Source organism: Benincasa hispida, chromosome 1 (assembly GCF_009727055.1).
Source record: "Benincasa hispida cultivar B227 chromosome 1, ASM972705v1, whole genome shotgun sequence".
NCBI classification, from domain to species: Eukaryota; Viridiplantae; Streptophyta; class Magnoliopsida; order Cucurbitales; family Cucurbitaceae; genus Benincasa; species Benincasa hispida.
The window spans coordinates 43,121,234-43,193,322 of NC_052349.1; the positions used below are offsets into that span (position 1 = coordinate 43,121,234).

At 34.2% G+C, this 72,089-nt stretch overlaps 2 protein-coding genes across 4 annotated transcripts; both read left to right on the top strand.

The window, feature by feature from the left end:
* The first annotated feature begins 18,971 nt into the window (after positions 1-18,971).
* LOC120070347 (glutathione S-transferase DHAR3, chloroplastic) lies at positions 18,972-24,030 on the top strand. The gene is made up of 6 exons (XM_039022282.1): positions 18,972-19,238; positions 20,125-20,215; positions 20,429-20,572; positions 21,822-21,939; positions 22,791-22,931; positions 23,619-24,030. The coding sequence occupies exons 1-6, from the start codon at positions 18,995-18,997 to the stop codon at positions 23,703-23,705; spliced, it is 825 nt and encodes a 274-aa protein (XP_038878210.1). The 5' UTR covers positions 18,972-18,994; the 3' UTR covers positions 23,706-24,030.
* A 9,744-nt stretch (positions 24,031-33,774) lies between these two features.
* On the top strand, positions 33,775-56,725 carry LOC120074417 (valine--tRNA ligase, chloroplastic/mitochondrial 2). 3 transcript variants are annotated; one of them, XM_039027540.1, is made up of 27 exons: positions 33,775-34,073; positions 34,771-34,855; positions 35,885-36,011; positions 38,152-38,235; positions 38,475-38,569; positions 39,070-39,161; positions 42,567-42,620; positions 43,700-43,752; positions 43,844-43,911; positions 45,646-45,721; positions 47,007-47,090; positions 48,720-48,868; positions 48,946-49,063; positions 49,171-49,287; positions 49,670-49,890; positions 50,441-50,530; positions 51,312-51,423; positions 52,103-52,213; positions 52,321-52,458; positions 52,722-52,772; positions 52,850-52,962; positions 53,156-53,300; positions 53,429-53,533; positions 53,641-53,742; positions 54,840-54,912; positions 55,090-55,256; positions 56,156-56,725. In XM_039027540.1, the coding sequence occupies exons 1-27, from the start codon at positions 33,926-33,928 to the stop codon at positions 56,285-56,287; spliced, it is 2,910 nt and encodes a 969-aa protein (XP_038883468.1). In that variant the 5' UTR covers positions 33,775-33,925; the 3' UTR covers positions 56,288-56,725. The 3 variants fall into 3 exon arrangements, with proteins under 3 accessions (XP_038883468.1, XP_038883474.1, XP_038883481.1); XM_039027546.1 differs by lacking the exons at positions 33,775-34,073; positions 34,771-34,855 and having other exon boundaries at positions 35,933-36,011; positions 38,152-38,248; XM_039027553.1 differs by lacking the exons at positions 33,775-34,073; positions 34,771-34,855 and having other exon boundaries at positions 35,940-36,011; positions 38,152-38,221.
* The last annotated feature ends 15,364 nt before the right edge of the window (positions 56,726-72,089 follow it).

Genomic DNA, 72,089 nt, shown 5'->3' on the forward strand with positions numbered 1-72,089 from the left:
TATGAATCTCATTCATATTAATTTTAACTTAGTTTTATATGAATTTTATTCATATAAAGAATATTTGAATTTTCATTCAAATATTAACTTTATAGCATAATGTATCTACATACATTGCATCAATTGTATCTTACACAATGAATTCCTTTATTTAATTTGAACAACTCAAACTAATCCAAAATTAATTTATTCTTATTTAACTCTTAATGAGCTAGTGAAGAGACCTTATGGACCTATAGATTAAAAGCTTAAATGATATGAGATTAATTAATTAAACTCTTTAATTAAATTAATAAATATTCATTAACTGTAGGTCACTCTACTAAAGACCTATAGCTGCACTCTTCACATTGTAGTTATATTTCTGTGTCCATGGATATAACTAATCAACAGTAAGTTGACCCCTCACGAATTGCTCATAACTATAATTGGGTCAAATTACCATTTTACCCCTACAGTTATATCTAACTCTTTAAGTATCATTGATCCCTCTAATGAACAAACAGTCTATAGTCCAACTATAAACTAATCCCTCTCAGACCATTGAGAGGGTGAGACCTCATTGTTCAAGACCTTGAATCAACTATTAAGGGAGCAATTCATCTACTTTCTCTAACAATTGGAAGGAGTGAATTCCATCTTGTGTAGCTGTGTTTCCAGCTACTCATTCAGAAAAATCCCTAAAATGGTAGACTTATTGAGTTGGTGAAACTAGCCACTCTCACCCATATAGACCAAAGGATTGCCCTCATAGACAATAGTTCACAACTCACTCAGGATTAAGATCAAGTCACATATGGTCATCTTAGTGAAATGTTAGTCTCTTCAAGTAACTGCGTTATAAAGAGAAGCCAATCATTTCGTGGTCTGGTCTTATATAAACTTTTACAGCATAATCCCATTCACATGTCTCCACATGAATGATATGGATCATATCATTTGTAAAACTTACAACTCTTGATACATTTACTAAGTAGGTCGTATCCGCAGTGTCACCAAGATAAGTCATCAAATCTTATCTATATACTACAAACTTTTTAGGTTATTACTTGAATATGATCCACTTGTATGTGTACCACATAATGTTGAAGCTTCATTAACACTTGAGAATGTTGATCATGCCCTGTTTTGCTGTCAACGCGCTCTAGATATCTGGACTCGAACCTCAAACTGCCATTCGATACTTGAAGATTTCAACCTCAGCTTAGTGGATAAATGGTTGCACGTGAGTGTATTTTGCTCTAGCATATTCTCAAATAAACCTACATATTATTCGAAAAGTCCATATATATATATATATACCCATGAAAAAAAAAAATATTGTATATATACGATCACATATTGATGCAAGAGCAGATTTATGAAAGAATAGCAAGTGGGATCTAATACGCTCAAACGCACGCATCGAGTAATAATATAATTTAAAATAGTCTTAACCAAGTATCATCCTTAGATAAGCAGTTTGATATACTTTTAGTTATTCGGAGATCGTTCCAATTCTATCTAGGGGATTGACATGCAATAAGAACTATTTATGTTTTCACTATGGATCAATCACCAACAAGAGCGTAGCTCAACTGGCATAATGTTTTTTCAAACTCAACCTTTTCTAACGTCTAACTATCAACTCATTTCATGCAATTAATTAATTAGATGTAACATTAAATTCCTTCAACATTGATCTCCATTAACCTCTTATCACTTTCGTACACAATTGATTAACAGTAAACACAAACATGTCAAAATAGTTTATGCATTCAATAATCTAATACAAATATAGACAATGCATAATGTATCCAATAGAGAAAAAGAAGACTAAGAAAGAAGGAAAGTAAGTCTTGATTTGCGTCCTTAAGCTGAAGATCACTCTCCAATGAACTCTTTGATCCCCACTCTGCTTTCTCCCATTGAACTAAAGAAAACCTAAAACTTTCTCATCTTTCATGGAAAATAAACACAGATATATATAGAGTCTACCAGAGACACTGTGACACTATAAGTGGGTGTTGCGGTGTTGCTTAAAAATTGCATGCACCCATGTTTCACAATTGTGGTGTGGCAGCATAGGACAGTGTCGCACGCCACCCTAAATATGCCTCTCGGATCTCATGTGACACTGTCCACGCTTCTTTTTGCCTTAATTCACCCATTTTTACCCATTTTCTTGCCTTTAATCAAACTTTGACCTATTTTAGGGGTATTTCTGTCAGTTTACGCTTAAATTAGTCCGTTTTCGATCCAAATGCATGATTCGGGCAAATTAAACATAAAGAGCATCAACGAAGTGAAATTAATAATAATACAAACGAAACTCTAAACCTAAAAAAATATTTTTTGAGTGCTTTTCAGGATCTTTCAAATTTTGTTTGGAAAATGGTTGTCTTTTGGTAAAAACGATGAAACTCTCCAACATTTTTAAAGAAAAATAACACTCTGGATTTGTTTTTGCTGCTGCATTTTAGATAGGAAATGTAATGATCTTTCTGTACATGTGTAAGCTACAATTATTTCTGTGTGTGCAAATACTGGCACTTTAAAAAATGCAGCTTGATAGCATTAATGAAGCGAACATGTGGGAACATTAGCAATAGCTTTGTTGTTTGTGTCAAACTCGATCATTTTTTGTGGTGAGATGGAAGGAAGGAAGAAGCAATCTAGAGAGAGAAAAGAGGGCAGGAAGGAAGAAAAGAAAGACAAAAGGGTTAGGGTTTGAGATGGTATTCAGAAGCAGAGAAAATCAATTTGGTGCATATAATGAGTGTAATTGACCAAATATTTATTTTAAAACTCAATTCAGCGTGTTGGAATTGATTTTTAAGGCTCTTGTCAAGGTAAAAACATCTTCTTTTCAGCATTATAAATGTTTTGTACTATATATTATGACTATTATATTTTGACTATGTGACATGAATGAGACTTTTGTTGAGTTGTTAATAGATGGAAAATGTAATGACATCAATATTTTGAACATTATACAATTTTTTATGTTTAATAAGTTCATAAGATTACGAAAATAACTTGTAAAATTTGTTATAATTGTTGACATTGATATATTGAGTTGAGTTCTAAAATTAATGTTGTTTTTTTTACTAGGGATTGGAGTTTACATTGAAGCAAGGGAACTAAGCAAGTTATTTATATGTGTTTTTTTTGTTGGAATGGTGCTAATACTCATTTCTATTTAGTTTCTTTGTAAACAATTTAAAGTTTTGTTACTAGTTTTGTTGTAAATAGTTTTCTTGTATTAACAATACAAACTTCGTTCTTATATATGAAAGTTCATATTCACACTTGTGTACATATTTTGTGCCAAAATTGGAGGAAACATAGATGTAATAATAAGTATCAAACAAATAGTTATCCATCATTAAAAGTATTTTTCTTTTCTTTTTTTACATTTGATAAATGTTATGAGATGTAATTATGATATTAAAAAAGTATCAATATACATAAGTCAATGACATTTAGAAAGTATCACAATTAAAGTATTATATCAGCATTATAAACATGATATTATTAATGTTTTTATGATAAATTTTTAATGTGAAGGTAAAAGTTTAATTGACAGAAAAAGTCAACTTTTTATTATTTAGTGACAATGATAAATTGTCATAAAGAATTTAACTATGATATGTAATAAATGTTAATAAATGCTTATTATTGATTGAAATGAAACAACTAATGATAATTGATTCTTCATGTGTTATCTATATAATTTTCTTGATGTTGGATTCAAAAACTAAAAAAAAAAAAGTGTCACGAAACATTTTTTTTAGAGTCATGAAAATCCATTGTTATTGTCGTGCTTATTTGTTTTTTATTGAAAAAAAAAAGTGAAAGTCTAATACACAAAAGGGCTTATAAGTAAAAGCATTGACTTTTATGAAGCTAACCTATTTATTCATTTGGGTAAAAAATGGAAAGTTTGGAGATTTCTATACTAACACTATCTATCATCTACTTAATTCTTTCCAAAATCAAAACTTAAAAACTACAATCGAGTCCAACACTACATAAAATAATGAAAAATTGTATTAAATGGCCAAAACAAAATATCTAATAAAAAAGATAGACAATTTTTTTAATGGTGTGATTTACGGCTAAAAACATGATGGAAAGGGCCCATCTTCTACTTCATTTTCCGATCGTTTCGATCAAATCGGAAGTATATTTTCCTACTATTTTAGCAAAATTTATGGCAGTTTTTTAACTTCTTTAGGTGATTTTAATTACCAGATATGATTTAAATTTAATTAAAATTACAGTGTTGATTTTGGAAAAATAAAATAAAAAATCGTCCCGTTGCTCGAGAGCTATGTTGCCGAGGTGTGCGAAGTTTGATCAACAAAAGGTTTCTTCCGTTCGCTTCTTCCTTTTTTTTCCTTCTTTCCTTCTTCCCTTCTCTTCTTCTTCTTCATCTTCCTTTTTTTTTTTACAATAACACTTCTATAAAAAAAAAAATTAAAAAAACAATTCTTCCCTTCTAAGTATGTAAATCCAAATCGATGAGAATTTGGATAAAAGTTGAACTGGGAATTTGAATTGATGTCAATTGAAATGGGTAGATGACATAGGAGATTGTTGAGGAACCGGGGAGGTGGATATGGTGGTGGTGGTGAAATTTAGTATGTTGAGGTCATTGCTGCAATCCACACTTAATGTTTGATGGTTTTTCAATACATAGTTTTTGTGTATGGGATGACCGAAGATTTTAGCTATTAATGTACTTATTTGGGATGTATGTTATTTTTATAAAGAAAATATGACAAAACATATTATTTTTTATGAATAGAAGGTATTTGTGATGTTTAGTATGAGAATCTTTTTAACTGTTTATGGCTAGAAGATATTTGATAGTTATTTTGCATATTAAGTATTTGCTTTATTCGGTGAGATATTGTCATTAAGATTTGGCCAAATCCTAAGCATGGCCAGGTGGTTGGTTTACATGGCTTAAGTTAACTAAGATTCCAGTTACTTTTAGTATGTATAACAACCTATGATAAAGTTTAAATTGGTATCTGTGGGGTTTAGTATGAGGCAAACTTCATCAAATACCTATTTTGGATACAAGGTACTTGCTTATTTAGTGGCAAATTTTGAGTTACTAATTAAAATTAAATATCGTGAAATCAATGATATAACTTTCTAGTTTCAACCATTAATTTCCAATTATGTTTGTTAAATTTTGTAGATCTAAGCTACTTTTGTTTTCATGATATTATTTTCGATGTAGTTAAACTAAATTAGATTGGATTTATTACTTGATTTAAATAGTTTTATTTACTTATTTACACATATTCAAATTTTAAATTCATGAGATTAGATAATGTTTTAGGTTGTTAAAGTTTTTGTTTGAAATAACTATAATGATAGGGATTTGGTAATAGGGGTGGTTTTGTTTATATTAAATTTTAAATAGTATTAGAATTAGTCGTTTGGTCACTTTCACAAAGAAAAATCAGTTTAGTCATTTTTCTAAAACATCAATTCATTTTGGCCATTTGCCCGACCACTTCTAAAATAATTTGGTGGCCTTCTTAGAGGAAAAAGGTCATTTGTACACTCACACTACTTTATTCAGCATTGAAACAACATATGAAAATAAATCTAAACATATTACCTAAATGTCTATAAAAATAACCAATAAATATTCAAATTTACTATAACATGTTTGATCAGAAAGTTTAGGGAAAATTATGAAGGTACTGATCTTATTAGAAAATTTTTGTGAAACGACCACAACACAAAGCACATTTACAGTCTATACCGAAGTAAAAAACGATAAAAAGACCTACACATTTACATTCTTCTTCATTAAGGAGGTAACAACATTTACATTGTCTATTACTACAACAAGAAATGATCAAACCCGACCAATATTTGGAGCATTTTCACTATCTTGAACATTTAATCTCATCATCTTGATCGGTTCGTTACAAGTTTGTCTATTATGCCCAACATTCCCACACATATCAAATTAGCCGATGGACAATATTCTCTAGTAGATGGTATGTACTCTACGTCGTCCAACCCGAGCAATTCTCCTCGAGGAAATGAAATTCTTTTTCACATATCATGGTGATTTCTTCCAATCAAATATGTCTCATCTAGTTGGATTCACGAGCTCTGTAAATATGTGATCATAAAGGAGTCAATGCTATAAAATCGACTACAAAAACTGTTCTTGGGGATGTTACATTCTTTAGTTGTCACAATCAGATTTAGACTCTTTGCACATGCGCTTGTGCGTGTGAAGGTTAAAAACATATCATTCAACCGAACCCTATAATGGTTGATTGACTCAACTCGATATCGCTTGATCTTGTTAAATTCTGAGTGCATTGAAGTTCATTTTTCACAATATTCTGAGTGCATTGAAATCATTTTTCACAATATTCTGAGTGCATTGAAGTTCATGATGTCCAATAGTTTTTTGCATTCATAAAATCACGTTTGGATAATGCTTCTTACGTTCTCAAGTAAGAATGTTATGAACAACGGTCTTGCTTCTTTTGTAATGACATTGAAACACTGAACACTGTTAGAGGTCATGTTATCATCCCTTTTTTGTATTTGGGAACCCTATGCCCACTTTCAAGCTCAACCACCTCCAGATAACTCGTGACAATGCCACTTTGAAAGCTACAAAGTTGGTCCCGATATGTTTCAAACTCCATCACGTGGAATATCCTGGTTATATGTTGGAACAAATCAATTATCGTGTTGTCCTTAAAATTTGTAACTAGATTCCTTTCAAGTGGCATGTGCAAATTTCATAAAATGTTGTGGAGAATACTGTATAAACAATGTTGAATATTGGATACCATAGGGTCTAAAACAATAACCAAATCATGGGGTTCTCCAATTGCTGACTTCAAATTTGTTATGAACCATTTTCATGTCTGATCGTTTAATTTTCTATAATTGCGCATGTTGGCGGATATAATTGATTGTTACCATCATAGCAATAACAACCAGCATAGACCCTTTGTACTTACCTTTCAAATGGGCCCCCATCAATGAGACAATAACTTTTAAAACCTCTAGAACAAGGCCCTAATGACATGAACATATGCTTGAAATGCAAATAATCTTTTAGCTTTATCTCAAACATTGTACCTGGATTCTCCATCTTCTAAGCTTTCCATAAGCATGGAGCATGATATACGAGTCTTTTGGAGAAACCCCTAGTAAGAGCGTATGTCGTCTTCGTTTGCACGCTACTCTTTATTACGTATATTTATACCATACTCTTGCCTCATCCTCAATAATGTGATGTCTATATATACGGCCTACACTGGTGAACTTGTCTTTGATTATTTGTCTAATAACCGTAGCACTTTGCTTACCTATGGTCATATTTTAAATTTTCAATGGAATGATAAGTCTTAGTTATGAGATTTATTTAACTCTAAAAACCTAAGTTATTAGATTATTTTGATATATTTTTGGCTTAAATTAGAAGGAATCTTATGAAATTGGAAAGAATTCGTGTAAGCATGTTAAATATCATTTGATCCTTGATTTTTGGAGTTTTTTCTTACAATTACTATGTTTTTATGAAGGATATTGATGAAATTTCCAGAATTGCAATTCCGATGCAACTGCAATCTAAGATAGTTGGGCAGGTTTTCAGAAAAGAAAAAACTATCAGATTTCAGCAATTTAGGGAAGGATTTCTCCAATAGATTCAACCTTGATTCATGGCGATTTATGTCCCAAAAAGTCCTTGAAGAAATCCTAGCTTGGAGGCTATAAATAGGGCATGAAATCAAAGATTCAAGGTATTCTGACATCGTTGCATCTATTACACCAATTTCAATTCCAGCAATCCTCCCCTCGAACAAAAGACCACCAAGCCTTTAGTCATCCATCCGTCTAACTCATATCTAGGCATAGAGTTCAACCACGAATCACATCATGACTACTTCCAAGGCTCCATCTTTGTTCGACACTAAGGATTCTATCAGGCTCCATCTTTGTGGCTCTAATGCCACTTGTTAGGGACAAGTACCCTCAAACTATCTCCACAATGGTATGATATTGTCCACTTTGGACATAAAGTCTCATGGCTTTGTTTTTTGTTTCACCCCAAAAGGCCTCATACCAATGGAGATAGTCATCCTTACTTATATACCCATGATCCTCCTCTAATCTAACCAATGTGGGACTTTGATCGCATTCCCAACAATCCTCCCCTCGAACAAAGGACCACCAAACCTCCAATCATCAATCTGTCTAACTCATATCTAGGCTAACTCCTTTTCACCCGAGCATACCACCTATCTTAGAAAATCGCCGAGACAATGGTATATCAAGTTTGACACCTTTATTTTGAAGCAGGGGTTTCACAAGAGCTCTTATGATGCCTGTGTGTAATGAAAACTGTCTCAGAAAGGTATATATACTTATCTACTTCTGTATGTAGATGATATGATTCTGGTGTCTAAGGATTATTTTGAAATCTGTGATCTCAAGAAACGATTGAGTAGTGAATTTGAGATGAAAGATTTAGGTGAACTGAAAAGGATCCTACGCATGGATATAAAAAGAGATAGAGAGAAAGGTATGTTAACCATTTCGCAGGAGAGTTATGTGCATAAACTACTTGAGAAGTATAATATGTCTGATTGTAAGGCAGTTTCGACACCCTTAGCATCTCATTTTAGGCTTTCTTCATCTCAGTGTCCTGTTACTGAACAAGAAAGGTTAGAGATGGCTAATATTCCTTATTGTAATGCTATTGGAAGTATTATGTATTTGATGATTTGTACTAGGCCTGACTTGAGATATGCTATGAGTATGATAAGTAAGTTTATGTCAAATCCTGGGAAAGAGCATTGGAATGTTGTTAAATGGGTGCTTCGATATTTGAAAGGTAGTGTCAGTGTATCATTGTGTTTTAGCATGGATTGTGATAAATCGGCACTGTTGGAAGGCTTCACATATGCAGATTATGTTGCAGACCTTAACAAAAGAAGGTCTCTAGCAGGTCACATTTTTCGTTTGTTTGGTAATGTGGTCAGTTGGAAAGTTGCTCTTCAGTCAGTTGTTACCTTTTCTACTACTGAGTCAGAGTATATTTCAGTGGGTGAAGCTGTGAAAGAGGCAGTGTGCTTGAAAAGGATAGTTGGTGAGTTGTTGTCGCAGGAGTTCATTCCTATCGTCCGTTGTGATAGCCAGAGTGTTATTCATTTTACGAAGAATCCATCTCATCACAAACGGTCTAAGCATATCGATGTCAAATTTCATTTTATCAAAGAAGTTGTGGCCCAGAAAGATGTTGAACTGGTCAAGGTTCATACAGTTGAGAATTTGTCAGATATGTTAACCAAGGTTCTTCCAACCTATAGGTTCAAATACCTATTAGATGGGCTGAATATTAAATCTGGATGATAGGAAGATTGGAGAATCAACTTGGCACTTAAATATTCTTGTTATGAGAGAGATTTGTAGAAAATAACAAGTTTTTTAAGTGGTTTTTTATTGGGTTTTTGGAAATTTAAAGGCCCAATGTCATTATCATAATTAGTAAGCAGTGACATTTTTGCAATTATCTCTTCTTCTTCAAAAATAAGGGAGTATTTTTGTGTAACTCTTTTTGGAGAGCAGCGCAGCCGCAAGGGAGAAGATAGCTGCCTGGGGGTTTCGTCTGGTGAGCCGCAGCCGCTGAAGTCCACGAGCTGCCTAAAGCAAAACGTCCACCGCTGTCCATGGTGACGGGGTCTGGCTTGGGCGAGCGTCCGCAGCGGTGGCGTGGGTGTCCGGCGAGATTGATTTCCGTCAGACGAGCGAGGTCGATGGCGAGATTGATTTGCGTGAAGGAGCAGCGGCCGGTCGAACTTGGTCTGAGCAGTGGCGTGAACTTGAATCCGGTGGTTTGACAATTCGTTGTGGAGGCCGAATCCGATAGCGGTTGTCGGCATTGAGAGAGAGGCGCGGGTCTACGTGTGGTTCGCCAGTCAGAGGCGGGTAACACACTGTTTTGGGCTATTTTTGCAGCGAGTTGTTTTCAGTTTTCAGAGGCGACATTGTGTGCGGATCTCTCAGTATCAGTGGATACAAAAATTACAGATTGGTGATTTCGTTGATTATCTGTAATTTGTAAAATTCCTTTATTGCTCATTAATAAATTAATTCAAGCTAGTTCTCAAAGTGGATGTAGACCAAACTGGTCGAACCACTATATATCTTGGTGTTCTTTACTGCTTTCGTTTTATTTCTGCTGATTGTTTGTGTTTTGTCTGGCTATCTAAGTTAGGTTCAGAAACTCTCACACCAGCACTTTGTTATTTTGTTTCTGGTAAAACTCTTGAGTTCTTGCTACTTCTCTGTTCAATCCATCCTTCTCAAAATATCTAGAGTGTTAAGACTCAACCATCCTTGACAACGTAAGTTGGGTTGATTCAGGAACACTACTACATAAATTGGATTACATGACGTTTTTCCAATGTCAAGTAAAGGATAAAAGCGTCGAGTATTCGATAGTCAAATATAATGTGATAACTTGATTCTGAAAAAACGTAAAGACAAATATTTCTTGATACAATTTCCGTGTCAAGAAAGATAATACACTTGACACTGATGACATGTCAAGTGGATTAATTCTTGACAATTATTACGTATCATATGTGATTACTCTTGACATTTTTTTATTTATCATATATATTTTTATCTTGACACGAAATAATGGACAAGTTATTTAATTCTTAACACATTTTCAATGTAATTTATGCTTCTTTTTTTTTCAAATTAAACTTTCAAATTTAATTTTTACTTCTCATTTACTGCATTACATGTGTTCCAATCAGACAATTTCATCAACTAAAATAAATAGTTGCACATATTTTAGGTCTACATGTCAACCCAATATATCCAACGTAACTTAACAGTTTCATTCTTCTATTACCTTTCATGTATATGAACGATTCCAAAATTTACAAGATCGATCCACAATAGTGTATACTCTATCAACCTGCCCCAATATATGATAATTCCAAAATTACAAGATCAATCCATATGTGCTATATATTCCAAATTTTACAAGATTAAAATTATATCCCCACCACACATTTCTTTGAAGTATATAATCTATAATGGCTATGAACAAAACATTTACACCAAAAAAGTTTTGGACATTCCTATGTAGCCACATACACAAAATCTATAGGAAGTCCATCAGATATAGCGACCTAATTGAAGTTGTGAGTACGAGCTCTTTGTATCAATCTATAAAACATAAAAATTCAAATATACATTATTTATACTATTTACACTATTTATAATGTTACAATATATATAAGTAGTTTAAAAACATGCCGCATGTGTGATAATATTCTTCTCTTTAGACACGATTTCTTGCATATATCTCATAACATAATACCCACATTCGACAGTTTCCACCTGTAAGGGACACTACAACACAAAACTAATAATTAATACATATCAACCTAATTTTCAACCATGCAAAATTTTCAACCTGATTTTCTCATATTCCATTATTTGGTATACAAGTTTAATGATCCCAACACAATTCCACATTGGAAAAAGAAGGGAAAAAAATAAGTGATTTTGCTTTCAAGTCACCCAAGAAGTAAGGTAGAACATGAGTATAAAGAGAAATAACTAATTATACTTACCCGAAATCATAAGGAGCAATAACTAATTGATCTTGTTTGGAAGCCATTAATCTACTACAACGGTTCCGAGCTCTAACTTCTCGAGTATTTTGACCTGCGGATATAAGAGATGGATCTACAAAAATGTACTTCGACCCTTTATTTGAATCAACCATGAACGAGTATAGGTACCTACAATAATAGATCGAACACAATAACTTATTACTAATTAATAAAGTGGTAATATATCACAAACAAATAACATTTACTTACGTGATATAAGCCTTGATAAAGTCCACTTTTTGCATGTTATAAAATTCGATCACATCTTCTCGCAGAATATAACTCTTTCGACCAAAACCAAAGAACTCAACAGGTAGTTGGAAGGAAATACTAGTCTCATCAACTATTAAATTTTCAACGTACCTAAGAATAGACTTCAAGGATATTGATAAATTGGATGGTGCACTAGTAACTTCATTTTTTTTTCCGGCATTGTCCTTGAAGTTTTTTCCTAACACAATTAAGATAGAACATGAGTAAAATGTTCGTTCCTAAATAAGATAGAAGAACATGAGACTTATACAATTCATCTTCAAGATTGATGGTACACTAATAGCGATCACTTCCTTCTCCTTTCCCGCGTTCTCTGAAACTTTCTCCTAAAACCACCAAGTTATAATTTTATAAGAACATGAGACTAATTGTGACCCCAACATTTGATTTTTACTTGAATTAAAAAAATTAAAAATTAGTAATGAAAATATTCTATTTATCATGATAGCAAATGCACAGTCAATACTATAAAAGAGAGAACACGATCTTAATATCACAATTAGATGAAAGTTCATAAAATAGAATTGAAAATGTGGAAGAGTTAAGGTTCTGATGATGCTAGATTAAATTTTAACCAAATTTGACACTAAAGTAAACTAAATTCACACAGACAAAAAGGATTAAGCCATAGTTCCCTGCAAATCAAAGCTAATAATAAGTACCCAAAACTCCAAATGAAAATTTTCATCAACAGAATCAAATCGTAGAGGAATATAAGAAATTAAAAGGGTGAATAAAACTTACAAATCAGAAAACGTAGCCGCAATGTCGACAGAAAGAACGCAGCAACTATTAGCACAATGTCGAACGTAGCCATAAGGGAGAACCATTAGCACAAACAAGAAAACGTTGAATGGATGATGAACAGATGGAATGTTGAACGAATGTCAACAGAAAGAATAGACAGCAACGATTTTGAAGGTCAAATGGATAGTGAACGGAAGGAATGTTGAATGGACATCGGCAGAAAGAACGGACGACAACGATTTTAAAGGTAACGAACGACGAACAAACAGAATGTTCAACGAACGTTGACAGAAAGAATGGACGACAACGATTTTGAAGGTCGAATGGACGGAATAATGCTTGAAGGTTGAACGGATGGAAAATGCTTGAAGGTTGACTGAAATATCGCAGGCTGCAAGAGAATGAATGGAAAGGAAAAGACAATCTAAGGCATTTAACCATTTTACTTCTTTAAAATTATAAGTTAATTATTCTTGATATTTTATTAGTGTCAAGTAAGAGCTTATTATACTTGACACAAAAAACGTGTCAAGTTAGGGTTCGCGTGAAAAGATCCGAAACATTTTGTCAATCTTCGCTTTTTAAACCTTTTACTTGACATTTTCTTTTCTAAAAGGTCATTACTTGATATTTTTTTTTTCCAAAGAAACATTAAGTAATTAAAACTACAAGTATCAAGTAATATAGATTTTGTAGTAGTGGAATCTTGTAGTAGGATATTTTCTGGTTTTAGACTTTTCTTTACTATGTATTTTCCAATTTATCCACTTAAATTCTAGCACTATTTTAGCTTCTTTATCTTGTATTTTTCTTTATCATCTATCTTACTGTTTTCTCTAATTTACAAGTTTCCTTTTAATTTCTAGTTTTGTACTTTCTTCCCATTAATTAGTACAAGCTTTTCATTGATACTAGTTAAAAGATATGTACAATGCACATGAAAGCTCATTGTTTTAATCGGAAAAAAAAAAAAAAAAAAAAAGTGGTGTAGAAAACTCAAATATTTCTTGTTTTATATATAAGCTCATTTAGATTGAATATGAAATATGTTGCATGTGGTTTAAGAATATCAAAACACGTGATTTTATAAGGTAGAATTTAAAATTTAAATGAAGATGTTTTATGTTAAATTCAAATGGTATACTTGACATGAAATTAAAACATAATGAAAGAAATAAAAATGATAAAGAGAACACAGGGATGATTAAAACTAAAATACATGGAATACAATTGAAATAGAAATTGTAAAGTGAAATTGACAAAGAAGGACATAATTTGATAATCTATTACCTCAAAAAAAATTCGTTGGTCTTCTTTGAGGAGATTGATATTTTTTAAGGGAATTTTGATTATATGATAATATTTTTATAAACAATAGTTTAGGCACATCTTCATTGTGAAACCATGATATATAGATTTAGTGGCCAAAACTCCTAAAAATATTTCGTAGAACCTCAAATAGGTGTCAAATAATTTGAGTCAAAATTGTAATTGCATAAAAAGTGACATTTTATAATTGCAAGCTATGCGCATATATCATAACATGCATGCAATATCACTACATAAAGGCTCCATTTATGAGTCTCGCCACCACATTAGACAATGAACAAAAAGCTTTGTTTGATTTCTTGATCTTAAATTCAAAATTTTTATTGATGGACATAGTAGATAATCTCATTTTCAAGACCTTTTTGTAAAAGAAAAGTTGACCTATTTCAACATCTCCATCTGATGAAGAATTCCCATAGAAAATCAAGTCTCCCACTACGATCAATAGGTACCGATGATCCAACCTTTAAAGGATCATCCTCTGTTGCATTTGGAGTGAGGCATGCCTTATTCTCAACCATAGTTTGGTTCACCTGCTTGCTTGTCCTAGTTTCAAAATTTACATTTACATTTCCATCAGTTGCTCAGTGTGGAGTCCCATGAATTATTTCGGTCACATTGAATGTTCGATATCATGTTGTCTAACATAGGATTCCCATGGGTTAGTGTTGTTGTTGTTGTTTAAAGACAACTTTGCTGGTAAAGTACTCTGATATAATGTATGGAACCTCATCCTCTTGTTGTTCCATTTGAAATGATTCATTGTATTATATATCCATACTCACATGCTTATCACTCATATTATTAAATCTAATATCCTCATTTTGTTGAACTCTAGAAAGATAATCATCAAAAATGGAAAAAAGAAAAATAACATCACCATGTCGTTTCTTATATACTGTGGGAGAGCTTCATAGTCCAACTTATATTTCATCTTTATTATGATGTCAAACTCTGAAGAATTGACATTGGTAATCTCGTATATATGAATATTTAGTTCTTCATACTTCAAGGCTGAAAATTCTGAGGACATTCACCTCACAAATCATAGATGTCAAAAACTATGCACTAGCACTTATTATGACAACAAAGTAACAAACAACAATAAGACTAAAATGAACACACAGAGATTGACAACCCAATTCGGTGATAAACCGCCTACATCTTGGGAGAAAAATGCCAAGGAAAGATAATCCACTAATATTAAAAGTTAAGAAATTACAACGTAATACTTATTTGTAAAGTAACAACTTTTATATTGACACACGTAGAGCCTAGTTTAACAATCACCTAAACTCCCCCTAAATGTGAGTCACCTTCTCAAATAGACTTAAGCTTCTCCTAAGTGAATGGATATTAGTGTGGTAACACCCCAGCTCCCCTCGGTGTATAAGACTCCCTCTCTTGAAGTTATATCTTTCCTTCTATGAGTGAATAACCTTCACCAGCATGGACTTAGACTCCCCCTAAGTAAGAGAATACTTTTTTTATGAAACTCTTATTTAAGAGAACCCATGAGTGGAAGCAAGATTTTTTCAAGTCCATTGTGAAAGAATTAAATGCATTCACAAACATACAGAACAATTATGCATCTTAGAACAAATTACAGCATGCTTTCTAAATCAAATACAAAAGGAATGAGAGACATACCTTTGAAAAATACTTCTTCTGTAATTCTTTCGCTCTCATGAAGAATTGGACAGCAACCCCTCAACACAACCACTCAGCAACCTTAGTATTCTCGGAGTGAGAATCCAAGAGGTGTGGGCTCTAATTTGGTAGAGGGATGGAGGAAGGAAACGATCGAACTACACGATCAAACAAGTGGGATAAGGTTTTGTCTATTGCATAGACTAAGAATGCTTGATCATTTAGTAAATCTCGCTCTCAGAGAATTGTCTAGCCAATCGTTTAGTCTCTCGCCATATCGTTTAGTAAATCGCTAGATCGTTTAGTAAATTCATTTACACGATCGTTTAGTCTCTCACTTTACACGATCGTTTAGTCTCTTATGAAGGCTACCGTGTAATCTCTCGTGAGCAAAACGATTAGTAATATAACTTATGAAGCGACCTCCTAACAAAATGAAAACATTTTTCATTTTATCCTTCAGTTATTCAAAACTGAAAATAACCTCCCACCTTCATGGTTAATGGAGAAAATAACCAACCACAATTATCATATAATTATTTAAGTTATAAATAAATATAATAACCAACTTATCATATTATATTTATAATCTATAGTTTTAATATCACATCATATGTAATATTTAAACCATAATTCTTTTCTCCTTCATTTAATATAAATCATATTTATATCAAAATCCTCCAATTAATATATCTCATACATCAAATCAATTATATCACATATAATTGAACCAATTTAATTATATCATATATAATCAAATTTCCTCTTGTTAATTTGAACACTTCAAACTAACCCAAAAACTTCTCAACTTGAATCCATTGAGCTACCAAGGGGACCTTATAGACCTGTAGCTTGAAACTCCAACCGTACTTGAATAACTGACTAAACTCTTTAATTACGAAATCCACCATCCGTTAACTGTCATGCACCCCACTAAAGACCGACATCTACACTCTTTTCACTACAGATATATTTCTGTGTCCATTGGATATAACCAATCAACAGTACAATAACTCTTCACAGATCGCTCGTAAGTACGGTTGGGTCAATTTACTGTTTTGCCCCTATAGTTACATCTAACTCCTTAAGTATCACTGATTCCTCTAATGGACAATACATCATAGTCCTACTATAAGTGAACACCTCTCTGGCCATGAGAAAGTGTGTGGCGCCACATCATTCAAGCCCCGGAATTAGCCCTTAAAGGAGCAATCTATCTACTTACTCTGCTTCGGAGAATGAGTGAATTCCATCTTATATAATTGAGTTCCTAGCTCCCATCAAACGAATCCCCAAAGTAGTAGGTTTGAGTCGACAATCTGGCCACTCGCACCCATGCAAATCAAAGGACCATTCTCATAAGCAGGAGTTCCCAACTCACTCAGGATTAAGGTCATGTTACCTATGGTCATCCTAGTGAAATGAAAGTCCCTGTCATGAACGACATTATATAAAGAGACTAAACATTTCGTGGTCCGGTCTTATACAAACTTCTTTGTATAGGACACCCTCGCTCGCATGTCTCCACATGAATGATCAGAATCAGACCATCTGTAGCACTTTACAACACTTGTAATATCTACAAAGCGAGTTGTATCCGTAGTCACCAGGATAAGGTTTCTCTCCTTTATCCATATACTACAGACCATTTAGGTTATCACTTAAGGCATGATTCACTTATATGTCTCCACATACATGCTTAAGTTACAACGATAACCAGAGATCTTAGTTTATTGGTTTGTGGTTAATGCAACTAAAATATCTCATATTTTATAGCAACAATGAAGAAAATATCTCATATTATTACATCACAAGCGTTTGTTCATACAAGTGTTTACAAATTACAAAATCCTACGATATTTAGGGTATCAACCCCAACACTTCTCTGTCAATGAAGTCTTAGGCTCCCCCTAAGACCAAGAACCACTTCTTACGAACAAAGTCTTAGGCTCCCCCTAAAACAAGACATCCTTCCTGAACCAAACCAATTTTTCAATGATAATGCACAACTCCAAAATCAATGAAGAACAATCCTACGCTTATTGTCACAGAACACTGCCACGACAAAACAAACTTTTTATCAAGTGTTGAACAAGAATCAACCACCTTTGCAAGAACAATTCTTGCCAATAAAAAGACATCGTGGAAAAGGAAAATATGCCACGTAAACTTTGCAGCACTCATAAAAGGAAAAAAATCTAGTTGGAAATAAAACTACGGAATTTTCCAGATAAGAAAAGAAATAATCTGCAGGAATGAAAACTTTGTGACATCATTTGTGACAACCACTGAAACAACAACCAAACCATCACACAAGAAGAATCAATATCCTTAAACAATTACACAGCCAAAACCAATATTTTAACAAAGGCTATGAGCATAAGAATTTTTGTCAAATCACCTCCAAAGTAATAACTATCATTTTTGTCACCTCGTATCAAATGAGTAGGTGTTTCTCTGTCGTCATACAACTAAAGTCATACATAAATAAGTTGAGAAAAAAACAACAAAATAAGTCAAGTTTCTCTCACTCTATCGCTCTCTCTCATTGTCTCGCCCTATCGCTCTCTCTCACTATCTTTCACTATTGCTCTGTCGCTCTTTGTTTTCGATTGTATAAAACTATCAGCATGTAACTATCAAATTACTGCTAATTGCTTTACTGTTCAACCACACTACACAAAGAACCAATGTTACATTCGATTACCATTAAATAATGTTCTCTATGCACCTAGTTGCAGCTTCAAAACCCTAAAACACCATGGAAGGAAACAACTTTGAAGAAAATATTGTTACAACCAAAATTTTGGGGTTTAAAGCAAAGATTTTTAAATAGATAGGGTCTGATTCACAGTTACGATTGTTAGATGAAATTGACATAATTTGCGCATACGTACATTGACATGATTATCATGTAAAGAATAAACAAAACAATAGGAGCGAGAATCCGAAATAACGAGTGAGATTGGACAGTCAAGAGTGAGAGCAAGACAACCAATAAGATAATTGGAATGGTCCATAATGTCAAGAGAAAGCAAATTGTCATTATTTTTTAAAACAAATGGGGCAAATACGAATTTGGGACAAAAATTGAGCCATCCTGCAATTTCCCCAAAATTGTTTTCTCACTTTGGAGGCAAAGAATCGTTCGTGTACATTTTCCAACGGCATCCATTCGCCATTTGTTCTATCGCGGAAACACAAACCTCATCTCCAACCCAAAAACCCCCTTCTTTCTATCACACGATCACTAGCAAATCCGTCTCCATTGCAAGAATTCAAAGATAAGAAAGAACTAGAACTTCACTCCAATGGCGACGCTAATGTCGGGCTCCAGAATTCAACCAGCAGCTTCTGTTCTTTCCTCCTCCATCAAGCGCCATATGGGTTTTAATTCCCACCTTCGTTCCAATTGCTCGCTTTATCCTTTTCACCATTCTTCATTCTCCTTCAGGCGCTCTGGACCTAGACGATCTCTCTCTGTTTCCATGTCCGTTACCCCTCTTGAAGCCTGCGTCAAAGCTTCCATTACCGTACCCAACAAGCTCGGCGACTGTAATTTCTTCTCTTCATTTCTTGTCTTTTCTGCTCTATGTTTTTGTGTTAAGTAAGATCAAGTTAGCTTCCTAAAAGTTTGTTGGTTTTCTTTATTTCCTGGTTGGAATTAATGTGTGTTTTCAGAAATGACGATAATATGGTGGAATGCCTTTCACAGAACGTGAGAATTGTCGAATTTTCTACGCATTTAACATCAGTTGGTCCTTTTAGAACCATGTGAGTGTGACATTGATTGAAACCAGAGAAATATATTCCTCGCGAAGGGAAGGGCGAAAGATAATTTTCAAGTTATTTGAGTTGCTTGAACCCTCTCACTTGTTTGAGAGTGATTTTGAAATGGTTAAAATCACTCCAAAGTTTGCTTTTAATCCTTCAAAATCAATTTTGATGGTATGAATATCACTTTAAAAATGTGAACATTAAATTAATTTTGAAAGTCTAGAGTGAACTTAGCTCAATGATAATTGACATGCACTCCTTCCCTTAAGGTCGGAGATTCAATCACCCATCCTCAAGTTGTTGTATTAGAAAAATTGATTTTGAAGGATTAAAGAAAGACATGTTTGGGAATGATTCTAAATATGACAAAAGTGACTATCTTCATCTAATCAATTTAAAAAATAAGCAATTTCATTAGAATAAGCAATTTCAAAAATCACTCCCAACCATAATCAAGCCTAAACCAACCAAACTTTTTCAAGGCCCATCTTCATCTCTTCACTTATAACCAAGTTCTTGACTATGGCGAATTACCCCATAATACCCTAATAACATTTCTTATTCTAATGACAATCCTAGCAGTCATACGTGAAGCGCATGAGTTTGATGTATTAGTATATGACCTAATTTGGTCTTAGTTATGAAATATTTCCATTCTTTGCAGGCCCTTTTTGTCAAAGGGTATTACTGACTTTGGAGGAAAAACATCTACCCTATGACTTAAAGTTGGTAGACCTGTCGAACAAGCCAGAATGGTGATTCTCTAATTTGATCTCTCTCTTTGTGAAAAAATAGTTTTTGTATAAATAGTTTGATATGAATCATTTGATATACTAGAAATCTTTTTTTTTTTTTTTTTTTTTATAAACAGAGGAAGTTCTAAATTTATGCCTTTCAAGTGTGCAAGTCTTTGAACTTCTTATCTGATTGTCTGTTTCTCTTATTTGAATTACTTTGTTTGAGTCCAGGTTCTTAAGAATAAATTCAGAGGGCAAAGTTCCTGTTGTTAAATTTGATGAGCAGTGGGTTGCAGATTCAGATGTTATAACACAAACACTGGAAGAGAAGTATCCAAATCCACCTTTAGCAACCCCTCCTGACAAATCTTCAGTGTATGTTCTATGTTCTATAATTGCTTCAATTTTGAAATTTTCTAGTGGTTGTAAGTTCTTTTTTTTTTTTTTTTCTCTAAACAGAAACAATCCTCTTCATTGAAATAATGAAATAAGACTAATGCTCAAAATACAATAATGGAGACGAAACAGAAATAACCAACAAGAGATGAAATCAAGTACAATGCAAACACTTAGCAATAGAATACAGGCTAACTAAAGAAGAAGAATAAACAAAGCACGCATCTTTAACAATGACATGAATTGAATAGTCTATAAAAGATTGGAAAGAGAACACCAAGGGAAGGAATTGTAAGTTCAGTTATATGACAGAATTATACTAATAGTTTAACTTGTGAGCGTTCAATGTGTATGCTATATACCATCCAAACATGTTCATCAACATATAAACTGGTGTTCATATTATAGTTCTGTAAGGTTAATGTGAGATTTTGATGATACTTTGTAAGCTGCAACATTCAAACAAAATAAAAAAGAAAACAAAATCTTTAAGACACCATTTGATAACCATTTGAGTTTTGAAAATTGTGTTTATTTTCTCACAATTCCATGACCATGGTTTTCATCTTTCCAAATAAACATTTGAATTCTTAACCAAATTCGCAAAAGTAAGTTTTTAAAATTTACTTTTTTTAGTTTTCAAAACTTGACTTGGATTTTGAAAACACCTTCAAAAAGTAGACTTCAAAACAAAGTAACACATAGATAGAAGTAGTGTTAGCAAGCTTAATTTTAAAAGACAAATGGTTATCAAACGAGACATATATCTTACATTTTCACGTGTTTTCTTTTTTTGTTGATTATCAGTTTGAAAAATAAAAGAAAATACAACTTTACTTTCAAAACAGTGTTTCAAGGATGAAGCAACAGCAAATAATACTGTATTATCAAAGAGAAGTCGTGTTTTAATTATAAAGGAACAGAAAACAGTCTTTGAAAGTAAGAATCTTCAAATATGACATGAGGCTGAAAGCCTCTATGTATGTTTTTTTAAATGAAAAAGAATTTCTTTATTCACAGATTTGAGTTGAATGAGAGTTTTTCGAAGATTCGATTTCTCCTTTTGGCATCTCATATTTCCTTGTCTTTGGTTAGTGTGTGGAATTTATTCAATAACTGTTTAATACAAAGATGAGAATTTTGTTCATGATATGTTTTATATTTCATCTCCAAATTTATCAAATAATTAATATATTTACTGGCTGCTATTATAATATTTTTCCTACAGAGGATCAAAGATATTCTCCACATTTATTGCTTTTCTAAAGAGCAAGGATCCTGATGATGGAACAGAACAAGCATTGCTTAGCGAGCTAAGTTCTTTCAGTGATCACATCAAAGAGAATGTAAGACCTTTTTTTTTCTGTATCTTTCTTTTTAAATCAAATATCATACCATACTGAGGATGAACACAAAGAATGATTCACAGAATGTTAACTGCATTCTTAGTAAATAATCTGTACTAAATTTTATCCCCATATATTTGGTTAAAGAGGAAACATAAAGTGCTAAATGCATTCATCATTATCTCACATCACCACTGGCAGGCTCTGGGACATGTGGAAGTGTCTCTAATTTGAATAACTTGGATCATCACCTCTTGAGATCCCTCTTAAGCCGTAATTCTCTGACCAAAGTATTTCTTTCCTTCATTCCCCTCACCCTCTATTTATAACCAATGAGCATCACAAACTCCCTAGTAAATCACTAGTATACCCTTAATACTCTAAGAAGTAATAACACCCTAATAGCATTCCTATTAGTTGAATATGCCTCCATATAAATTAAATAACAACTTACTCTTTAATTTTTGTTATCAATGTTTTCTTAAGCTTTGGTAATAGAAATAGTAATGGGCTAAATTAACCATTTGTGGTGTAGTGGCATTGAATACATAGAAGAGTTTTATATTATTGAAAAACGTGGCAAATGAGTAATTATTCTTCTCATGATCCATACAGACTTGAAGCATGCGTTTTCATATAGGTTTAAGCCTTGTGTGATCCAAAAAGCTTGTAAGACTCGAGGTTAAAAATGAGAGTCTATCTTGAAGGTGCGCCTCAAGGTGCAAGCTTCAAAAATCTTTTAAAACAGTGTCATTACCAATCTCTCCCCAGCACGAGTGGTGATGCATGAAAATAAGTAAATATCATATGCTCTTTTCTAACTTACCATTTTATCTCTCTCTTTTGAAAAGGGTCCTTTTATCAATGGAAAAGAGATTTCTGCTGCAGACCTGTCACTTGGTCCAAAGTTGTACCATCTAGAAATAGCATTGGGTCACTATAAGAACTGGTCTGTTCCAGACAGTCTACCTTACGTTAAGTCTTACATGAAGGTACAACTGAACTTTTAGCTTAACTGTGATTCGTGGCCCATGATTTTCATCATGCTTAAAGCTTTTGACAACTGTTGTTTAGAGCCATTTTTATAAGCTAATCGGAACACATTTTAAAATACAATGTAACGATGCACTTGAAAGTTGAAACAACTATTCATCCACCCATGTTGTTCAAAGAATGAAAACTTCGACTGTTGTCAAAGTAAGAGAACTAAGTTTTCAACGAAATAGTTTTCTAAAGACAGTGCAAAAGTCTTTAAACACAACACCATAGTGGGACCATAGTTTCTATTAGATATGCTGTAATTCATTATGAAACTGCATATTTGAGATGTTGCCTTCACTAGCATTTAGAACAGGACCTGTATACACATTATCCAAAAATTTTACAACTACTGAGGACTGAATTCTAGTTTGTAGCTTCATGTTTATTGAATAGTTGTGTCTAACAGCCTGCAATATGATATTGGAATGTGTAAGATTGAAGTTCAAATCTTTTCATCCCACTTTACTTCATGGAATCATAATTGAATAGAAAGCTTAGGACTGAAGTGGAAATACCTTAACGTTTGGATTAACTTACAATATTATCGTTGAATCTGTTTCTTAATGTAACTGAAGCTTTACTCATTTGTTTTATTGCTGGCTTCAATGTCTTAATTATGATTGCTGACATTGTATCAGAGCATATTTTCAAGAGAATCATTTGCAAAAACTCGTGCCCTGCCTGAGGATGTCATTGCTGGTTGGCGTCCGAAGGTCTTTGGTTAAAATATTTTCTAGGCTGCTGAATCGTTTGGCATGAGATTCCACTACCTCTACATCTCTTTAAGGGCAGGCGCTGTAGTCATTAAAATTTCTAACAGATATGATGCAATGAGCGTTTTTTCTCCTGCTTCTAGTCTCACTCAAAGCTGTTTAGTAGGAAATGTTTAGTACATTATGCTTATGTCCAATACATCTTGTAAATTTAACTTTTCTATGAAAGGAAGTCACTCAAAGGGCAAGTACTATCCCATGTAATATGAATTTATAAATTGTGATTGTTTGTTCGTTCTTTATTTATTTAGTTTTTTTGTATCGTTGTTCTAATATAGCTTGAACGTTTTATTTGTGTAATGCCTATCTTGGTTTAATAACAAATCGATCTTTAACATAACTTAAACATAAATAATCACACATTATTTGACTTTTTGCACAAATAAATAGTTAATTCCCTATAAATGAAACGATCATCTCCAAAATTGATACTTAATGAAGGAGGAACAAACCATGGCAAATGCCAATTCAATCATCACTAAAGCCCTGGCTTGTGTTGAAATTTGAAGTATTTCAATTTTTCCATGTACCATTATTTGAAGAATCCATATTTTTAATAGAAGTTTGAATTGGTTGTAATGTATTCAAAATACTTAGCACCCCTCCCCCAACAACTATTTATTATTGTTTGTAACGAATCTACTGTTCTACTTGATCGAGGATCGTGATTTTATGGTAGGTTGAGTGTTTCTCAATTTTCAATCTTAAAAGTAACTTGAGGTATCACGAGACATATCTAAAGTTTAGTGTGGGGACCATTAAGACTACCAATTCTTAAATTTTACACTTAGATCATTGCTAATTTCTAAGGTTCTTGGGACAAAACATTTTTATGGTTAGTGTTTGGTTCAAGTAAAATTTGACCGTCATTATTCTTGTTCACAAATTGAAACTCAGATTAGCTATTCCGTCATTATTCTTGTTTACAAATTTAAATTTATGTGCAATTATTGAGTCTTCCTTATCTAGCCTTGTAATTTTTTACTTTTAGTATCGAACAATCTTCACTTTTTTTTTTTTATTTTAACATTCTTAAATATAGACAAATTGGCTAAACTATTTATATATATAGCAAAATTTATCAAATTTATCAATGAGCTAATTTTGCTTTTCCCTATATGTGCAAATAGTTCCATATTTTTTCATTTGTAAGAATTTTCCTTTTTTTTTTTTCCTTTTTGAGTAAGAAAGGGTAAAACAATAAATTTTTTAAAAAGTGTCTGCCATGGTAAAATGACATCAATTTTTACCTCTAAACTTGTCAAGTTGTATAATTTTATTTTAAACTTTTATTTTCATCAAACTGTCACAAATTTAGATAAGTGTTACAATCTTACCTTTAAATACGAGAATTTGTTATGATTCTTACTTGTTGATAAACTTTTATTTGAAACTTTGTTTGAAAAAACCACACAATCGTTTTTTCAATAAATTTATAAGATACACGTATGATACAAAATTCATAACATTTCAAAGAAAAACAAGAATAGAGTTAGTTTATTTGTTAAAAGCTGTGAGTTTTGGTTAACTTCTAAATTAATTAAACTAAAGTTTACAAAAATTGATATTATTGAATTTAGGGAGTGTACTCATAATTTTATACCATATTTTGTTGGGTGGATTAGAAAATTTGAAAAGGTACAAACAGTGAAATTTAACTTATATTAGTTTTAATGTGATGAAATTAAGGAGTTATTTTGAGCTGTTTAGTATCGTGAGGTTTTAAGCTAGAAGAGTTGTTTAATCGTGGAGTTTATACTATAAAGAATTAATGAGTCATGAAATTGACATTTTTTTAATCATAAGTAAAGATGTCTACCGGGTGGGAAGGGGAAGTTGAATCCCCATCAGCAAAATTTCCTATTTAATTTCATTGAAAGATTGCGAAGATTCATCGGAACCGGAAAAAAAATTCCCATCTTGTTTATTTCTCTTTTCTAGCACTCTTTTCTTTTACTTTCAACCATATAAATTTTTAAATATTTTAATTGGAGCATTTCCGATACAATTTATAATTAAATTAAACATTATAAAATTTCTTAACAAAAACAATAATTAAAATATTAAATCCTCCTAATATCTAAAATTGATATTTAAATATGAAATTATAATTTTTTTCAACTTAAACCTTAAACATAAGAAAATTTTAAACTTAAACATTACGACATCCATAATTATTATAGAAAAGTCTTCAATTACATCATAATGTTTTTTTTAATAAAAAAAAAAAAGAGAGAGAGAGAACGTTATACGAGGGTTGTACGGATGACCCAATTTGTGGGTCTAAAATGTCAATTGATCCTCTGCTGACATTATCGTCATACCAAATTACGTAAATTGTCCTTACACCAGCGTCACGAGGTAAATCTCGCTCTCGTCTGATTAAACGCTCTCACTCCCGCTTGAAATTCTCTGGTTTGATGTGATTGCTTGTCAGTGTACGAATGATTTGACAATTTTCACGACGGAAACCTCAAATCAAATCAATAATACCTAAACACAATACAATGGTGATTTCTTTAAACTCTAAACTCCATTTCAAAGGTGATTACTTCTCTGATTTTCGACGGTGTTTTGTTGAACAGAGACTTTTCGAACGGGGATTTCCAAGATGAGGCTTTTTCAAAACGGAACAGCTTTTTCAAAAAGGTGAATTATTTTGAGTCTGTTTAATTATTTTTGCTGTGTTATTTCTGGAAAGATAGCATTACGAAATTTTGTATTGGGAGAGAGTAAGAAAGAGGAAAGTAAGAGAGAGAGCAAGAGTAATAAAGAGAGCGGGATTAAGAGAGAGAGCAAGATTATGAGAGAGAGCAAGATTTTGAGAGAGCGAGATTTTGAGAGGGAGTGAGATTAAGAGAGAGAGTGAGATTGAGAGCGAGAGTACACTTTAATTGCTTGTACAGCTTAATGACAAATGTTCTCTTACTTTGTAGGATGACAGAAAAGTGTCTATTTATTCGATATGGAGGTGATTAGGATGAAAATGAAAGTTCGTATATCGTGGGACAATTGAGAGGAATCATTGTGCCTCATACATTGAATTATGAAGAACTTAAATCTCACATTTACAGGGTTACAAATGTCAGTTCTTCAGAGTTTGATCTTATACTGAAAGTTAAATATAAGCTTGAATTTAAATCCCCTCCACAATGCATAATGAATGATGATGATTTTCGCTTCCTTCTTTTGCGAGAAGAGCTTAGTAGACTTTAGATAGCTATAACGTTGAAGTCTAATCAAGATGAAAATATTGGAATGAGGTTTGGAAATGTGAGTTATGATGATACAGCTGTGGACAGACAATACAAGGAATCATATCAGTTTCGTCAGGAAGAGGATGATATTCCATTGTTTACCAACACTGTACAATCAACATTTGGTTATATGGATTATGGTTCTTCGGTGGATGTGAATGAGCAACCAGCAGGATTGAATGAAATGGATCGTGATCATGGAGATGTGCGTCATTCTACAGCAGCTTCAGTAGTTCCACCATCTGTGTCTTCAAGTCATAGGATAGAGTTGATTATGTATGGTACCTCTTCATCTAGGACAGAGGACGTTGAAGTTGGTCAACTATTTTTTAGCAAAAATGACTTGAAAATGAGATTATCTATTCTGTCCATCAACAAAAATTTTGAATTTAAGGTCAGGAAATCAACCAAATCTTTGTTCACTGTCAACTATATTGGGGAGACATGTAAGTGGAGCCTTCATGCAGTCAAAATGAAAGGGTCTGATGTATTCAAGATCACAAAGTACTGCAATTCGCACATATGTTCCATTGGAATTTTGAATCACGACCATAGACAAGCAACTACTACGGTTATTGGTTAGCTCATTAAAGATAAGTTCACGGGAATAGGACGTATTTATAAACCTTGTCATATCGTTGAGGATATGAGGAGAGATTATGGCGTGAACATAAGTTATGAGTGGCGTGCAAGGGAAGCCGCGTATAATCTCACTAGAGGTACTCCAGAATACTCATACTCCATACTACATGCTTATGGAGAAGCGCTAAAAATAGAAAATCCAGGTACAGTCTTTGAGATCGAACTTGAAGATGAGGTGCATTTCAAGTATATGTTTATGGCATTAGGGTCTTGTATTAGAGGTTTCACAAGCTTTCGGCCTTGTATTATTGTTGATGGGTCGCACTTGAAAGGAAAATACAAAGGCACCATGTTGGTTGCGATTTCTATGGACGGGAACAATCAATTATACCCACTAGCATATGCAATAGTGGATAATGAAACCGATCGATCATGGAAATGGTTTGTGTCAAACTTGAAATGCACTATCGGAGAACCCGATAATCTGGTGTTTGTGTCTGATCGGATGGTATCTATCGGCAATGCTATTTGTGCATTTTTTTCTATGGCATTTCATGGATTGTGCACATGGCATATAGAAGAAAATCTTATTACAAACTTTAAGGATGGCACGGTTGTTGGGACATTTAGAGATGCAGCAAGGGCATTTCGCATGACAGAGTTCCAAACAAAATGGGACGAACTCCATAGTTTTAGAGACGGTGCTGTCACGAAATATTTGGAAGACATCGGTCTTCAAAGGTGTGCACGGGTTTACCAGATAGAACGAAAATATGATAACATGACATCCAACAGTACGGAGTGTTTCAATTCATTAACTAAAGAGTATCGACTATTGCCTATAGTATGCTTGATTGAACATGTTAGAGGAATGCTCCAACTGTGGTTCTATGAACGAAGAAATTACTGGGCATCTCGAACGACATTGCACTCTGACTACTGTGAAACCCAATAGCAAGTGAAGCCAATAAGGGCAAACGATATCGGGTGGAGCCTATTGATTGTTATCGGGTACACGTGCGAGATAATCGATTGAATTGTCAATCTTCACACGAAGGAATGCACGTAAGAATTTTGACTACTATCCCTGTGTTCGCATATAATTGTTGCTGCCAAAGAAAACGAAATATACCTCGATCCATTAGTCTTTTGCAGTAGGATTGGTATACAGTGGACTCTCTAATTAATCGTACTGTGAGCCTTATAAATCCACTTGATATTATATCTTTGAATGAAAAGACCTCCTGGATATATATAGAAAAGATTATCCTTCCTCCGAAGTTGGTTGCCCATAAAGCCAGGCGATCGGAGAGCAGAAGAAATACATCTAGAGGAGAATTTCGCAGACAAAATAAAATGTGGTTAGTGTGAATTATTGGGCATTAACCGCTATAAATTGTACCGAACCTCTTACAACCGTGCGACGTGCTGAAATGCTAGAACCGTGTATCCAAACACCCCATCTAGTTTAGTTTAACTAACTTTGTAAACATTTTCATTTGTTTATAAATACTATTGATCAGTTTCATACGTTCATACGATAATCATACTTGTAACATACTTCATACTTTTTCATACTTGTAACATACTTCATACTTTTTCATACTTCATACTTTCATCTTGTAAACGAAAAACAATAACAAGTTGGAGTATTTCTATAATAGCAATCTTCATACTTGTAACAAAAAACAATAACTTCATATTCTCTCAATATTCATACTTGTAACAAAAAACAATAACTTCATACTCTCTCAATCTTCATACTTGTAACAAACAACAATAACTTCATACTCTCTCAATCTTCATACTTGTAACAAAAAACAATAACTTCATACTCTCTCAATGTTCATACTTGTAACAAAAAACAATAACTTCATACTCTCTCAATCTCGCTCTCTCAATCCCGCTCTCTCTCAACATCTTGCTCTCTTAATCTCGCTCTCTCTCAACATCTCACTCTCCCAATCTCGATCTCTCTCAAAATCTCACTCTCTCAATGTTTGAACTTTGAACCTTGAACCATATAATGTTCTACATACCATTGATACAATGAAAAGAGCAATAGCTCAATTATGCATGTTTTGATAAAATGCTGATAATGAACTTTGAACTTTGAACTTACATAAAAAATATAAGTTCCATTATACAATGAAAAGAGCAGTAGCTCCATTATACATAAAAAATGCATGTTCTAATAAAATTCTAATATTGAACTTTGAACTTATATAAAAAATACATGTTCAATTATACAATGAAAAGAGTAGTAGCTCCATTATATATAAAAAATAAATGTTTTTACATACATAAAAAATACATGTTCTATACACATAAAAAATATGGAGTGTTTACCCATAGTTGACACGCTAACTGCATCCTATATTCATTCATCTTCTCCTGAGTGATTATGGACGGATCAGCACCAGTCACCAGGTGTTCTAGTAATTTGATTGTGAAGATGCCATAATTAAGCGACCCATGTTGTATGTCAACGTTCATAGGTCGCGAGATTTTCCAACGGGCTGTGGATAGGTCCAACTTTGAACGATCCATTTCACAGTAGTGAAATAAGGATGGTACTGTGACCATCAATGGCTCTAGCCAATTCACCAGCTTTATCATTGGTGTATATGACGGAAGTGAATCGAACACGAATATGTGGCCTCTGTTAATGTCCATTGAAAGGACCATCCAGTGGTCACTGATATTCATCGCGGTATAAATGAAATCCACATCTGCCCATTTAACATCGAATTTATCGGTGAGGTAGTCCTTATACGTTCTTCTTTCCATGCTAGGGCAGCCTCCATAAGTGTCTTACATCGCACGAAAAATTTTTCTTTCATAAAATAAAATAAAGTATTTATGGTCTACACGAAAAATTACCATGCCAGTAAAAGTACAAGATAGCCAACATGTAAAGAAGTAAAGACTAGGAAACTTACATCGCACTCGACCAACGAATTCGGGGTAATCAATTCCTTAAAGAATTGCTTGGCGAGTGGTTTAAAAGAGTTCTCTCGAACCTCGTTGTCCATATTGTCATCCGAGATCCAGCTCATCATTTCTGTAAGGATATTGTATGGAACATCATGTGCTACGTCATATGTGACGATCGCTCTAGATAGTGACGTAGCTACACCTAGGAGAGGATGCTTAACCACACTTTTTTTCTTTACTTGAGCTGAGGATGTATATTTATCAACAGGTTTTCTCTTACGACTAATTCTTCGAGATTCCTATATAAACAGATAACAAAACATTACTCATCAAGAAATATAAAAATATAAACAAAGATTACTGATCAATAAATTACTCACCAATGTAACTCCTTATGTGGTCGTAACAATCCCAGAAGTGTCGGCCTCTGGGATGCCAGACATGTCAGCCTCTGTATGTGGCATGGTGAGTAAGGCAGACATGTTAGGCTCTGTTTGTGGGACGTCAGCCTCTATAGGTTCGACGTCCAATTGATGATGTCGTGGTGGTATCGGGCCTGTTGGGGGGGGGGATGAGAGTGCAAAGCGCAGTCACATTATTGGTATCAGGATACTGAGATGGGATGGGTGACCTGGTCGTCCCCTCATTCACCATGGAACTCTTCAATTAGTAAAATAAAAATGATGAGTTCACGAACACGTAAAAACTAAACATAAGACATAAATGATAGTAAATACAAACCTTGCACATAGACTACAACAGTGACAGGATGGCCGACAATTGCCCTTTCATGTTCGTCATGTTTTCCTCCATACTAGATACATGACTATCTAAACTCGATATGATAGTGAGTTTCAATGGTTCGCAGGACGAATAAATAGAATCGTCGGGATTGGCTCCCTCCCTGCAACAGGCAGCACACTCAAGACACTCCTCATCCACAGTTCGCTCTCTACGGGAGTCTACAAGATAGACATCAAGTTGGTCAACTCGTCCTCATCGTGTACGTCCCCTATCATATTTTGGAACATTATCATCACTAGGGTGTGTATGCCCCTCTTCCACCCTTCCATATTTAGCATCCTCGTGCTCAGAATGCTCAGTTCATCCCCCCCTCCACCCTGTCAACTTCATCATTGTCATCTCCACGATGATCATCACCATCACTTTCACTTTCAGGACTACCCCCATCACTAGTCGACCTATTGCCACTTTCAGAACTATCATCATCTACACCTAGATCAAATATAGGTCGGTCATTCACTAGGGTATCTCGAAACTCCCTCTCAGCATCTGACATGACAGTACTCTCTTTAATCTTTATCTGCATTAACAACCCAGTAAACTGGTTAGTGTTAATTTAAAAACTAGATAAACATATTATGAATAGAGTAAACATACATTGTTAGACTCAAATATCTCTATCTCGAGTACTTTGAATGACACTGAGTGGGAGCATGACCATCGTAATATGGGGGGCAAAGTCACCTTGCTCCTTCGCTCCACAATGTTCCCAGCTATCGATGAAGCTAGGATCTCGTACGTCCATACCTAAATAAAATTTAAAATATATTAAGAACAATAATAATGTTAAATCAAACAACATGATTATTATGTTAAGCAAATTTACCTGGAACGCTTATGGAAATCCACGTAAAGAGTACTTCACCACGTAATTTTTATTTCCTTTGACCCTCGTCTTGTATAGACTACTCTTATCATTCAATGCAGTCTTTAGGGCATCCAATGTCCTCTCCCAAATAATGGTACCCTAATCAAGACTGTTGTAGTACTCTAAGTTTTGAACGTCCTTTAAACGTTTGAGGTCCACTGTATTTTTCTGTTTGTTTTTCCCCATCATTGCGACCTCAGTATAGTAAACTACTGTGATCTTCCCAGCATCATCATCATTTTCAAACTCCAAGTCCTTGTATTTTTCTTCAAGTTGACAGAGATGTAAGGTTTCCTTCGTCACTCGATTACCAAAATACTTGATAGCAAGTTCATACGAAGACTGTTGGTTTTGATCAACTCGTGTTGGAGATTGCCACAAACCAGTCATCAACAAAAAGCCATCCTTTGAAAAAGTGACAACCTTTCCAAAAACAGAGAATGACATTGAGTCTGATCTCGTCCTCTTCACTTCTCTCAGCAACATGTGATGGATAATTGGGTTGTCAATCTCCAAAAACTGTTCTCTTGAACATGTCCAACTGCTTTGGCATAAGCTTCTCTTTCACAAGCATTAGCAATGTGGGCCAAGCTGGTTACTTGACCGGGAAATTGGTCTGCTTCGGGTATTCTGAAACGTGTTGCCATCTTAAATCACTCCTGCATGAAATAAAGATTTAATCAGTAAACTCCTTCAGAAAAAAAATTGTAAAATAACATTATGTTTAAATCTCATTGGATTCGCTTTCACTAGACTCGCTCTCGCTAGTGTCGCTACCGGAGTCGCTCTCTCTAGTATCGCTCTTTCCAGTATCGCTCTTTCCGATATCGCTCTCTCCGGTATCGCTCTACTGATTTCACTCTCACTTATCTCGCTCACAAACTCTTTCAACTCGTCTTCAACCACAAAACACATCGAAAACCAAAAAAACAAACAAAAGAAAACCATATCAGTGTATTTCTAAACCCAGAACGACCCACAAAGCCCCATTATCGATCAATGTAGGACATTTTTGGCACATATTGAAAGATTTACCGATCAGATTCGATTTGTTAGTAGAATCGTTTTCAAGTCGAAATGATGGATTCTAAAGAGGTTTTTAGTTTATGAGCGATACGAAGCCGTTGGCCTTGGAAAATTTGAATGAAGAGTTTTTAGTTTTGGTAGGTTCTCAATAAAAAGGTAAGAAGACGAATAAGTAAAGGCAATTTACGTAATTTGGTATGCGATGATGTCAACAGAGGGTCAATTGATATTATTTTTTAAAAATGGGTCATTTGACCTTTTGGACCCAAAAATTGGGTCATCTGTACAAATTTTCCATTACACGAAGCAGAGGTTTAGAGGGTTTTTAATTCTTTTAATATATATAAGTTGAGAGGAAGGTAAATTTTGGAATTGATCAACCTACTGATTAGGGGTAAATTTTGGATTTTTTACAAAAAATAAAATAATAATAATAATAATAATTTTTTAAATAATAATAATAATAATAATAATAATTTTTAAAATAATAATAATAATATATTTTTTTTTTAAAAAAAACAGTATTTGGTCACATGAAATTCTGGCTCATCAGTCGTGGTCACCCACATAGCTCAATCCCATTCCCCGGCACTGAAAAACCTCAGCCATTCCATTAAACCCCAAACCTCTACAATTCAATTCCTTCACTTCCATATCACTCCCACCATTTCTGAGCACAACAAACCTGTCGCCAACACATGCTTCTTCAAATGGCCTTCTCTGGTCCTTCCCTCCTCCATCCTTCCTCTGCTTGCAGACTCAATCCCCTACTCTTTACCAGGCACCGGCCTTCTTTTGGCCTCTCCCGCTTCCATTTCCGTCGTCTACAGCAGAGACAATTAGCTGGTACTCTCACTTCTCCTCGCGTTTGGTTCCTTTTGTGGGTAGCACCACAATGGGTTTCTATCCCTTTTTCTTTTCCGGGTTCTCATGAATTTATGTCCCTATGGCTTTTAGTGGGTGAATTTTATTTGTAAGATATATTTTTTCAAGTGTTGATATTGTTAAATTTACTATAGTCCAACAGTTTAAGTTTTTTTTGGTTCAATTGGTGATGTAACATGGTATAAGAGAATATGCTCGAATTCTTGTATAACTTTCTCTCTGATTAATATTTCCACTTATTGGATCTTCTGCAAATTTTAAACCTAAGTATTGATACAATTAAATTTACCATGCTTTTGAGCCAATCAGTGGTTTAACATCTAGGGGTAAGGTTCAAGTTCATTGGGAATTTCATGCTGTTGTTTGGCATTGGATGTTCATGCGTTCATCAACTTTTGTCTGAGTGTCGTACATTGGAAATGAAACAATTTCGTTTTATTGTTTTGCTTGAGAATTGTGATTAAGCATTTGACTGGGATAGAAGGAACAATTTCCTTTTGGGTTGGATTCTAGGTGGTCATGGATATAATTATTTATGATTAGTGGGAATGACTTCTTAATCTTGATTCTAGACAATGGCTAGAATTAGACTTGGTAGGCGAAGTTTCACATTCATCTGCGTATGTGTATATTCACCGGTTGTTCATTGAATTTTCAGTTGCCACATCAGCGAATGGAGTTTTTACTTCTCCAGAGATAGCAAAAACGTTTGACTTTGCTTCGGAAGAGCGAATATACAAATGGTAATCAATATCATGTCAAATATCTCACAATATTTGACACTATGATCACTTCTCTTTTTGTTACCTATACTATTGGCGTGTTGCTTTAGCCTAATTGATGGCAAATTGCTGTCTTCTGCTACTTCATGGATTTTTATTTTATCTATGTGTGTGGTAAAGAAGTTAGTGCACTATTTCAATAATTGATAGCTCTTTGAAGATTCCAAGAATGTACTGGTATTTCTTTTTCTGCAATTGAACCAGCTTGACTTCTTAACATTTAATTTAATCTTTTCAACGTGATCGATGTAAGGAGAAATTTAGTGAATAGTCGAGATGTGGGCAAGCTAACCCATACACCCACGAATACTGAAGAAGGAAAAAAGAAAAAAGTTGTTTTTGTTCCTTACTCATCCCTATGATGATTTATTTTATACAAATATGAGGAAAAACTATTTTAGTCTCTAAGTTGTGCATTAATAAACTTTTTGGTTTTACTTGGCTTGATTTATGTTCTTTATGTAGATGGTAACCACTTTCAGTTATTCCAATAGTGAACCAAATGGACTTTTAGGTTACGGGTGCAAACCACTCTGGTTACCTATAGAAGATAATTAAATAATTTATGAATTTCTTGATGCTAAATAGCATGGACTTGGTTATTTTAATCCAGAGGTTCTGTTGGTTTTTTGAGATAAGATGTTTTTCTCTATATCATAATTTCTTACTTCAAAAAGATTATGAATTTTGGCTCATACCTTAGGACTGACTAACTCAGGGTGGAGTTTCTACATCTTTGTTCCATTAGATTTGTTTCACTATTTTTTTTAACGTTCTAAGTAAAATACATATTCTTGTTTGTTCCATTAATCTAAATTAAACGAAATTGAATTTACCTCATTTATTTATTGGCAAAGTAAATGCGTACCTCTTACTTCGTACTTCTCCACTTTTAAATCTTCATTACTGAGTTTCACCTGACCGTGAGAAGAAAAAACAATTTTGCTCACTTACATATGATTATTTGATGCTTTCTCTTTGTGTCGTTAGGTGGGAATCTCAAGGTTATTTTAGGCCACATTTTGATCAAGATACCATTCCGTTTGTGATTTCAATGCCACCTCCCAATGTCACAGGATCGCTGCACATGGGACATGCGATGTTTGTGACTCTCGAGGTTGTGAAACTAAGAGCTAGCCGGTAGCCTGTATCTGATAATGAATTTTACTTCTGCAACTAACTCTACGTGATAATACAATTTATTGTATTAAAGTATTGATATAAGATTAAATTTACCGTAATCCATTAGCCTAAACTTTTGTGTTTATGATGAGGGTTATGGTATTGAAGTAGGAGACTTTTGTGTTCAAGCCTCTATAATTTCATTTCCTTTCATATTAATATTGATTTTCACTTGTTGGGCCTTCTATAAACTTTGATTCCCACAAGCGAGGAGTGTAAAAATATTGATGTAAGACTAAATTTACTGTAACTCATCAACTTAAGCTTTTGAGTTAAATGGCAGTTTAACATATTGTGATACTAAATGCCAGTGATATGCTTTCTTACAATTGAATTCTCACGTATAATCTGTTAAGTTCAAGTTCCTGTGGTTGTGGTGGTGGTGGTGTGGGGGCGCGGGGGTAATGCAATGGGGAAAGACAAGACCCTGCTAACCAAATGCCTTTGGCGAGTTCATCAAGGATCTAACACTTTATGGTACAAGGTCATTGAAGCAAGTATGCTCTTACCATTTTGGATGGACCATTGGGAGGGTAGGAGGCACATAGAAACCCGTAGAAAGTCATTTTGGTTGAGGTTTCCTTTCTTTCTTAGTTTGTTCTGAATGTGGTGGGAGATGAGAGAGAGATTTACTTTTGGGGGAATAAGTGGTTGGGAAGATGACCCTTCTGCTCTTGTTTTCCTATTTACATCAGTTCTTTGAGGAGTGATTCGGTGGCTTTGATCCTTTCTCATTTTAAGAAGTTGCCTTCACCTTCCTTATGGTTTTGATGTCTGTTAACCAATAGAAAAATGGTGGATGTTCTAGCTCTATTATCATTGCTTGGTGACTTTCACTTTAGCCTTGGTCGGGGGATGTTCTCCTTTGGAGTGCTTGTCTATTTAAAGGCTTTCCTTATCTTTCTTTCCTTCGGTGTTTAGTCAATCCCTTCGTCAAGTGGTTCTATTTTTCCGTAAGTGTGCAAGGTTAGGTTGTTCGTGTGACACGTTATGCACAAAAGTGTTAATACCTTGGTTGGATCTCGGCTAGAGGGTTCATTTTGGTTGGGCTACTGTGTTGTATTCTTTGCAAGAGGGAGGCAGAGGACCTCAATGATACCCTTTGGAGATATGATTTTGTTAGTGTTGTTTGGAGTTGTTTCTTTGAGGCATTTGGCCTTTACTTTTTTCTGCTCTCTTGTAGGGAGAAGATCAAGGAGCTTCTTCTCCATTCGCCTTTCCAAGAGAAAGGGATGTTTTTGAGGTCAAGGTTTGAGCTAATTTGTGAGATCTTTGTGGCGAGAGAAATAGTAGAATCTTTGGGGGTCGGAGAGATCTTTTATCTATGCTTTGTCACTTGTTAGATTCTATCTTTCTCTTGGGTTTTGGTGAAAAGGTTTTTTTTTTTAAAATTACCCTCCAAGTCTTATTTTACTTCATAGAAGTCCCTTTTGGTAGTTAAATTCCTTTTGTGGGCTTTATGTTTGTATGCCGGTGTATTATTTCATTTTTTTTTTCTCAAAAAAAAATTCGCAACTAAAAAAAAGTAGAGCTGCATAAAACAATTTATAATTTGCTGTTTAAAACTTATAACTGATATGTGAACGATATTTGTTAGTTCTCCTAGAATTTTTTTTAAAAAAATGTCTGTGTAAGAAACTTTAAAATTCAAAAGAAATGCAGCGATGCCTTGATATCAGTGTTTCTTCATTATATAATGCTGATTTTATGGTATAGCTTATTTGAGTTTGAATTTAGATGGACAGTATAACTGGTTCCTTTCTCTATATGCTTGTAAATATCCTATTATCCTCACTTCTTACAAAAGAGTAAAATCAGATTTAAGATAAAGTTGATATGGCAGACAATCCTAGTTTTTCTTATGGTACATTATTTTTCATCATCACTTTTACCTAGTAGTTTATGCCCAACATCTGATGCTAACAGAAAATTACAGTGAAATAATATTCTCACTGACAATGATTGTTTACTTGTCTTATGGCCCTTAGTCAATTCTTTTGAGCAGCCTTTCATTTTTGTCTTTGTTACTTTGCCTTAGTTATCTCTCAACCAGTGCTATTGGTTTCCCTGACCAGGATATTATGGTTAGATACAACCGTATGAAGGGAAGACCAACACTCTGGCTTCCCGGAACTGATCATGCAGGTATTGCCACACAGGTTTGTCTCTAAAGTGAGTCAGTGGACTGCTATCTCTATTTTCATTCGCCAGTATCTCATAAACACATAACACAAGCCAAAATATTTAAATAATTTCACTCTTCAATGAAGGAGGAATTTCTCCTTATTTTGTATGGATGCCTGTCTAAGTTAGTGACAGAATATATTTCATTTTCCTAATTTCCATTGTTTGAATTTAAGTTTGATCTGGAGGCACATTCTCTTGCCTTTCTTTGCAGTTGGTTGTTGAAAGAATGCTTGCGTCTGAAGGAATAAAAAGGGTTGAATTGGGTAGAGATGAATTTACAAAGCGAGTTTGGGAATGGAAAGAGAAGTATACAATCTTACACAATTTACTTAGTTATTTATTTTGGTCTTGAAGTTCGCTTGCTTCTATGAAAAATAATGGTGATTAGTATCCATGCCTATCAAGATAATTCATAGCTTTGTAAATTTTGAAAATATTATCTTAGCATATTATGGTCCTAAATCTTGTATCTCCATTCTCTGCTTCTGTATAATAATCTTGGCACAAATTTAACTTATTCTAATGACAACTTTTCTGGTGAAGTTGCTGAAGATCCCTTTTTGGGGTATTACAAAGTGGGTGTGGCTTCATGCTCTTGAATAAGAATAACAATCCTGTTTTATTCCTACCATTCATTGTTGATCCAAAGCAACCATTTCAAAATATTTATTCTATGAATCTTAATTCTTCACATATTTATTCTAGCACAATTCATTTAAAATGTTTTTTTTAAATATGTTCATTCAACTTCCTTTTTTGTTTTGTTTTTTTTTTTTTTTTTTTTTTTTTCCATTCAAACTTTTAAGGTATGGTGGAACTATCACTAATCAAATTAAGAGACTTGGAGCTTCCTGTGATTGGACTAAAGAGCACTTTACACTTGATGACCAGCTAAGTCGTAAGAGAGTTTTCCATTGCATTTCTTCTGTAGGCAATAGACATAAAAGAGGGTTAATGTTTGCATGAGTGTAAGTTATGTTAGCTGAAATGTTTTCTGACAAATTGCAATTGGGTGGTGGCTCAATCTTGCACTGATATTCGCTATAATTAGAGGGGCTTTTATGCAATTTTGATGCTCTTTAGATAGAAGGTTCGTAATGTTCTTTTTTAATTTCCTTTGACTCCTCATGGGTGTTTGTATTTCTAGACATTTTTTTAACTTTTAACTCATCATCGACAAGGATTTTGTTTAAAGAAAAGGATTATTATATTACAATTTTGGTCCTATGATTTGATTGTAGTTTCAATTTGGTCCCTATGATTTTGAAATTTCAGTTTGATTCTATGGTTTTAAAAGGTTCTACTTGGTCTCTTTGATTTGGTTAAACTTCACCAATTGTCCCAACCAGACTCTTTTCCACCTGAAAATCCACTTATTTCCTTCTAATATAGTCAACTAAGATAGTTAGCCAAATAAAAAATATCAGCTCATTGCCACGTACAAAAATTGTGTGGGTAACAATATGAGAGACAATATTTAAGGTTTGACTAAATCCTAGGAATCAAATTTCTTAGCCAAAATCATAAAGGACCAAATTGAAACCATGTCGAAACCATAGGGACCAAATTTGTAAATTTTTTTGTTTGGTAATTTGGTTTGACAGGCCTTGTTTTTAGTTTCTGGGACTTTTCTTATGATCTCATAAGTTTTGCTCGTTTGAAGTTGGCTCATCTCGCCTCATCATGTTGCACGCTTTTCCATTCTTGAAGGATTCTTTATTCATGTTTTATGGAATATTTGGGTTGTTTATTTTCCTTTTTTCGATGTTCTCTTGGTATTCTTTTCTTTTCTTCCTTTGGTATTTATATATGTTGAGCATTAGTCTTTTTTCATTTTATCAATTAATAGTTTTAAGTCTTGTTTCCTTTTAGAAAAAAAAAAATTAGCTAAGAACAAAGTTAGCAAAAAGATAAAGAAGTATAAAAGAAAAGCCTATGTGGGGGAACCAAAGGCTGTTAGATTAATTCTTAGTATTTTTTCTTTTGAAACAGTAACGAAACTTTTTATTGAAGAAATGAAAAAGGTTAAATGCTCAAAATACAAGGAAATAATGACTGGTAAAAATACAAATAAAGTACAATAATAACATCACAATAAATAGAATAAGCTGAGAAAACAAAGGCATTCCAATTTAGGCATAAATCTTGAATGGAAAATTCTGCAAAAAACTTGGAAAGAGCACCAGAAAGAAGCATTAATAATAGCAATTTCAAAACGATCCGCCATGCAAGTGATTTATCTTGGAAGACTGATTTTTTCAAACCAAATTGCAGCAAGGATTGCTTTAACTGCGTTGGACCATAACAACTGAGACTTTGGCTTTAAATATAGACCAATCAAAATCTGAACAACATTGTCTTTGGACTCCTCACAAAACGTTCACTGAATATTAAAAATGGAAAGCAAATGGCCCCAACAACGTCTGGAAGAACTGCAATAAAAAAATAGGTGCTGAAGACAGATGGTGTTTTGATATATTGATATTTTCCTCTCATTTACGTCAAATACACCATTCTAGAGATAATAAAATCTGGGCCCTTCTTTTTGCTGCCAGTGCGGATTTTTTGGGTTGCAAAGTTGATTGCTTCCCTTTTATTTATTTGGGCTTCCCTCTCGGAGGAAGGAATGCCTTTTAGGTGGCGTGGAACGTTCTTGAAGAGAAGTTCAAAAAGAAAATTGATTAATGGCGCGGTTTGGTCCTTTCTAAAGGAGGGAGGTTAACTCTTGCACAATCGGTTCTTAACAGTTTACCGTGTTATTTTTTTTTCTTTGCTGAAGGCCCCTACGATCTACTGTGGGCTTGGTATTGTGTCCCTTAGTCAGAAGCCCAGTGCTTTGTTGATGAAATGACTGTGGAGGTTCTGCCATGAGGAGACAGCCCTTTGGAGGAAGGTTATTAGAGCTATTTACAGCATGGATGACCATGGTTGGAGTTCCTTGAGGCCGAGAGACAAAGGGAAGTTCAGACTTTGGAACGGCATTATGAAACAAAAAGATCAGTTTTTTCAGTTTGTGGACCTTGTGGTGGGAAATGGTAGAAACATCAGGTTTTGGGAAGACAAGTGGTGTATTCCCCAACCTCTTGCTTCCCTTTATTGCGATATCTATGATATTTCTACTAAAAACGATGCTGTCACTGCGGATTGTTGGAATAGTTTGAACTAGGTGTGGGATTTGGGGTTAAGAAGAGGACTTTTTGACAGAGAGATGGGTAGCTCCATTGCTGTTGCCCAGTTGCTAACCGATTGGGTGGTGAGAGATACTAGGGACAGTTTGCGTTGGAATCTGGAAGCCTCGGGCAGCTTCTCTACCAACGCCACCTTCCTCAAAATGACTATGGGTGTCTCGGAAACTAAATTGCCTTTGGTCAACCTTACTTGGAAATTAAAAATTCCTAAAAAGGTGAAGATCTTCCTTTGGTCCCTTGCCTATTGAAGTCTAAATACTCGTATGATAAGGTTCAGAGGAAGTTCCCTAATTGGTCCCTCTCTCCTTCCATCAGTCTTCTTTGTCTTAAAGAGATGGAGTGTATGGACCATCTGTTTTACACTATGATTTTGCGTCTAGAGGTTGGAATTGTTTCTTGCCACGTTCGGGGTGCTTAGTTGCCTTCCTAAGTAGATTGATGATTGGTTTATCGATGGCCTGAATGGTGGGCACAAAATTCTTTGGCAATGTGCAATCCGCGCGCTTTTGTGGTATTTGTGGAATGAGCGGAATAGTAGGTTGTTTGATAATAAGTTTACCTCTTTTTTACTCTTTTTGGGCCCAGGTTCAGAACACGGCCTCTTGATGGTATACAAATTACACTAAATTCTTTTGTAATTATAGCATCCTTATGATTTTAAACAATTGGAGGACTCTTCTTGTTTGATTTCGTTTTTGTGGGGGGGGGGAGGTCAACCCCCCGCCCTTAGGCTGTTCCTTTCTTTCTTGGTTTAATGCATCTCTGTTTCTTATTAGAAAAAAAAGAAAAAATAAATACATAAATTGGAGACAGAGACCATATTTATTTAAAGATTTTCAGAAGGTGGAGCATACCATTGATCTTATTACTACTTTTTCATTCTAAGCGAAGCCCTTTTTGCAAAATTTTGTTTCGAGTATAATGTCTATAAAAATCAAGTCAATTTAAATGCATTTTCCAAGTCTATTCCTTTTGTCTAATTCTTTTTTTAATCAGACGTTCTTTTAGAAAAATAAATAAATATGTTCCAAGTCTATTTAAAGTAGTTTCTTACCATGGTCAGTTGGCTTGAAAGCAATTTCCACACTTGCTGATACATGCTTTTGAATGTTTAGGAGCCGTTATTGAGGCATTTGTTCGGCTTCACGAGAGAGGCTTGATCTATCAAGGTAGAATACTGATTCTTGAAGGACCTCTTTGTCCTTTGTTTCATATAATGTAGAAGATGCTGCCATCTGATCTTCGTTGTGTATCCTAATTCTTATATAATGCAGAAGATGTTGATTTATCCAGTTCCAAATTTGATCGTTATTAATGAATATTCACAGATCTTTTAGAGTAATTTGTGGGCTTTATTATATTTTGGTCTTGGACTTTTGCTTGTTCTTCCATTTTTACTCCCAAGCTTTTGAAACCTTAATATTCATATCTGAACTTTTACTTTTATCTATATTCCATTTTGATATTAAAAAAAATCTATATTCCATTTTGATCCCTGAGCTTAGTCATTAAATTTTCATTGAATTCCAATGCCATATGTAAACGGACCCCTAAACCTGCCTCACTTCTGTTAAATCAGACCGTTAAACTTGAGCCCAGTTCTTCTAATTATGTTACTGGGTAAATTAACTTGTTATTATAATCGTTCTGGTATCTTTTAGCCATTACCTTAGTTTTAAATTTAATACTTACTCAGTTTTCTCTAATTAATGCCACTTATTCCCATCGATTACAGCCTGTTTAAAGGGCAGTGAATCATATCATAAAAGTTTTAGAATGGTTACTTTATAGAAGGATTTGGAATAGTGAAGAAAGGAGGAACCTAAACCAAGTCTGAGATTTGATTGATTGTGTTTTTATCTTCTTCTTGGTATCTTAAATCTAAATTCTTTTTGTAATTTATCTTCCTATACTATCTCGACCAACCGGAGATCTTTTTTTAACTTGTTTGGCTGACTATATTATGTGTTCCATGTATCAACAAAAAAAAAAATGTGCGTTCTTCATTTTTTGCCATTGTTTGAGGTGCCATCTTCAAACACTTCCGCCGTAAATTTTTTATGAGAGCAATTAGAGGATAAATTCATCTTCCTATATTTAGTTTCCCTGATATTTTAGTTTGTTTAAAGAAGCATCCTGTATAATGAATTCCTTTATCAAAATTGAAAATCATGCATGAATTTCTTTTAAATCGAAGATGTCTAGATACCTAGCCGATTACTGGATTTATTTATTTATCCTTCCTCAGGTTCTTACATGGTAAACTGGTCTCCGAATTTGCAAACTGCTGTTTCTGACCTGGTAAATCTCTAGTTTATTGGCAGAATTAGTTCTCCTATTTTTTTTTTCTCATTTTTTACCTTCTGACATGAATCGTAACTTCTTTGCTTAGGAAGTAGAGTACTCTGAAGAAGCTGGTACTCTCTATCATATTAAATATCGAGTGGCTGGAGGTTCAAGGTAGCTGTGAGAACACATTTCTTTAATGATTGCCTTAAAATGTCCAATTTCATTCGTATTATTAGAATTGATAACCTAAATCAGTATCCATAGTTTTTAACTGTGGTAATTAAGCAAGAATTCCGCTGTTCCTTTACTTTCAAATGCATTACAGCACTGGTTTAATGCACTCAAATGGATCTTCCCATTTGTTCTCCTATGAAGAAATTGAACGACTTGAATAAAATTTTTAGATCAGTAACGGATCTAAATCTAATTCATATTCATCCAATTTACAATTTGTTTATTTGAAATTTCCAAAACAAATATATATAACTCAGAAACGAGTTATCCCCATCCTTGAAAATTTGCATGTCTTGTGAAAGTGGTACTTGCTACTCGGTGTACAAATATTATTATCATGAATGCAGTCAACAGCTTAACTTTAATTTTTTTTTTTTTTTTTAAAGCAAACAAAACTTTTCACTGATTTAATGAAAAGAGACTAGTGCTTGGATTACAATGAGTCAAACCCTTGAAAAACTGGTTTATGTTCCTACTATATGGAGGAAATATTATCACATCAAATAATTGCTGAGGATGGAAGAAATATGTACTTTCATGGTACTCTCATCTGCCTGGATGCTCTCATATTTGTAAAAGGAAAAAGAAGGGAGTCCTCCCGTTTTTTGGGTAGTGCCCCTCTTTTTCTCTTGGTGTCCCGTTTTCTTGTAAACTCAGCTTTGGGGTCTTAGTCTTATCAATGGGTTTTCTTGTAGTTCCTTCTTTTGTTGCCTGGTGAACTCTCTCCTGCCTTGTTCCTTCATCTTTTCCTCGCTATGGGGTCAAAATTTTGAAGAAGGTTAAATATTTGTGTGGAGTCTTTAACTGAACCCTCTCTCGAGTCCCACCTCTACTCAACCCTTTCCTTGCTTTGGATCATGTTTTGTGAAAGTCGATGGGTCTGTTAAGGTCGTAGTGTTGCATTCTTTGCAAGGGGTGGTCGAGGATCTCAACCATCTTTTTAGGAGTTGCTTCTATGCTTTTTCAATTTCTTATATTCATCTAGCTTGGCTTAGAGGGTGTAATTCTCTAATTGAGGAACTCTTCCTTCACCTGCCCATTCATGATAAGAAGCATTTTCTGTGACGCGTCAAGGTTTGTGCGCTTTTGTAGGGCCTTTTAGTTAGAGTGGAACAATAGAACTTTTAGGACATTTGAGGAGGTGTAGTCCCTTGATAGCTCCCATTCCATGTCATCCAATTAGGTTTTGATCTCTAAGGCCTTTTGTAATTACTCTATTGGACTTTACTTGATTGAAGCCCCCTTTTGTTTGAGGTTGGCTCTTTTTGGTGTGGATTTTCTCTTTATAGGCCACTTTTATCGTCTCATTTTCATTTTTCTCAATGAAAGGTCTGATTTTCTCATATTAAGGAAAAAAAAAAAACGAAAAAAAAGAAAAAAAGAAAAAAGAAGGAAGAAAACAATTTATTTTAGTCTTCTAGAGTTTCCCTTTCTAAAAAATGCAATATACAATGCAAATACGTTCTGTGACGTTCTATGAAAAGATACAAATTTTGTAATATTTGCTAGTTACTCAAGTTATCTTCGTTCAAGATTCTAGTCCGGCAGTCTTAGCTACATTATTCAAGTCCTAGCAAAAGAGTTCTGTTATTACATATCTTCTTATGCCTTTCTCTGAGCCTGTGCAAGGGATTATGCTTTGTGGCTAACATTTTAGTTATGTTTTATCAGGAGTGATTACTTGACAGTAGCAACAACTCGTCCTGAAACCTTGTTTGGTGATGTAGCTATAGCAGTGCATCCTGAGGTAAGCTGGCATTAAACTATTTACAGTTTAACTTGGGTTGGTGATGGCGGATGCATACTTAAGGAGCCCATGGATGAGGAATTGCTGAGCAATCTGGAATTTATATATATATATATGAACAACAATTTTCATTGAGAAAAAAAATGAAAGAATACACTTCACTTTTCTGTTTACCTGTGTTATGACTAAGAGAAAACTTTGACCTAGTTAACTAAGTAACATGTGTTATTCTACATCTTAGACTTGTATGACCTTCCATATGTTTCTGTTGATTCCACCCACCATAAATTATTGAATCCATTTGATGTAGTATTGATGTGGAAATTATTGTATAAACCTAATGAGCTCTCCTGAGTTTTCAAAGTCCATAGGAACAGTAAATGATCAATCAAATAATTATTTCTAACCTGTTATTTCTAGCCTATTAAAAACCTGTTACAAAAATTTTAAAATCTGTGGATGTCTTGATAACCACGAGATACTCCTACGTAAAGATAATAAAATTATGATTATAATAAAACTTGTCTAGTACTATCGTGGTTAAATAAATGATTTCATGAAACAAGGAAGGCTATCAGAAGGCTGACATTAGGAATTTAAAAACTAACGACGACCGTGAATTGTCCTAGTGGCCAATAAGGCCATGAAAATGATGAAGTGCTTAGAGGAAATGGGTTCTAGTCATAGTGATCACCTATTTAGGGTCTACTATCATATGAGTTTCCTTAGCAACCAAATGTAGTAGATTCAGACGGTTGTCTGGTGAGAATAATCAAGGTTCGCACAAGTTGGCCTAATATATATATATTGTTAGTCAAGGTGCACGCAAGATGACTTTAACACTTATGAATATTTTAAAAAAATGAAAAGAAAATGGAATTTAAAAACTACGGTTTTGATGATTTTTTTTTTTTAATAAGAATTTAAAAACTACTATTACCGCAAAGAAACCAATTTAAATAAATGTTTTAATCCATAAGCTTTCCTCTTCACAATTTCATGTATTCTATCTGCCTCATTCTTTTGTAAGGAAGACTTTTTGTTACTTTATACATGATATACAATTAAGTATGTAATGAAAATGATCTAAAGGTCTAAATATTTTTTGTTTGGCGAGTCAATCTAATGATAGGAAATATGGACATAGTTGAAGCTTAGCATATGAGTTAAAAGAATTGTAATGTTTTGCTTAAATATCTTCCATATATCCACCCTCACTGACGTTTCCTGCTAATTAATATGAAACTGATTCTTGATCCTTATAGTGGGGTGACTGTATTTGTAGGACGACCGTTATTCGAAATATGTTGGCATGATGGCAATTGTTCCAATGACGTATGGTCGTCATGTCCCTATAATCCCTGACAAGGTAACATTCGTCTCAGTTACCTTATCTATTTGAGATAATTATCATGATTCAACTTGGTAGAGAGAAATATCCTTATGTTGCTGCTCGTTGCTGTTGCAAAAGATTTGTCTTTAGAGCTATGACATTTAATTGTTCCAACGATGTATGATTGTCAGATCACATCCCTATCATCTCTGACTAGATAACTGCTCTTACTTCCTTTCTTTCTCTCTCTCTCTCTCTCTCTCTCTCTATTTGAGATGACTTTCTTATTCAAATTGCAAAAAGAAGATTGATAAAAATGATGAATGTCCACGGCCAAAATTCTTATGAAGACGAAAGGGGCACTATGGTCGGCAATAAACAGTTCAGAGAAATATCTAGGTAGAGAGCATTAAGTAGCAGCATAACGGATGGTATCCCAGAACTTTGAGACATTTTTTTCAGTCCTTTAGAAGTTTGTCTTTGTTTCCTTTGTCAAAACTTTCAGCATACGGGCTTATTAGCATTTAACCATAAATTGGTCGTGGCAACAAGATAAGCAAGCCCACACAATAGTTGATGCGGCAAGTCTTTTAGTTGCAAGGAGCATACCTTGCAATACCAAACATATTGAATAGGTACCACCAGGATGTAAAAAGGTTATTTTATAAGCATTTGGGGAAGAAGATTATTGCAAAGGAACTTCAAGTTGATGAAGGACAACCAGATGTGCACTGGCTATTCTTGGCTCACAAAAGTTTCATGGAGGCAATTGATGTTATAGACAACAGCAGCAATCAGTATGATACGGGCCAACCATCAAAATATGTAAACAAGACACACCCATCTTCAAGGGTGGGGAAATTGAATCTGGACTGGATCCACCCTTCTCAATCACTCGAGAATGGGGATAAGGCCTTTAAGAAAGCAATGGCTGTGGCCAGTAACTAGTTCTTAGACAGTGTTCGGTTTCATGCAAAGTCATGAGTCATGAGTACCAGCAAGGTCAATTGTGATGGTATGTCTTGCAGCATGACATGTGTTGACCCTAGTGGGGGGAAATAATAGTTTTTAACAATATTTTGAAACTTCATCCATTTGAGCTCAAGGACGAGTTGAAGATTGAAAATTTGATCAAATACATGCTCTATCAGGAAATTCGATCAAATATGTGCTCTATCAGGACGATAGAAGCAAACATTGGTGAGTGCTGGTGTGAATTGATACCACCAACCCATAGAACAGAGTTAAAAAAATAAATAGTGATTGAACAGATTATCAAAATCTTCTTAAACATAAGTCTCATTAGTATTTTCATTTTCCTTATTGTTGAGAATTTCTCATCCCCTTCTGTACTCGGACATTAATATTAATGGTCTTTGTTTTTTCTTTTTCTGTGGGAACACGAAAATTCCGAATAATGTGATCTATTCGTTAATAATCAAAAAGATGTTTGAGCAACTTCAATTGGTTAGATTTGATGAGGTTCTAACTTTCCCTTTTCTTTTTAAACCATGAATTCAAAATCTTTGATTTTCCCTAATCATTAAACGTCTTCAGTCTAGGCTTCTCCAAAAGGTCCTCTTTTATATCTTCATCACTTGATAATTTCATGTGTAATTGTGTAGACCTAATCTCTATCTTTCTGATTTCTTGCCGTTATTCCAGAATGTTGATAAGGACTTTGGAACTGGTGTGCTAAAGATAAGCCCCGGTCATGATCATAATGACTACCTGCTTGCTCGAAAACTTGGTCTCCCTATACTTAATGTGATGAACAAGGACGGAACTCTTAATAAGGTTGCTGGACTTTACTGGTAATTTTTGGGATGTTTTTAGTAGGATACGTGTAATTTGTTCATACTATCTTGTCTGATATAACCTACTATACCAGTGGTTTAGATCGGTTTGAAGCACGGAAGAAACTGTGGGCAGATTTGGAGGAGACAGGACTAGCTGTAAAAAGGGAAGCACACACCTTACGGGTACCAAGATCCCAACGTGGAGGAGAAGTGAGTTGCGATTATTTCTTTCTTTATTTCAAAATCTACTAATTGTCTATGGCCTTTTTTCTTCATTGTAGTTAATTGGTGAATAACTTACCCTCTTTTCCTGTCAGATAATTGAACCTTTAGTTAGTAAACAGTGGTTTGTGACCATGGAGCCATTGGCTGAAAAAGCCCTTCGTGCTGTTGAAAAAGGAGATTTGACAATTATCCCCGAGAGATTTGAGAAGGTACTGAAAAAATGGATGGCTGGTTAAATATACATTTTCTATTCTCATCTATCAGTTAGAATCTCCTGTAACTGTATACATGCTACGTTGATTTAATATTGCTGTACACTGGGAGAACTGCATCGTCTGTGAATTAAATTTCTTTGTATCCTAAGAAATACTAATGAATTTTATTTCCAGAGAACCATACACTGCTAGAACAATTTCATATGTTATAGGAGAGTAGATATGGCCTTCATTCCAGAAATAACAAGGGTAAGGCAAAATGCCTAATAAAGTAATGGGCTAGAGTAAATGAGCAGATGTTGGGCTGGCTGGTACAGATATATTTCAAAACTATCCATTTTATACTTTTTATAGACACTCCTATTGTGGATTGCAGATTTACAATCATTGGCTGTCAAATATTAAGGACTGGTGTATAAGCAGGCAACTATGGTGGGGACATCGCATACCAGTTTGGTACATTGTGGGAAAAAATCCAGAAGAAGACTACATAGTTGCTAGGAATGCTGACGAGGCTCTTGAGCAAGCTCAGAAGAAATGTGGGAAGGATGTACAAATATACCAAGATTCAGACGTACTTGACACCTGGTTCTCAAGGTCAGCTTAGCTATTAATATTATTTATTCGAACTGATTGACAAAAAGTGGTGGCCAATTTATATGGTTTTCTTTTCTTTCCCATTTATTCGTAACCTCAATAATCTGGCGTGTTGTCAAATTATATGCAACTTGAGTTTCTCTAGGGTCTGTTTGAGATGTTGGAATGTAGTCAGGATTACAATGAAATGTTAGAACTGATGTTGGAATATAATCATGAAGTATGAAAACAGTAGAAAAGAGGGTTGGGTTGAAAACGATGGGAAGGGAATGTAATAGGGATTACAAACCAAGCCCCAAGCCCTTAATCCAAACGTGAGTTTGGGATTACAACCCATTACATTTCAGCCTCTCAAATAGGCCCTAAATGTGTACGCATTTGGCGGCTTCAGTAAAATTGTTGCCAAAGGATCCTGAACATGTATAAATGAATACATATATGTTTCTCCTTTTTTTCCAATGTAATTTAGGAGAGAATTTTTTTCATTAAAGACCTGTACCTCAAAATTATATTTCTTCTTAAACTATGGTTTTTCCCCTTCTGTTTTCAGTGCGTTATGGCCTTTTAGTACTCTTGGATGGCCAGATGAGACAGCAGAGGATTTTAAGCGGTTCTATCCAACGACAATGCTTGAAACAGGGTATCTATATCTCAAAATTATGTATCATTTCCTTTTGGTGCATCTAGTTGTTTGTTTTATTTATTTTACATGGCTCTCCTTTTAATTTTTCTTGTTCCAAGGTTTTGGGAAACACTCATATTAGTTAGAACAAGATCTAGTATGTATATGAGAATCCTTAGGATGTAGAGAGCTTTTGTTAACATAGAAAGCACTTAATATGGAATCAATGAACAACTGAGAAGCTTTCTTATCCCTCAAGTTTCTTATAAAATAAAATAAAATAAAATAAAAACAATTGGAGGTGAGCAGGTTACTTATAATGACAACTTTTCTAACTTTGTGTTGCCGTTATGTTATTACTTATCATACTTACTAAAACATAATAAACTGAATTATGGATTATTAGTTTTTTTTTTAACCAGAAACAACCTGATACAATGAGAAGGAATGCATGTTCACAAGGTATACAAACTCTTCAAGGAGTGAAGAAAGAAAAAGAGACAAATAAAATAAGAACTTAGAGACAATTACAGTCGAGTATAGATGAAGCTATAGAATAATAAATCTTTTAAAGAACAAAGGACTTTTCCAATATGCTCACATTTTCGAACCAAAAAACTTTGGGAATGGCTAGGTTTTCTTCTAAAGAAAAAAAAAAAAAAAAAGAGGAAATTGAAAGCATGTGTTCCCTTATCTTTTGTTTGGAGTTAATTTTCTTTTTTTCTTTCTTTCTTTTGTCTGTTTTTTTTAAAAAATTAACTAAAAGGTTTTGGAAGCTGACTACTATCATATTGAACAGGCATGATATACTATTCTTTTGGGTGGCAAGGATGGTCATGATGGGAATTGAATTTACTGGCACTGTTCCATTTTCATATATTTATCTCCATGGACTCATTCGGGACTCTCAGGTGTGCAGACTATGTCAACATTTCTGGAACGTGTACATTGCCTTTTTATTATTGTTATTTATTTGGTAGCCAAAAAGGCATTAATTATGGAAACTAAGAAATAAGAATGGCGTAAACCAGCATATCCATGGATTGGGAGTTGTAATTCCAAAAAGGCATCAGTTCTTCATTTTCCAAAGCATTTTCTTAAAAGGAAAAAAAACAACCTTTTCCCTTATCATTTACAAATATACAACAGACTGGCTCTACTTCCGTAGTGATCCTGCAATGTTCATTTTTTTTTATTCTTCCATACATAGATACATGTGTATATATTCTTGAAATATGGGGAGGAAAATATAATAAAAAAGAAACACCCACTACAAATAATAAAATAATATTACACCAAATGTAGTACAATTAATACAAAACTACCAATTCACACAAAAGGAAATAACCAACAACATATATATACATGCGCGCGCGCGCGCACACACACAATATCTAAATATATTTATCTTGGTAATAATATCCATACTTTTCTCAATGAAATGCTAACAGGAATGTCTGCCATGAGATTGGGTGGTCATGCTCTTTGTTGTACTCTTGCATTCTTCATTTGATTTTCACCATCAATTAATTGCGTTATTGTTTCATGTAGCAAGACAAGTACAAGCTGATGGTGTTATAATATTTTCAGGGACGGAAAATGTCTAAAACACTGGGAAATGTGATAGATCCACTTGATACAATTAAAGAATTTGGCACTGATGCTTTACGATTCACACTTGCTTTAGGAACTGCTGGTCAGGTTTGTCATAATTTTTTTACATGATAATTGCCAGAATTTTATAACACTAGTTGATTTTTAACAGTTAGAGGCTTAATTTAGCTATTTTCTTATATCCTTTCTTCCAGGACCTTAATCTATCAACCGAGAGGCTGACTTCCAATAAGGCATTCACTAATAAATTATGGAATGCCGGAAAGTTCATATTGCAGAATTTACCGAAGCAGAATGATTTGCAATCTTGGGATTCCATACTGAGTTTTGAGGTTTTTGCTCTCTTGGCATTTAAACTATAATACCTAGCTATGTAATTCACCATAGTGAAATACGTTTCTTTCATCCTATGTTTCATCAGGTGATTTATTGTAGAAGATAGAAATGCATTATTGTTCACATTAAAGCCATGAATAGGAGGATACTGGAGAGAGAAAATTAATTCAAATGCTGGGCATCTTTGATTTATCCACTTTTCTTAGCATGCTATCTGGTCCCTACCATTAATCATTTCATTCTTTTCTTACTTTTCCAGTTTGAGAAAGATGATTGTCTGCTCAAGTTACCTTTACCAGAATGCTGGATTGTAAGAACATTTTCCTCCCATGTTCTTTTTTTACCAATATAAGTTCAGTATTCACTTGGACTATGTTAATTTTTCAGGTCTCAGAACTTCATTCCCTAGTAGACGTGGTCACCACTAACTATGATAAATTTTTCTTTGGAGATGTTGGCAGGGATATATATAACTTTTTCTGGGGTGATTTTGCAGATTGGTAAGGTTTGCTAGCTATGTTATAGGACAGTCCAAATAATATCTACTATATGTTTAAAAACCTAAACTAATTGCTACTTATTGTCTGCCATCGCCTATCTATGTTACAGTACCTTCAGCAAAATCAATATCATTATATCCTAGCAGTTTCCCTAACTTATGGCTTTTTCAAAAAAATAAAAAATAAAAATCAGGTACATTGAAGCCAGTAAAGCTCGCCTTTATCAATCTGGAGGCAATTCAGTTGCTTTGGCACAAGCTGTGCTGTTGTACGTTTTTGAAAATATTCTCAAATTACTACATCCTTTCATGCCGTTTGTGACAGAGGAACTTTGGCAGGTCAATGTTCTGTCTACATTGTTTCCCACTTAGACTTGAATTTTACCTATCCAGACCACATCGTTTCTATTGTTATCTGCTGCTTCTTTGATTTGAGCTAATTTTGATTTCTCATTTCTTAAATACAGGCACTTCCCGATCGTAAAGAAGCTTTAATTGTATCTCGTTGGCCACAAATTTCACTTCCAAGGCAAGCCAGTGCAATTAAGAAATTTGAGAACCTAAAATTGTTGGTGAGCCTATTTTATTTCACTTTTATTGTTGTTACTGTTATAATTATTTGCTTTCTCTTAAAACTACAAAAGATTGAGTATTAAGTTTTTATGCTTGCTTATTGAAGACAAAAGCGATTAGGAATGCTAGAGCAGAGTATTCAGTTGAGCCAGCAAAGCGTATATCTGCTTCTATAGTTGCAAGTGAAGAGGTCAATCAATATATATCTGTAAGTATTAATTATATGTTTAACATGGCCTGATGATAACAGTGTAAATCCTTGTTTAAAATGCTAATTGTGTCCCTGATCTTCTGATACTATACTATATTTCTCTTGCGCTTGTACATTATTAAACTCCACTTCCATCCGCACCTGAATTAGAGTTACTGATCAACAAAATCAATAATATTATCTTCCTTTCCGGAAAAATAAATTGTCCACAAATTTATGGCTTGAAACTGAGAACTTTTCCCATCAAGTGCCGCCCCTTACATGCAATAACTTAATCATATGGGCATCATCAACTTATGGAGGATATAATACCAAATAAATATTTTTTGTAGCTTAGAGAGGATCTTCATTCAATATGCCTTTACGAGGAAATTAAAGGATAGGACTTTGGCATATTATCAATCCATAATGGGCTGTTTCCTTGTGGATAGAAGATTTAGGGTTTTTCATCAAGCTTGAAATCCAGTGACCGAGAATAAACCTCGTATCTTCTGGTTGAGTTCAGTTTATGCCACCTTGTAGGAAATTTAGAAAGGTAGGAGGTTTGGTTTTCCATTCAAGGTATCTAGATGTAAGAAATTAAAGTTTCCTCAAAAGTTATGAATATGTTTCCTATGATCATTTTGTTAGCATCTTTCTTCAAATCCTAGTTCAAATAATAAATAAATAAACACCAAAAAAAAAAAAGGGAAAACATTTCATATGCTAGTTCAAATAATGATTTATTGCTTCTTTCAAATCCAACACCAGCTGACATGCCCTTTATATGTAATGAATGATCCATATTTCGAATAAGAACAACCGTAGAACCAATTGGAATGTAGCTACACTCACCACCAAACTGTGGGAGGGTAACAGAAAATTAGATCTCATAAAATTCAATCTTCATTCTCAACCCATGGCCAATATCTGTTCATACACTTCAGAAATTCCTAAACTTCAAACTGTGGTAGCTCTATTCCATGTCTCATTCATAGAGAGCCTCAAGGTGACTCCATTTTATTACACCTAATTCACGTAGTAGCACAACCGGTGATAAATCTCTTTGCGAAAGTTATATAACAATTATAACTTGTTTTTACTGCATGATGCAGGAAGAGAAGGAAGTTTTAGCTCTTCTTACTCGTCTGGATCTACACAATGTTCATTTTGCAAATTCTCCTCCAGGCATGTCTATTACTTGAGTTATTTTTCTCATTTTTATGCTACATTATCTATATGCATGCATGTTTGTGGGTGATGGTTTCCGTGTGTTGTTAAATCGTTTACCTAAGTTGGGTTCTATACCCTTTGAGTATTATCAGACCGTTGAAGCATTATTTTGCCTTATGTTTTTTTCCGCAGGAAATGTAGATCAATCTGTGCATCTTGTAGCTGGTGAAGGGCTAGAGGCTTATCTACCTCTTGCTGATATGGTTGATATCTCTGCCGAAGTCCAACGCTTATCAAAGCGCCTTACAAAAATGAAAACAGAGTATGATGGTTTTGTAGCTCGGCTTAATTCTTCAAGCGTAAGTAACATGCTCGGGAACATACTTCAGATTGATATCTATTTACATGTTTTTGCCTGAAATAGAAAACATTTAAAATAGATGACCATATACATAATAATGAGGTTATCAGTTGGTAAAAATTAAACCAGTACGGAATTGTTTCTTCCTTGTATGTGCATTTGTTATAATGACCACACAGCCTCTATCAAATTTGTATACTATAGTAGTTTTAGCAGACCTCCATTAACATACGATCATTTTGTATATGGACATGAAAATAAAGTAGAGACTTGTAGGTTTTGGTAGGAGCTCTGCTTCGTTTCCCAATGGAACCGGGCTGCATTTTTTTTAATGGCTTGGTTGAAACTTTGACGCATTTTTCTGTCATGTCCTCAATCTTACCCAACTACATCAAGTCAAATATTACAATAATCTGGTAAACTGATCAGTATGGACAATTTGGCACAGGGAGGTTGAGCTCATTATTTCTATAGGTTGTACAACTGTGTCTAAGGATTCTAAGTTAGATGAACTTAGCATCTCATTTATATATCAGTGCTTTTCTTAGAACCTCTCTAGTGACTCACACCTGGATGAACACCCTATTTATTTGAAATGAGAACTCATTTAACAAATACATTTTCTTAGAACTCAAGGACACAGTTATACAACCTATAGAACAGATCCTCAAGTAAGGTCGTGATTTAACAAATACATTTTCTTTTACATTTGCTATTCATTACGCAATGCGTTGGTTATGCAACCTTCTGACTCCAACATAAAATGATGTTACATTTTCATCCATTCACCAGAAAAGGACTTCAGCTTTCTTCCCATTAGAAATACTTGAACTATAAGGGATTCAATTGAACGTCAAAACATGTACATCTCTTATGTGAACTGGTTTGATCTTGCAGTTCGTAGAGAAAGCTCCCGAGGATATCGTCCGTGGGGTAAGAGAAAAGGCTGAAGAAGCAAAAGAGAAGATCGCTCTCACCGAGAAGCGCCTCTCTCTCCTCAGATCAACTGTTCCAGTTCCTGATTGTTGACCATCACCAAAATTGGTTCCAGTTTTCACAGTTCAACTGTTGTTGTAAACTGTTCATCGTAAAAGAAGTAACAAGAAATTTATCGAGGCCGATTTATGTGAGGCTTTCCGAGTTATAAGAGCTCCATTTTTTTGTGATTTAATATGCCTCTCCATCCCATGAAGAGTTAGTTCAACTAATAAAAGCTGAGCAACCGGGAGGGCACCCCCCGATATGGAGGTTGAGATGAATACTACCAAAAAGTCTCTTTTTGTATGTCAGCTTTGCGTAATACGATTCTTTTTACTTCATTTATTTTATTTTTCTTCCATTGGAATATATATATATATATATTTAGCCTTTTCTGCTAATTATTGTCATTTGTAGTCTCTATTGTGGTGGAGATGGAAATTTTGCTGTATTACTTATCCATTAATAAGAATTTTCATTAGTAAGAAACAAGTTTTCGTTAACTACTTAATGTAAATGAGGTAGTTCCAAGATTTGACATCTAAATTATTACTTATCCAGGTAGATTTTGCTCCATCATCTATAAGAATATCTCTACATTGTATTGTTATTTATTAATTTACAGAAAAGATACAGTTGAAACAGTTCATCATTCAATGTTTTGGGACAAATAATATTTGAAATTAAGCTTATAAGTACTATTTCAAATTACGAGTTTCTCTGATAGGTGTTGGACATGCAGGGTTGGAAACAAAAATTTGAGAATTGGGAATTTATTTGAGAGGGTTTAGAAACTTAAAAGAATAACAAATGTTTGTATTTGGAGTGTAGGGTTTGGAAGTTTATGTTTGGTACAAGTTACTAGTGGATGAGTTTTGTTAACAAATTATTAATGAAACATTTAAATCTATTCATTTTATAATTAAATTTCTGTATCCCTAGTTTAATTCATTCACTCTATTAATTTTTAGATTTTTTTAGATAATGTTATTTTAATAATTATTAACAAAAATAGAGTTGGGCGGATAATATTGACAAAAATAGGTTTTTTAATCGTGTATCGGATACACGATTAGAACTAAATTGTGTACATGGTATACGAGTACCTGTGATCTGGCATGCGCAGACTGCCAATGTGGCAGTCATGTAGCATTGATCGAGGTAATTGTGTATGCGGTACACGATTACCCTAAGTCTGTACGTACACGGCTTAGTGGTCCCTTAAACGCCACAACGCCTTCTTCTTTCTCAATCTAAAGCGTTTTCTCTTGTTCCCAAAGCCTTTGTTCTTCCTCCCCATTACCATCGTAGTCTCTTTTCCTCCTCCATCTAGCCGTGAGCTTTTTCTCTTGTTGTTGCCACTGTGAGCCAATCTAACACCCGCTGTCTCCAAACTTTGTCGTCGTCCACCTTAGGTAAAGTTTTTTCTTTAATTTTTCCCAATATATGTATTTGTTTATAAAAATGAGGATCAAGTTCGAAAATGTATAGTTTATGGATCCATGATTTAAATGTATAATCTTCATATATATATCATTTTGTTTGCATTTGGGCTAAATTAAATGTATAGTTTATGGATCAATGATTTGAATGTATAATCTTTAGATATATGTTGAACTTAGAAATTGGATTTTGTTGGGCTGATTTAACTGTATAATATTTAGATCTTATATGTTGAACTTAGAAATTGGATTTTGTTTGACTGATTTTGTTGGGTTGACATATTAACATATTTTTTGTCAACTATAACAGTTGAAAAAATTATAATAAATATGTCGATGCATTCTGAAGATTTTGTTATTCTTGAACCTGGAAATGATAGAGACAATAATATTGATGTTGAAGTTGATGAATTAATTGGAAACGATAGGAGTGGGGAACATGATCTTGAGTTGGTACCGATATGTTCACCCAAATAGATTGGGAAATTACTCATGCAACATGTGAACAGGTCAACTTTGGAGGAAAGGAATATATGTGTAGATAACTCTAGTTTAATACAGAAAGGAATGTTATTTAATACTAAAGAAGATTTACAACTTACTGTAAAAAAATATTGTGTGACAGAACACTATGAGATTATTATAGTGGAATCAAATCAAGATATTTGGTATGTAAGATGCAAAAAGTGGAAGGATGGTTGTGATTTGAGGTTATGGGCATGTCGGCGTAAAACTCATGGGATGTTCGAAATCACTAAACTTGAAAGGGAACACTCATGTTTGTTTTCAGAATTGACACGATCATTCACAGCTTGATTCAAATTTTATGAGTATCGAAATCCAAAATTTGGTTAGAGTTGATCTTGGGTACCTATGGCCCTACTCCAAGAAGCAATTAAAAAACAATATGGTTATAATATTAATTATAGACGGGTATGGCAAGCCAAGAGAAAAGTGTTGATTGTTGTGTTTGGTGATTGGGAGAAATCATATTCAGAGTTCCATATTAGTTGAGTGCTCTTGTTCATTATAATCCAAGATAAGATTGGTATTTCCTTTCGTCTAATGTGCCATATGATTATTTTTGGTCGAGTTTTCTGGTCTTTCGGTCCTGCAAGAGAAGAGTTCAAATATTGTGGACCATTAATCTAGATCGATGAAACTCACTTCTACAGAAAGTATAAGAGGAAATTATTGACCACTTTATCTATTGATGCATACGGGCATATATTTTCCTTTGCTTTTGCTATTGTTAAAGGTGAAAATTTTGTCTAGTTGATCATGGTTTTTGTGGGCATTGCGTGAATATATTACCCAAAGAGATGGTATTTTCTTGATTTCTGATAGACACAAGGGCATTCTTGCTGCAATTAATAATGAGAAAATTGATTGGAGTGAACCTAGAGCATACCATCGATATTGTCTTTGCCATATTTCCAGTAATTTCAGTACGAAATATAAATCAAAACAACTAAAAGATTTAGTGTTTAAGGCAGGAAATCAACACCAAAGGCGCAAGTTCATTCGGTACATGAAAGAATTGAAGCAATTGAACCCTGGATGCCTTGAATATTTTTCTGATATTCATTTGGAAAAGTGGACCCAATTACATGACTGTGGGTATCGCTATGGGTGGATGACAAGCAATGCAGCTGAATGCATGAATGGTGTTTTCAAAGGTACTAGAATGTTAACAATTACTTCTTTGATTAGGCTAATATTTGATCGCACAATACTGTATTTTGAACGTCGAAAACAAGAAATCAGTGAAGCACTCGACCGTGGGGACATGTATAGAGATGTCAAAAAAATTCGCAAGATCGAAGCCCCGCAGGGACCCGCCCCGAATGAGGCGGGGAATCCCCGAATACACGGGGAATAGGGAAGGGAGTGGGAAATTTTTTTTCCCTGTTTACAATTCGGGGCTAGGGACGGGGAATATCTGTCTCTTATACACATCTAGATGTGTATAAATGTATAGTTTATGGATCCATGATTTAAATGTATAATCTTCATATATATATGCTTTATTATATTGTAGACTTTATTAAGATAATTATGGATGTTTTAATTATTTAAGTTCAAGTTTTTTATTATTTTAATTTCTTAGATGTTGTAATGTTTAAGATAGGATGCTCTAAATGTTTGAATTTTATTTTTTACAAATTATGAGAATTTAGCATTTTAATTATATTTTTAAATTGCATGTGTATTATTGCTTTAATTAATAAAATTGATAATATTTCATTTAAATGAAAATTCCATTGAAAAAGTTTAAAGAATTGTAAAAAAAATATTAATTGAAATTAAAAAAAAATGTTAGAGAAAAATAAAGGTGGAAAAATTTTTCCCGTGGGAATCCGGGAAATTCGCGGGACGGGGAATGGAATAGGGGGACGGGGGCGGGGACAGGGAAGGCTTCCGTCCCTGCCCCCACCCTGTGGACATCTCTAGACATGTAATATAGAATATGCTCTGAGAAAACTTAAAGGTGGGAAAAACGAGCATCTGCACACATAGTGACATCTATTGATAGGGAAACTAAAACTTTTTGTGAACCTTGAGCCTTAATTTCCTTACTTTAGTATATTCTCTACTTAGATCAGTATGGTGAGTAGGTTGATGTGGAAATTAATGTGTAATTGTAGAGAAAATGGTGAAAAATTAGAAGAAAAGTGTGAATTTGGAAGCTCAGACTCTTGGATAAAGCTTGGAAAAATTGGCTAAGTATAACCCATGCGTTGGAAGCTAGAAAATTGGCTAAGTATAACCCATGCGTTAGAATCTAGAAAATTGACTAAGTGTTGTTCCATGCGTTGGCCTTGCTCATTTAGAAGTTGTTTGGGCGTTGAAGGAAGTCAAAGTGTGGCCAAGAGAAACGCATGCGGCAACCAATGTCTTGAGAGGTTAGAAAAATGCATGTGGCAGCCTCAAGTTGCGCGGACAAGGGCGCTGGCCGTTGGAGTTGCGCGTGCTGGTTGATCGGGTAGTAAAAGGAGTAGTGCTACACGATGGATGTGGCGATGCTACACGATGGATGCGGTGATGCTACATGATGGATGTGGCGATGCTATGCGATGGTATGCGACAACACTATGCAATGGTGCTATGTGGCGACCTTGCTAAAGGAGGAGCTAGGCGATGAAACAAGCTATAGTGGACGCACGGTGAAACGTCTTGCGTTGCTAAGGCTTGCAGTACACAAGGCTAATACTATGTGTTGGTGATGTGTTATGCGTTAGACATCCGAGGGCATGTGGGCGCATAGGACAAGCTAGTAGTATGCGTTGAAAGAGTGTTAGTCATTATCCTAGTTGAGCGCATAGGGCAAAGGTAAGCCATGCGAAAAAGAAGGATATGCGGCCAAAGATGAGCCTTGCAAGCATCTAGCATGACCAAGTTGTGTCAATTAGATGTAGAAGGTAAGATTGAATGGACGCATGCGCCAACTAGTGGTGTCCGAACATAGATATGTAGCAGCATTTGGATGGACGCATTTGTGGTTAGATGAACGCATATGAGGTTAGATGGACGCATTCAAGGTCGTCATCTGGACATGTGGCTTATTGGGAAGAAATCTTAAGCCTTAAGCAAATGAGGTGGACGCATAAGAAGACATGCAAATTTAAGCATTTTGTGTTGGCTAAGGAAGTGGAAGACACCTTAGATTGCGGTGATTTGAAGGTTGCATTGATAGTGTGAGGAAAAGACACTTGGACATGTGGCCAAGTAGNGCTAAGGAAGTGGAAGACACCTTAGATTGCGGTGATTTGAAGGTTGCATTGATAGTGTGAGGAAAAGACACTTGGACATGTGGCCAAGTAGGAGGTGTCGGCCTTGGAGAGATTTTGGACGGCTATAAATAGGGCCAAAGACTTCTCTTCAGATCACAATTCAAAGGACATTAAGAAGAGTGTGAAATTTGATTAAACTATGCATGGATAGCAAATCTATGCGTCGGTCATAAAGCTTCAAGAGGAGATGCAGTTGGACAGTGAAGTCTGGAAATAACATCAACTTGGGACGAGGAGTTCTCACAACATACTCATGCGTTTAGAGTGATTCTAAAGTCACCTGAACATGAGTCTAGTTTTCAGGGTAGGGCTGCTAGAGAAGAAGCTCCAAGGGATCGGGCTGGAAACTGAGAAAAAGACCGAAGAGTCAAGCTGTCGGGTAAGCTTGGGCCAGTCTTGAAGACTTTGTAATTCCGGCCAAATCACAAAGAGTTCTGAGCTCAGATTTTAGGGTAAGCTTCCTGAGATATTTTAGAGCCTGTTTGTAGAAGGAAGTATCTCAAGATAAGGCTTAGAACTATGAGTAATCTAAGTTTTAAATTAAATCTGGATTTTAGGGGTTCAAAAGGGAGCCCAAGGTAAACAAAGAACTTTTAGAGAGAAAAGTTTCTAAACGACCAAGGTGAGTGACTAAAATATTTGACTAAATATTTACAATGTTTTAAAGAAACCATGTTTTAAAGAAAGATTATTCTCATGCCAGTTAGTTTTACAAAGTAATTTCCAAGCAAACCATGAATTATGTTTCAAACACATGCATGTATGAAAAGTTTATTGAAAAACTATTTATGCATGTTTAAATACACCCAGCATGCGTTAGTATCTTTAAAGACATGTTTTCTATGCGTTATGCTTTACATGCTGTAAAGAGAAAGTCATTTATGACTAGTTCTACTTGAAACGCAATACCAAAGGACAGTTGAGAAGGTATCCGAGCAGCTCGATACTGAAGGACAAGTTTAGAGAAGGTATTTGAGCAGAAGTACCTAAAATATGACGGTACTTAGTATGGCCCCGTACACGTAGGTAGTTAAAGTCAGAGATTGAGTAAAAGGGTTCTCTCTTGACTAGCAGTCGGAGATTGAGCAAAAGGGTTCTCTCTTGACTAGCAGTTGGCATAGGAATTTAACCATAATAGGGTTATTCTTAACTAAGGAACAGTTTTAATGTTTTCTGATAAAAGTAGCTTTATATGTTTTATGCTTGGAAAATGTTTATACTGCAGTATAAGGTTACTGTAGAAGTTTATATTTCAGTTTAATCTCTTTATTGAGACTTTTGCATGAGAATCGGTTTTTTTTCTTAAGTCACTCACTAGGCTAGCAAGCTCACCCCGTTTTCAAATGTTTTCCTTTCCCCCAGGTAGTGGTCAAATCCTTAGGAGATAGCTCTGCATCTGCTCTGCCACTAAAGGACAAAGATATTGTAACCCGTCTGCTAAGTGGTTACTGTAAATATTGTACACATGTTACAGTTGTTCATATAGGGACTAAGGTTTTGGGCATCGGGACTTGTGAAATTAGTAATGTAATCACTCTAAATATGTTATCTTTTTAAACTTAATAAATTTTGGCCCAAGAGGCATCCGCTATATATGAGTTTATACATTGGTATCAAAGTTATTTCCGAAAGAGTTATTAGGCAGTAAGTGTCAACAAAAGGGTTGATAACTGCTGCAGTCATGTCCTTTCCTAGGCTCAGAGAGTAATCTGGAATGGAGTGTGATATTTCTGAAGAACAAACTGGCATATGTATGTTTTCTCCCTATAAAGGACACACAAGTTTTGAGCTTGAAAGAAGGAACTTGTTCTTGTAATAAGTGGCAGTCATTCAAGATTCCATGCTCTCATGTAATTGCAGTTTGTAATTACATGCGTTTGACATATATACCTCTTATTGATGAATGCTACAAATTTTCCCATTTCAAGCGATGTTCTGAAGGTCGCTTCCATCCAATAGAACACCCAGATTATTGGCCAGAATTATCATTTACAGAAGTTCGTCCGGATGCGAACTTACTAATAGAACAGGGTCGGTAAAAAAGTATGCGCATTCATAATGAAACAGATTGGAGAGAGGCAAGCCAAAAAGTTTAATGTATAATTTGCTAGAGAGAAGGATATAATAGACATACTTGTCCACAACGTACATTAGGTGCTTCGTCTTCGGGTCATTAAATTTTTTATATAATTGTATCTTTTATGTACTTGTATTTTTCATGTACTTGTATCTTTTATGTATTTGTATTTTTTTATGTACTTGTATTTTTCATGTAATTGTATTTTTTATGTACTTATATTTTTTTTGTAATTGTACTTTTTGTGTAATGAATTTATTTTATCTAATTCATTCTTAGAAAATAGATTTTGTTATGTGATGGATTTTATTATGTAATTTAATTTGAACTTCTTAGGTTATGGAGCCTGGTCCTTCTAAACCTGTACAACTATATCAACAGAATACGCATCGTTTGCAATCGATATGGTATAGTTCTTCTACCGTAGTTTTGAGTTGTCGGAGAAGGGAGGCATATGCACAACATACTATCCCATTTGATCAACGTATTATTCCCTATGTTGAACAGGCAAGTTTTTTTGGGGTTGCACAAATCGGATTTATCCAACTCGATTGGCACCTCATTACTGCTTTAGTTGAACATTGGAGACTAGAAACCCACACATTTCACCTACATTATGGGGAATGTACAATTACATTGCAGGATGTTGCCATTCAGTTTGGGTTACGAGTGGACAGGAGAATCATTGACAAGTTCATTACAATATGATTGGAAGAATGTTTGTGACGAGCTCTTAGGTGTTCTACCAAATGATCTAAAAAGCTCAAGATTGAGTATCCCATGGTTGGCGTCCCAGTTTCCAGAATCACCTTCCAATGCAAACGACATCAGCATACGTTGGTATGCACGAGCATACATTATGCAGCTTATTGGAGGATTTTTGTTCGCTGACAAGTCAAACACTCTAGTACATCTCATGTTTCTCCCGCTACTATCTGATTTCGAGCATGTTGGTACGTACTCGTGGGGTGGTGCCTGTCTTGCATGGCTTTATAGAAAACTTTGTCGGGCTATCAATGCACAAGCGTTGGAAATAGCGGGGCCACTGATACTACTACAAGTATGGGCTTATGATCTGTCTCTTATACACATCTAGATGTGTATAAGAGACAGGTACGTACTCGTGGGGTGGTGCCTGTCTTGCATGGCTTTATAGAGAACTTTGTCGGGCTACCAATGCACAAGCGTTGGAAATAGCGGGGCCATTGATACTACTATAGGTATAGACTTATGATATATTTCCAATTATAGCACCACAAGTCTAGTTACAGGCCCCAGGTCATCGTCCACTTAGTACCAGGTATTATTTCATTTATATATTTATTTCGTTATCATTTTATGTAAGAATATAAATTAATTGTATTTTTTATAATTTTAGATGGAGTGGTGCATTAGTTGCCTCTGAACAGTAAGCAAATATGTTGCTAGTATACCGAAAAATATTTGACAGACTGATGCACAATCAGGTAACAAATATATATATAAATGAATATTTAAAATCATTTTGGATGTATAATTATCTTCTTTTTTTTTTGTCAGATTAATTGGACGCCATACACACAAGATATTTGGTCATCGCTATCTGATTACTGTCGTGATGGTGAAGACATTTGGTTAGCCGTTAGCCCTCTTATATGCTACCATATAGTAGAGTTGCATCATCCAGATCGTGTGTTGAGACATTCGATCTCCGACAAACAATACCTCCGTTGTCTATACACTTCCAACACTACACCAAATTGATTTGAGAGGTAAGCACGACCAAGACTGACGTCAAATTCACGTGGAATATATATGGACGATATGATCGTTGTGCACAGGGAGAAATGACAAATGGGTCAGCTGCAACAGATGACTACTTTTCCTGGTACGATTCAATCACGAGGCGATTTATCACACTTGACGGCACTTACTATTACTTCATATTAAGAGATTTAAAATCAAACATTTTTCAAATATATGATATGAATATTGTTTAATATTTATTTTTTTTCATTGTACAGAATAATTTTATCGGAGATGTACAACAATATTCAGTATAGCACAACTTACCAAAGTTGAGTTCAATGTGTCAACAAACATTGGTCAACATAGAAAGTATTATTCAACAAACAAGACGACTCAATGTTGCTGACACTGATCGAAGACGTATTCGTCGTAGATGACAACAACAGGGTGAAGCTAATTTAGAGGCACACAAAGACAACTCCATGTGAAGTAAGGGCCAAGGGGTCGTCTTTAAATTTCATGTAAACTTCTATTTTCAAATTAAAGAACTAATTGTAAATCTTCTTTAGTATCATGACATTTTTTTTTTTAATACGAGTGAAGAATAATTATGTTTTCATTGTAGACTAAATATATAATTAAGTTTAATAATGAATGAATTTGTTGACCCGGTTCTATAGTCATAATATTGTTGTACATCTCCAATTAAAAAATAATAATTAGTCAATCTATTTTTTTAAAAAAAAAAAAAAGAAAAAAAATCGTGGACCCGATCCACGAATCTCTCTTCGGCCGGTCAACCAACTGAGCCAATATGGTGCTGACTGGATTAAATGTTAATCGTGTTCCTCATACACGATTTCCCTTCATACCAAGACTACCCTATTTTTGTCATTACTTTCCATTCCAACTTATTTTTAAAAATATTTTCCCATGTACCCCATTTTTGTCAATAATTTGAAAATTCACAATATTTTAGAACTTGATCCTAATTTTTATGATAATAATGTAAGAATGATAATAATTTTTTTTTGAAAAAAATAAATTTAGCTTTTGATAATAAAGTAAAAAAGTTTGAAATTTAGTTTTATAACAAATTAATTATAAAAAAATTAGGTCCGTTTCAATTTCTATTTTATCTCTTTTTTTATAATAAGAAATTTACCTTTCGATAACACAGTAACAAAGTTTGAAATTTAGTTTTAATAATTATAATAATAATAACCTTTTAGTTTTGCTTTTAATTTCTAATTTATATCTTTTTTTTAATAAAGAAGTTTACTTTTGAATCGAAGCTGCAAAGTTTGAAATTTAGTTTTATCACACATTAATAGAAAAAATAGTTTTGCTTTCAATTTCTAAATTCTCTCTTTTTTTATTGCTATGAAATGAATTTCTCATGAGGTTTGCATTTAAAGCATTCTTAGTTCATTATGTAGTCTTTTTTTTTCTTGTTAATTACTAATGGAAAGCAGACGTGACTCTTAATTTTTTTTCTAATTTTTAATTATTAAATATATATATATTTTTTCAATTTTTCTTTTACTATTTTTCTCTCGCTTACCTTTTCTTTCTCCCTCTCCTCCTTTCATCTTTTTCCTTCAACATAAATGACAATTGTCGTCAGTGAAGACGATCTCCTTCCTCTCTTTACGTTTTACTTTTCTTCTTCTTTATTCTCCTTCCCCGTGAGCCCTCCATCTAGGATGCTCACAATAGCAGTTGCCAACACATTATACTCCAGGTTTGAGAAATCATGAAAACTTTTCTTATGCTTACAATGGAAATATGTTGCAGGTCCCCTAAGTTATTCTAACCGTAGGTTCTCCACATTCTGAAAATAAGCTAGGAAGAAATCATGATTTACTTCATCAAGGTTTTAAGGGCAAAACAACAACACTAGAGAATGTTGTATAGACCATAACAAATAATATGTAGAGTATGGCAACCACAGTGTAGAGCTTGGCAAGCATAGTGGTAAGTCACGAAAAGGTCATCCATCACCTAGTGGCTCAGATGGAATAGCTTGTCTCTACAGTCAATTCCATCTAAGTGAGTAATACTCTAAGCACTTCTAAAGGAAGGCCCCAGGAGTAATGTAAGACGGTGACCCTTCGAAGTGGTAAGCCCCTAACTAAGCTTGCAGTGAAAATAATGCTTGTAAAAAAGTCAGAGGAAGAGAAGAAAGATGAAGAAGAGAGGAAGAATATGCCTAAATCATCTTTTTCAAGGAAGTTTCATGTCCTTGATCTCATTCCTATTGAAAACCTTTTGTTTCCTCAACATTTTCAAAGAAACAAAAAAGCAGTTGGATACACAATTTTCTAATTGTGTAGACATTTTTAAGAAGCTTCACATTAATATATCATTTGTCAATTCACTTGAACAAATGCCTAACTATGTGAGGTTTATGAAAGAGGTGCTATTGAAAAAGAAAAGGTTATAAAATGTGAGATAATAGATATGATAGAGGAATGCAATACAATCTTACAAATGAGGCTACCTCAAAAGCTAAAGGATCAGGAGAGTTTCACAATTCCTAGAACTATTGGCTCTCTTTCTATTATGAAAGCCTTATGTGATTTAGGTGCTTTTATTAACTTAATGTCTATGTCTCTCTACATGAAGTTAGGACTTAAAGAGTTGAACCTCACTACAATATCCTTGCAGATGGCTGGCAGATCCACGGCTTATCCACGAGGTATAATTGAGGATATGTTAGTCAAAATTTACAAGTGTATCTTTCTTGCAGATTTTGTAGTCCTAAACATGGAGAAAGAATCTAAGATCACTATCATCTTAGGATGACCATTTTTTTGTAACTTGAAAGGCTTTAATTGATGTGGAGGAAGGTAAGTTGACCTTTAGGGTCCATGATGAGCAGGTAGTCTTTAGTATTCATGGATCATTCAAGAGCCTGAACAAGATACGCATATGTCATAGGATTGAGAGTATATATGAGATTACCTCTAAGCATGATCAAATTGTAGTGTCTGATGATTCTTCGGGTAAGAAAATAAATCTTACTTCTGTTAATCCTAACTGATATGAGTCGACTAATAAGCCCCTGGTGACTGTAATAGTGTATCAAGTAGGAATGATTGTTATGACTTTTTTATCTCATTATGTGGAAGGAATAACGATAGAGTAAAACCACCTTAGAATCGGGTGTGAAGTGAGAGCCTCGTCTAGCTGGAAAGATGATTTCTTATGAAAATAAGCTTTCATTAGTTTAAAACATAGATCTTTATTAGTTCAATAGCATGTTTTAAGACAATAAATATTTAAATCCACATCATAGTCTGCCACATTGCATCATGATTAGGTGTGCAAATCACCTGAAGTTCCTTGGAAGAGCAACCCTCTGAGAATTAAGGGTGTATCATCTCAGTCGAGCAGACTATTTATTTAATTTTTGCTAAATTTACACGTTATTTATATTCTTTGGTTTAGTCATCATGATTATGTGTTGCTAAATTATCTAGTGAAAGGCTTGGCTAAGAATCCTTATGCTGCAATACCTAATAGTGGAAATCGAGTACTTCTTTAATCTCATGCATATCTTTTTTTTTTACAATATTTTTACTTAAAATTGTTTTTCTCCATTTGGTCAATTGAGATAAAATAGTTGCACATGAATCTTTTGACAATAAAGTGTTTGGAAACTTAAAGCAACTAATTTTTACAAGGATAATAAGGACACTCATAAGCTATTAAGTAAACAGGAGTAAACACATTGAGTTAGTACAGATGACAGATGGTCCAACTAACTTGATGTCCTATGTCGCATCAGAAGATACGTGTAGTAGGTTTTCTCGCTTAGAGATTATATAGTGGTTTAAGAACAATTTGATTAATGTTATAGTTATGAAAAGCATTGAGAATCTAATTGTCAAGTTTGTATACTTTTGACACATTGTACAATACATTTCTTATACAATTGCATCCCAACAATCATACAGTCGTTTACTTTTACTAAAGCAGTAAAGCTATAGCATTATCACACAATCAACAAATCTTGGTAATTCATAGTTTATATAACACTGGAAGAAGTCTTATTAATAGTTTGAAAGAATCTTAGCCATATTGTATCCCTAAGGAAATGACTTTGGAATTCTCCAAGTACTATTTGTTGTTGCAATGATTTATACTTGAGTTAACGTAATAGGCGTGACTTGTGCAAATATAGCTTTACAAATCATTAATTAACTCAATAGCACAAGACTTACTTTCACAGGAAAAAGAGTTGTCAGTAGATATTAAATCCAGTGCTTCTTAGGAGCTAGCCCAAGTTTTATTGCTTTTAGTTTGTGTTTGTTTAAGTTGTTTTTCCTTTTAACAGAGCCACTCTTATTATCGTTACTATTTTAGGAGTAATAATCAACTTGTACTCACTTTGCCAGCTTGTTGATGAATTCCTATATGCTCCCAAGCTTATATCACTTACTTTGAGTGGCTACTTTATTCTTTTTATGCATTGGGAGCAATGCATCATTCTAAGTTTGGGTTGGGAGACGTAGTTCGTACTTTTGTATTTTTTTTATCCCGTTATGCATGTTTATGGGTAATTATAGATGTTATGCATGTAAATTGAATGTGTTAAAATTTGGAGAAATGTTTTCGATTTATGAGTAGAAAAGATGTGAGAAGATATTTATGCATGTCTTTGATGATGATAATCTATGATGTATGTTGAATATGTTGGGGTTGTTGCCCTAAATCTCGTAGGGTCCCATAGTTTGTATTTGTAATGTACAAACATTTTATTTATGTAATAAAATATGTGATGTTTTATTTCAAAATTAGTTGCATTCTCACTACAAACCAATAAACTAACATCCAAGGTTATCTTGTAACTTAAATATGTATGTAGAGACATACAGGTGGATCATATTTAAGTGATAACCTAAATGGTCTGTAGTAGATGGATAAGGTTGGATACTTATCCTGATGACACTATGAGTATGGCTCGCTTTATAGATGTTACAAATGTTGTAAAGTGCTACAAAGGATCTGATCCTAATCATTCATGTGGAGACATATAAGTGGGGATATTCTATACAAAAGAGTTTGTATAAGACCGGACCACGAAATGTTTAGTCTCATTATATAACGTCGTTCATAATAGAGACTTACATTTCACTAGGATGACCATAGGTAACATGACCTGAATCTTGAGTGAGTTGTGAACTTCGGCCTATGAAGGCGGTCCTTTAATTTGTATGGGTGAGAGTGGCCAGATCGTTGACTCAACAAAACCTTACGAGTAATATGTGAAGGGTCATCGTATTTATCAGCCCTTACGAGCAATATGCTCTGATAGGATGCTCATTTGTTTTATTGCTGGCTTCAATGTCTTAATTATGATTGATGACATTGTATCAGAGCATATTGCTCGTAAGGGCTGATAAATTAAAGGGAATCAACCAAGTAGATAAATTGCTCCCTTAAGGGCTGATTCTAGGGCTTAAACAATGTGACACCACATCTTCTCCTAGTTTGAGAGAGGTTTGATCATAATTGGACAATGATTTATTGTTCATTAGATGGATTAGTGGTACTTAAAGAGTTAGATGTAACTACAGGGGTAAAACGGTATTTTTGGCTCGACTATACTTACGAGCAATATGTGAAGGGTCATCGTATTGTTGATTGGTTATATCCAATGGATACAGAAATATATCTATAGTGCGAAGAGTGCAGTTGTCGGTCTTTAATAGAGTGCTCGATAGTTAACAGATGGTGAATAATTTAATTAAATAGTTTAATTAATTATTCATGTATCGTTGAAGCTTCAAGCTATAGGTCCATGAGTTCCCCTCGGTAGCTCAACAGGATTTAATGAGAATCAGTTTCTAGATTGATTTGAATTGTTCAAACTACTTGAGGAAATTAATTATATATGATATAACTAATTAATTATTTAATTATATATGATATAATTATTATAATGTATTTGATACATTATATTAAGTATTTATGAGAGGAAATACATATTTGAATTTGATTCAAATGTTAATTATATGAATTGGATTCATGTAGCTGAATTTAATGTAAATGTGATTTATATTAAAAGTCACTTGTGAGAGAGAATTGAAACTATAGGTTATATTGTATTTGATGCAATATAAAAACTATAGGTTATATGTTATATATGATATAACATATAGTTATGTATATATATGTATAATAAATTTGTTATATATATTAAGATTTTGATTTTGATTTATTAAAATTAAATTAAATTAAATTTTTTTTATTTTATTTTATTTTATTTTATTTTTAAATTAAATTAAATTAAAGGGAACCTTCCTCCCTTAATTCTCTCTACATCACGTACATGGAAGTCTTGGGGTTTCCTGACATTCTTCTTCTTCCTACAAAAAAGAGAGGGAAGACAGATTACACAAGAATAGTTCTGTGAGAACATATTCCTATCTTCCTTAATCTCTTCCTCTCAATTCTCCCTTCCTTCACCAAAATCACCAAAGCACCACATACTCCTGGATTCTCACCTGAGATTATCGAGGTTGCATTCGTGTTAGTATCCGGTTGGAGATTTTTTTCCCATTTGAAGAAATGTTCTTCAAAAGATAAGGGTTTCAATAACCCTAATTTATTCTTCTGTATTTTTATTTATTAGCATGATGTATTTTTGTATATTGTTTCTTTGTAAAATTGAATTTTGTAAAATTGGGAAGATTGGGACGATCCATCACTTCCGCTCAAGGACCCTTCATTGGGATCCATCAAAATATGCATGTTAGATGATCTGCTATGGAAATAGGATTACATACTCTTGAATTATGATC

What these genes read in the sequence shown, in the direction of transcription:
- LOC120070347 (XM_039022282.1), top strand. Translation starts at nt 18,995, where the DNA reads ATGGCGACGCTAATGTCGGGCTCCAGAATTCAACCAGCAGCTTCTGTT. An exon ending in ACCCAACAAGCTCGGCGACT is followed by an intron (nt 19,239 to 20,124) that starts GTAATTTCTTCT and finishes CATTCTTTGCAG; the next exon opens with GCCCTTTTTGTCAAAGGGTA. An exon ending in GTGATCACATCAAAGAGAAT is followed by an intron (nt 21,940 to 22,790) that starts GTAAGACCTTTT and finishes TCTTTTGAAAAG; the next exon opens with GGTCCTTTTATCAATGGAAA.
- LOC120074417 (XM_039027540.1), top strand. Translation starts at nt 33,926, where the DNA reads ATGCTTCTTCAAATGGCCTTCTCTGGTCCTTCCCTCCTCCATCCTTCC. An exon ending in GAGAGGCTTGATCTATCAAG is followed by an intron (nt 42,621 to 43,699) that starts GTAGAATACTGA and finishes ATCCTTCCTCAG; the next exon opens with GTTCTTACATGGTAAACTGG. An exon ending in CTTTAGGAACTGCTGGTCAG is followed by an intron (nt 52,214 to 52,320) that starts GTTTGTCATAAT and finishes CCTTTCTTCCAG; the next exon opens with GACCTTAATCTATCAACCGA.